The sequence below is a fragment of the Lissotriton helveticus genome, chromosome 10 (genome assembly GCF_964261635.1).
Source record: "Lissotriton helveticus chromosome 10, aLisHel1.1, whole genome shotgun sequence".
In the NCBI taxonomy this organism is placed as follows: domain Eukaryota; kingdom Metazoa; phylum Chordata; class Amphibia; order Caudata; family Salamandridae; genus Lissotriton; species Lissotriton helveticus.
Genome location: NC_136071.1, coordinates 154233886 through 154305974, shown reverse-complemented (window position 1 = coordinate 154305974; position 72089 = coordinate 154233886).

The following is a 72089-nucleotide window of genomic DNA, read 5'->3' as shown; positions in this document are numbered from 1 at the left end:
GGGAGGTGTTCTCATTATCTGGGGGATGCACTCCTTCTCCTGACCCCGAGGGGACTATTCTGCCTTTCTCAAGATCATCCTTCTCCAGGATGGCTATCAGGATAGGAATGGTAGGGGTGTGACCCCTTTTCAGCTTCCTTGCAGTGCACAAGGCACTCAAGTCTCTATGGCTGAATTTGTCATAGTCTGAGGTTGCCTGTGGAGGGTCAACCACCACAGGTAGAGAGCTTATAACTTCACCTGTGCCAGACATGACTGCTAGTGAGGTGTAAGTGATGCACTTACCTACACTAAGTGTTTTCCTACTGTACCTTGCTAGTGAGTTGTAGTCAGGGTGTGCTAAGCCCTTTTATCTACAACTACTAAGTTCAGTATAACTTAAATATGCTAAGCTTTGTTTATATGTACCTATGGTACTTAATGTGGTCTTTCGATTTGATAAAAGATTGCAAAGGTAAAACAACAGCAAGCTCAAATCCGTACCGCTGCTCACCAATGTGAGAAGTTGGCCTGATGTATGATGTCCACAGTTCTGTGGGCACCTTGTATCAGTCCAAACAATCCCTTATGGTGGTGGTTGTAAGTCAACCTTAAAGACAAGCTATCCTAGAGGTAGCATGGACTAAGCAGCCTAAAGGCTTAACTCAAGAGGACATGTGAAGCCAGCTGTTTTACCATATGCAATCCTGTAATATCAAATGAAAGGACACCACACAAGTTATATATTATAAAAATATATGTATTTATTCTCAGAATAATCCCCACTACTCTTTATGAGCAATGAAGCACAAGCGTTTAAACAAAAGCACAATATAACATATACAAGTTGCACGTTTATGGATGAGGCCGGTGGCCACTCAAACCATATATCAATAAAGTGGTATAACAATCACTAATCGATTGGGGGTAAGGCCTAGGGCCTTGGGAATCGCTGGGACTACACTGGACTAACAGCAGTTAGGACGGGAGTAGCCCGCGGGATTCGGGTGCAGTGCAGAAAGCACACGCATGCACCAATGCAAAGTCAATGGTGCGTAAAAGTTATCAAGTTACAGTTTAAGAGTCTTCCGACTGGACTAGAAGGACACAACTTTAGACTAAGACACAAGAGGTGTAAACCACTACAGGAGCACCGGTGTTCAAGAGTTACCTCTCCCACAGGAAGCGGGTGCACAGGTGCGAAGATGTGTCGGGTTTCGTCACAAAGATCTAGGGTGCCTGGAGATGAAGATGCTGCAGGCGTCCAGAAGAGAAATGTCCGGTGCGATCCAAGGGTGGATCGAAGATGATGGGTACCTGAAAGCAGAGGGGACAGAGTCTGGGTCACTAGCCAGTGACCAGGAAGGAACCAGGAAGGAACCAGGCAATGTCGGATGCAATCAGGTTGATGTTTTGAAGCTTGTCTCCGCTGCCACGTGAACTCTGGGGCACCGAGGATGTCTTGGAGTGGATCACGAGCTGTCCCACAAAGGCTCTCGCTGTCGGCGGTGGCGGCTTCCGGATCGGAGTCAACAAACCTTGGCAAAGGCAACCCAAGCAGGATTCAAAGATCGCTTAATACTCGGACCAGCAAGGTCAGAGCGGGTGCTCCTTTTCAGGGGAGCGAGGGCCAGTCTGGAGCAACCAGACCAGCTGTGTAAATTCTTAGGTTTAATGGTTCTGGGGCCACTAGCCAACGGGCAAGCGACCGGACCAACGTGCCAAGCAGGAAAATGCAAAAGGGCCCCAGGCAGCACTCGTCAAGTGTGGAGGGGTGAGCTTTGGTGCAAAAGCTGCTCGGGGCTAGAGCTTCTCAAACTCCAATGCACAGCTTCAAGGGAGCCTTGGATGCTGCACGGTCAGCGCTTCGTGGTTTTTCCAAGATGGCCGCTCCCATGCTTCAAGTCGCCTCCACGGGTCTCAGCTCTGCATAGACTGTGGATCGGGCTGTTAGAAGGCAGGCACGCTGGGTCTTGTTGATCTCTGTTGCTCGAGTTCTGACAGAAACTGCAACAAAGCAAATGTTGAGGTGCTGGATGGTGCCTCTTTGCACAGGGTGGTCACTCCTTGACCACAAGGGCGATTCTTCAGTCTTCTACGTCGAATAGGATGTCGAAGGGTCCAGAGTTTTGTTTCATAAGTTTCAGTCAGGATAATCTGATGTGCATTGGCACTGCTCCCACCTATATTCCAAATCTGGGGGCTGGATTACCTGCTAGGTCCCTCCTATGGGTGGGACCTGGGAAGGGGGTAGTTACACCCCTTTCCCTTTGTCCAGTTTGCCGCCAGGACTGGGGCAGGATGGCCCCGGAACCGGTTTGACTGAAATCTGCCCAGGGACACCTTGTGCGCCCCAGGCAGTGTCTAGTTTCTTTCAACCCTCCCTGCTACAATCCACTATCTCCTGTCTGGGGTGGTGTGACACCTCCCTGTGACAGGAGATCCTTTGATCAAGCGTCCTCTGCCGAGTTTCGGTCAGCAGCAGGAGGCCAGACTCAGTGTCTGTGGCAGCAGCATCCATTTTGTGATGCTGGGGCTCTGGTTAGGATTAACAGCGTTTTCAGTAAAGTAACATGTCTTCTCCCTCTAGAAGGGTGGAATGCTACCCCCGTTGCCAGAACTGGCGAGGGGGTAGTATTCCAAAGTGTATGACACCAAACAAGACATGTTTTGATAAAGCCAAACCAAAGTTAGCATTAACCGCGAGGATTGTAATGCACTTAAGAGTATATGGTATGGCAGTATCACTAGAACCGCTGCACGGAAATGGTTCCGACCTCTGCAGACAGGCTCAGCTCATGCTAGAGCACCATCTCACATAAAACCAAGCACTCTGCCTCCAGGATTGATAAGGCCTGCCATAGGAGTGACTTATAGGTATATATGTGTCCAGATATAGGTTTAGATATAGGTATACTATATCTAAGCAAGGGGTGAGTACACCACCTTGCCCCAGCTGTGTGAACACCCAGTTGTGTCGATGTAAGTACCAGCCAGGGGTGGCAAAAGATATGCTGCAGCCCCTGGTAGGCCTTGGATGCACCTATGCCCTGGGCACCTATAGTGCACTGTACAGGGGCTGATAAGGTGTCCAGTACCAAATTGGGGATGTACCTAGGGTACATGAAGTCCATTTTAAGAGAGAGCAGATAGCCTGGGGCCCTGATTAGCAGGATCCCAGGCCAACTAAGTCGAAAACCAGCTAAACACAAGTCAATAAATCTGGGGTAACCATAGTCAGGTATCCACCTTCCTACACACATTAATAAGTCAGAGCAGCTACAACAATCCTGAAAGGCTTATGGACGACTTCTGTTTGTTGTGACAAGACTTAGTAGAAGGGCATGCGCACTCCTTGAAGTAATGACCATGGGCGTCTGCAGGGAGGGGCAAGGAGGGGCACTTGCCCCCCCTGGAGCGCCCCTCCTTGCCCCCCCTCGTGTGTGACAGCCCGGGCTGGGACAGCTTCCCGGGCTGGCGACCGTCTTGTTTGCAGCCGCACCCGAGTACTTCACAGGTCTTTAAAAGACCATTTACGTGTTAACGAGGCTTTTTGTGAGGCTTTATTGTTTTTTTCACCCCTTCTTCTCCACTCTGCCTATTGCTGGAAGAATTAGCAACCCCACCCCCCGAAATTTGTAATAGCCCCCCCCCTTCGAAATTTGGGCTCTAGTTGCGTCTCTGGTCTGGGACTAAATATAATTTTACCACCCCTTCTGCTGTGCTCTGAATCCTCTCCGAAACTGAAGCTAATTCCGATGCTTCTACCAGGCCAGAGAGTGGCGTGCGTTGTACACCACGGATCACTGGAAATGTTATGTGAGGCTAACCGGCTATGAGTATGACTGTGATTACAAGTGTAAGTAACATTACTTGAGAGGCAGAGTGGATGTACTCAGACATTTCACGATAATCTGAGACTAACTAACTATATTGTGTACTGCTTACTATTGCCAATGATTTTGTACCAAAGCTATCTGATGGAGTGCATGTTCTCTTTTTGTTGAATCCACTGCTTTGAGTGCTGACATAAGGGCCCAAAAACTACAGCTGCTATCTGATTGTGAGGAAGGGGTGTCTACTTTCCAGATCATTGGGGGTACTTTTCTCAGTCCTTGCTCTGGATCTGGCTTAATTACTGTAGTGTACAATGTGCACAAACTACATAAAACCAGGAAGAATGTTTCTATTCAACCCTCCCATTCTTCATTTCTCTTTTGGTCTTCCTATAGCACTGTTTCCATTGCTATTTCCAGTACCTAATTTATAAAAAAATAAATAAATAGGTTTAGGGGCCCAATTTTTTTTCTTAGAAGCTGCCAGCAGCACTGCTGAACATCAGGGAGGCCAAATACCAAGGCTGCTTACTCTTGATTCCAGCTCACGCCTCTTCTGTTCACCACCGTACGCTTCTCTCTCTTTCTCCGAGTCTTGCCCATTCTTTTTCATCTCTGCTTCATGAACCCAGTACATAAGTGGAGCCTCTATTTGTGGTATCCAGGCCTTTTCTACTCCAGTCTGACACTGACTGAGTCTCCCAACATTTCTCCCCCTCCGTAGAACTCATAGAGGGATCTCCCCTCAACAGTATGTTTTGGGTTTTGTCTCTCCCTTGTCAGTTGAAAAATTAGATATGTTCACTGTTACTACAGATGATTCGAGTCCTACAGTTCTGGTAAGTTGACACTCACTTGGGCCATGTGCCACAAAGTTCACTGTAGAACTACAGGCTGTATGGCACTAGTCATGCTATTTGCAGAGGCAGCAGTAGGTGGGCTTGCTAAACAGATTTTTGTAGCATCAGCCAGTCAAAATCTATTTATAGATGTTACATCACACAAACAACCACTATATGGTGGGAGATACTGGAGGTGCCTGCATTCTCTTTCCTCAAGGGAATTTTATTAACTTACAAACAGGTGCTTCTGAGTCACCTCTGTCGCTCATGGTTCGGTGATGTTCTTTCCTGAGAATGTTTCTAAAAGGCAGAGCAACACCCTGATGATCAGACAAAAATGAACAATTACCTGAAAACAAGCTGAAAAAGATAGAGCGCCATGGGGTCTTACATACAGCATAATTGCGCTGTGCAAATGTTGATGACCAAGTGTCCTTGAGGCCCCAGTTGAGAGTCTTATCTCTGTGAGCCCTGGCGTTTTAGCCAACAGCAGTTTGGATTCTGCAAATCTGCTGTGATGCAGGCAATTTCAGTCTAAGGCAAAAACACATTTTATCTTTTGTCAAAGTATTTCCCATAATAACAAGGCAAATTTTGGCCATTTGTTGCAGTTTTTCACTTCCTCCTGTTCATTTGTAAGAGTACTGTCAAGTAATTGCCTGCAACAGCCTTAATCTATATCCGGCAGCCGCAGCCTGTGCAGGTAAGAGCGTGGGGGTGGTGGGGAATTCGATGAACAATGACGAGTGAGAATTAATTATTTATTTAATTTCCTCTCGTCATAGTCCATGGAAATAACCCGCCCCCCACCCACCCGACCGCACCGCTTTTACCTGCACGGACCCTGGCTACATCCAGCCCATTAAACCCTGATAATCCCAGCTTTAGTCCAGAAGGCCATTTTCATTGCTTGCACCAGGGCCCAAGGCATCTATACTTCTTTAGTGGGATAATACTAAATAAACATATATGGCAGTGGGACTTTCCATAGATTGAGTTGTATCTTCAGAGCAAAGACCTTGCCAAAAGACCTTGCCCAGAGAATGATGTTGTTGCCAAGTCTGCCAACATTCTGATTATTTGCTGGATGGGGCTGCACAGTACTAGATGGGGTCCTGAAAGTTGGGGTTGCATGCACTGACCTTGTGGCAGTTTTCACTCAAAAGAACGTTTCCAGTTAATGGTGTTGCATGAGTTCTGTGATTTCTGACCAGATTTTCAACTCACAAATCTTAAATTTCAAAACACTGATAATGTTGTTTCAAAATTGTGAAAATGAGTTGTGGGATAACACCTAAGGGTTAACATGGTTGCCAAAGATGCTAAATCCCAACTTCCAGAAATGTAAGTGATTGGGGGGCCTCCACTCCTAAAAAATATTGTCAGAGGGGCTAGGCCTAAAAAAGTTTGAAGACCTCTGATCTACACAGTGAGACCTTCGGGAGGGGCTGGATGCCAGGATGACAGTGCTGCTGATCAGTCCAACTCCACTGAATAGTATCAGAAGAGCAGGCAGCAGTTTTTAAGTAAGTTCCAGTAACTTTAATGCATTCTACAGCATCAGCATGACCTACTGGCTGCATATCTAGGTTACTCTAAGTGAACGGTGTTCTAGACTTACATGCATGTAAATGTCAAGGAGGACAGTCCCCTCCGAATATGCACATGTAGTGTAAGCTTGTTCAGCTTTTGGGGTGCCAGGGGGTAACTTTAGGGTTTAGGTTGGGTGTGGGTTTTCGGGTGCCAGAGAGTAATTTTAGGGTTCAGGGTGGGTTAGTGATTGGGGTGCCAGGGGGTAATTTTAGGGTTCTGGGTGAGTATGGGTTTTGGGGTACCAACTGCCAGGGGGTTATTTTAGGGTTCCAGGTGGGTATGGGTGTTGGTGTGCCAGGGGGTAATTTTAGGGTTCAGTGTGGGTATGGGTTTTGGGGTGCCAGGGGGATAATTTTAGGGTTCAGGGTGGGTATGGGTTTTGGGGAACCAGGGGGATAATAATATGGTTCAGGGCGGGTATGGGTTTTAAGGGGCCAGGGGGGTAATTTTAGGGTTCAGGGCGGGTATGAGTTTTGGGGGGGCAGGCGTAATTTTGGGGTTCAGGGTGGGTATGGGTTTTGGGGTGCCAGGGGGACAATTTTAGGGGTCAGGGCAGTATGGGTTATGGGTTTTGGGGTGCCAGAGGGCTAATTTTAGGAATCAGGGAATGTATGAGTTTTAAGGGGCCAGGGGGGTAATTTTAGGGTTCATGTGTGCTCTGGTTGTCTAGTTTCAAATGCAGAATTCACCACTTTTTTTTTCTCAGCTTGGCCTGAGCACTACCCGATCCTGAATGTCTGCCATTTTAGCCCGCCTCTATTGATTAACATTAGCCACGCCCCTTCATTTGCCAGGTTAGCCACCCCTGGAAAAATTTCTGCGGATGCCCATGGTAATGATTGTCTTGTTGTTCAGCAGTTGTATGGCCTCTGATAAACTTGCTTCACTGTTCTTAGCTGAATGCGCCCCTGCACACACACGAATCCAACAAGGAAAAGGAAGCACATACTACTAATCTACTACCTATTTACCTCTAACCTTGGGCTGCAGACTAGAATACCACACGCCGCAAAGCGCTTCTATGTCTTGTCACGCATAACAAGTGCTATAGAAAATAATTTACCATTACTTATAAATTTAATTTATGATATAGACTTGGTAAATAGGGGAGTGACTGGTATTTTTTAATCAGCGGTGGCCACCCTATTTACAGCAGTTTTGGTATGCGCAGACCTTTTCTTCAGACCCGTGCAGCAAGCCTCTCCCTACCCCCTTGAACACCTGAGAGACCCTTTTCGGTTGGAAAGGAGAAAAGTCTTCACGTTTGGTACTTTTCAAGGGACCACAAGCCAGGGTGTGAGCTGCTAAATGAACAGGCAGCTTTTTATTGAAAAAAGTGTGCATGCTCCCGTTTGTGTATTTATCTGTTTCAAAATAAAAAAAAAATAACTCATGTTTTTTGCAAGCGATATAATTTGTTGATATATTTGTTGGTATAAAGCTCTGATTTGTGAAGAAAAGAAATCAACGAACACGTTTTCTCCCTCAAAAAGTTTTTTTTTTCGGTTTTGGGTCACTGGGTAATTTATTCCAAACCAACGCCAGAATATATTTCACAGGCGGAAGCTGTCTGGCTTTTTATCTTTGGTCACCTCTGCCTCGGGTTGGTCCAGTAATCTTTGCTGTGCCTGAGAAGAGCTGATAATAAACCGCCAAGAAGACAGAGCATCGAACAGGCAACATTGATTTCTGAGAGGCTGGAGGGATGTCAGGCTATGAAACCTCTTCTGAGGCGCACAGGGAGAGAAAAAGGCCGAGGGGGTTACTGGAGGAGGAAAGTCAAGGAATGTAGGAATAAAAACTGCGCAACCCTGTGTGAAAGAGTCAAAAACTGAGCGACGGAAACAAGGGGCCGATTATATGTTGCTGGAAGAGAAAAAAACAGCAACCACTGACCCTCCGCGTAAAATGTCGCGAGAGGGTCTGCTGGTGCCATACCGCATGTGTGTGTGTGTGTGTATATATATATATATATATATATATATATATATCCATACTAATATTATAAAGAGAGAGCCCAAACCTTTGAGGCGGGTAATCTCAGTAACCACAGCATCAATCACAACACCCAATACAGCGTTGAAAAGGGCAGTTGCAGCAAAAGGACATAGGCTATGCAGACGGATAAAAAAATGTATAAAAACAATTGCAAAAAACTACATCATCCAGAAGGCCGAGGGCCAAAATAACATCAAACAGGAAATGATGTAATAATGTGACTCACTATATTGAGACTGAGAGCCTGGAGCCAAATTGATCGTGAACAAGGGATATGCTATCCCTAAACGCGTAGATTTGTGCCTGCCTGCTTGGGAAAGTCCATGCTGTGAGGATTAAATAAACAAGCATTTACAATGCAACGGTTTTGCCTTTGTAAAAGTTAGAGCTATTGGCATTGTAAATGACAATTTTTTTATTTATGTGTTCGTTATGAAAACAGATAAATAAATGGCATTGTCATTTACAATGGCAATAGCCTAATCTCTCGCAAATGCCACACACACACACCCACAGAGAGCCCCCCACACAGAGCCCCTCCACACAGAGCCTCCCCACACCCAGACACATAGGGGCCCCCCCACACACACCCACACAGAGCCCCCCACACACACCCACACAGAGCCCCCCCACACACTGCGAGCCCCCCCCACACACAGAGCACCCCCTCACACTGCGAGCCCCCCCCACACACTGCGAGCCCCCATCCACACACTGCGAGCCCCCATAGAGTAAAATACATAGGGCCTGTGCAATGAGTAAACAACACCAACTCCCCCCCCCCCTTCCAGAAAGATGCCACGGAGGTGTTATCTGTTAGCAAATACCCCGGATCGTGGCTCTAAAGGAAAACGCTTTCCTTGGCTGATTTCTGCGGCCATCAGAGAGCTCCCGCTGGTCTAATGCAGGCGCGACCTGGAGGAGAAACCACGTCCATTAGTAGGAGCGAGAGCTGCTCCCAGGAGAGGCTGCAATGTCTGTGGGAGGAGGCGGGGTCTGAACACTGGTGGTGGACGGGGAGAAAGGAGTGGATAGACAGTTTTTATATAGCGCATCGTCTGACATTTACACTGCCTCGTGGAGCTGTTCTTTCTTAGCCAGGCTGGGGACAGGTTGCCCCAGTTTAAGGTGCTGCTATGGGAAGGGGAGGGGGGTGGAGGTCTGCGTCCTCACTTTTTTACGTAAACTACTGAGTCCCAGCAGCAGAAACAACACGAACTTTCCTTTCAGACAAATCCCGCAGATTTAGCCCCAAGTCCTTTCCAAGGTTTCCAACAACTGAACCTCTCCTCATTTCTTCCGGTATTGAGTATTGTAACAAGCATTGGGGTGGGAACGGGCACAACAATGACGGGCACACACGGACAGCGAGAGGAGGGGCCGGCGGGAACGGGGGAGGGGGGCGGGTTAACGGAAACACTCACAAAGTCCCAAGACAGAAAAAAAGTTTTAAAAACAGTCTCAGAGAAGCAAGAACGCCCACACTTTGATTGCGTCCGCGAATGTTTTCTCCTTTTTTCTCCTCCTTTTTTCTCGTTGCCGCTTGGTGCTGAGTGGTGTTGTGGTGGTCCTGAGTTATAATGTGGTGGTCCTGAGTTATAATGTGGTGGTGCTGAGTGATGCAGGGGTTGCGCTGAGTGATGCAGGGGTTGCGCTGAGTGATGCAGGGGTTGCGCTGAGTGATGCAGGGGTTGCGCTGAGTGATGCAGGGGTTGCGCTGAGTGATGCAGGGGTTGGGCCGAGTGATGCAGGGGTTGGGCCGAGTGATGCAGGGGTTGGGCCGAGTGATGCAGGGGTTGCGCCGAGTGATGCAGGGGTTGCGCCGAGTGATGCAGGTGTTGCGCCGAGTGATGCAGGGGTTGGGCCGAGTGATGCAGGGGTTGGGCCGAGTGATGCAGGGGTTGGGCCGAGTGATGCAGGGGTTGGGCCGAGTGATGCAGGGGTTGGGCCGAGTGATGCAGGTGTTGGGCCGAGTGATGCTGGGGTTGCAAGGGAAAAACGAGTCTAACAGGGCAGTAGGGCACAAAAAACGAGTCTGACAGGGCAGTAGGGCACAAAAAACGAGTCTAATAGGGGCAGAAGGGCCAAAAAACGCTATGAATAAATGTAAGGTGCAAGCACATAAGGCAGGATGTGCAGGAAACGCAGAAATATACAGTAAAGTGAGGAAGAGGAGGACGGGGAGGGTCCCCAGAGAAGGACAGGGGAGAAGAGGCGCATGAAAGCGGACTCTGCTCGCCGAAGGGAAAGTAATTTGCATCTCTCTCAGATTACTGCTGCCGAGGCCGCCCGAGCCTCACTACGAGACCTAAACAGGCTGTAACTTTGGTGTTTACACATTCCAACAGGCAGACTCTGCCTTGTCCTCACAACAAGCCTCGAAGCACCTGACGTTTTGGTAACAGTGACCTGTGAACTCTTTCAGGGCAGGTTATCAAACAACCAGCGAAGGCAAGGTGTGCAAGTTACATTTCAGGTCCCACAGTAGCGGGTTTGGAAAACGCTTATGATCTGTGTGTATTTAGCGGCTAGAGGCCGCACACTGTGTGCTGCGTGCAGGCAGCAGCGGCGAATCTGCGCTGCATTATGTGGTGTTTGCCCTTCAATTAAGTCAAAAGCTTTCATTTCACAGCTCACTGTCACTCGGGCGGGCTTTTATCTGAGGTAATGAACAGGAATGCCCTCAGTTAGGAGTCACGTGGTGCGCTGCGTACATTAACTCTTTCCAAGCTGAACAAAAGTGTGTGATTGCTCGCCGTATTACCTAGCACTATTTTCTGAAAAAAAGAACTTGAGCTGCTTTCAAATAATGGATATTTTTCCAAAACGTGAAGCTATTTACAAGTTAGTACTCATTCGCAGGTTGCCTGGAATTGCCATAACCCCTATTTTATGGGCAGCAGTTGTAACGACAACTCTATCACTATTCGTAGGGCATCCCTACAAACCATGCAAGGACTTTGAGACATGGCAATATTCGAGCACAAATGAAAATAAAGTCCAGTATATGATAATACCAGAAACTTTATTAGACAGGAACGCATCCTCAATGTTTAAAATTTCTCAATATAAGCTAGGTAAATAATATTGACGTGTACAACTCTCCGAAATGTATTGTTCATGCTGTTATAAAGGAACTTGTGTTATTGCATGGCAGTAGGATGTAGCAATGTAATCAATTTGCATATGTTATTAGAAAAGCATATATCTCGTGAACAAAATTACATAATAAAAATAAAAGCAATATAAAGAGATCACTGTATAAAGTATAAACCGCATAATTAGAAACTCCTTAGTTCGCGATCGTTGTCGGCAGTACATAACTCCATCCCCCCCTCCTGTCTTCAACTCACTGATCACATGACCACAGATTTAAGCACTGTACAAACATTACTAATAATCTGTTTCTACCTCATTCACTTGTTACTGTTAGCACGTACATACTCTTACCCCCTCCATCTGTCTGGGATCGGATATGCCAGTGCATTAAATGAGCCGGTACTGTCCGGTACTAAGTACCGGCACTTTTTAAGAGGGGGAGAGTACCTTCACTTCTCAAGCGAGGCGTAATACCTTTAATTGGAGAGTACCAGCACTTCTCAGAAACAAGGAGGTACTCTGATACAGAGTACCCGCACTTCTACTTCCCATTTAAGCACTAGATAGATACCACATACTTCCACCTTTACAAAATGGTGAAACACGTCATCTGAATTCACGTATCTGCGTGTATAGAGCTGAGGAACATTCTTGAAGTGTTCGCAGAGAACAGCGCTTCGTTCAAGACCTCTTCAGTTCAAAGTTAGTTATGTGGCACCCGGGAACAGAGCACTACAGTTCTTCAAACTCCCAACGAAAAGCGCGCACAAGACACAAACTACTTCAAGATAAATACAATAATTGTGCGGGATTACCATAGCTCATATGCACAGAGACTGCAACTCCTAAACGCTGTGCTGAAAAGGCGTCACCTATTACACCAATTTAATAGAGCTCAACGAATGGCTTCGGGAGAATGAAGGGCTGTGTCGGCCCTGCAGGGACTCGACCTCACTTCACACGCCCAGTCATTCCGCCAATTAAACTCGATGACGACATTTCAGCTGTAACCAGACACACGTGAGGGGGTAAGGTTGCGAAACCGAACAGCAAAACACGAGCTTTAAAGTACCATGGAGGGGACGGCCCGTCACAAAATTCACAAGATCGCCAAAAACAAACCATATGCGCTGAAAACACTTATGGAATTAGGACAGTGACCACAAAGGAACATACCGCGGCAATTCTAGGCACATACATGAAAACACGGACACGTCAATACGTTCACAGCACTTCATCAGCAGACAGTTAATTGCAATGTGAGGAACGAGGCGCTTAAAAAAAGTATTAGTAAAGAATGTGTCCGTGAAACCAAGATAGTTTTGGGGAGGAACTAGAAGCGCGTGGTGACGTCGGAGGTTTCAGCTATAGGGCTTAGTGTATTGGGAAAGGCAGAGAGGGGTGAGAGGGGTGATGAAAACACTGGGTAAGAAGAGGGGTGACTAGGACGGCAGATGGGCACATAGTGGGAAACACGGGACAGGAAGGGGTGATAAAAACACAGGACAAGGAGAGGGGTGAGAACAGAGGGGTCCAGGGGTGCAGCAGTTAGTGGCAAATGAGCAAACAGTGGAAAACATGACAGTAAGGGGTTAAAATGCGAGTCACGGCCGGAAGCAGTGGGCGGGGAACCAGATCCCTTTGAAGCTCCGTTGAATTTAAAAGGGTGGAGGGAATGAAGACCAAAAAAAAGGGGGGGGGGCAGAAAGGACGGCGTGGGAGGTGGGAGGAGAAGTATGGAGAGTGGTGCAGGGGGGGGGGAGCGTGGAGCAAACCCTGAAGAGTGTTTGGCTGCCAGGGGGGCAGAGGGGGGGCGGAAAGGCACGGAGAGCGGGAGAGCGGGAGGGGGGCGATAAGCATTTACAATGCAACGGAGGGGGGGCGGAAAGGCACGGAGAGCGGGAGGGGGGCGGGAACGGCCACACACTGACAGGGGGGGGGGCGGGAAACGAACCAACAGCGGGAGGGGGGACAGGAAAGGGAAGACTCACCTGGACTTCCTCGGCCGGCGGTCGGCCGCAAAATGGCCTAAACAAACCTCGACGAGCCCGAAAAAAAGCCCCGCCCACCGCTGCATGACGTGGCCAAAAGAGAAAAATTCTCGGGAATGCCCCCGAATCTGGTCCGGCCTTTGACGGACAGATCCGGCTCCCAATGGCTAGCCTCCATTTATGGAGCTAGCCAATGGGAGGAGGGGGTGAGGAGGGGGCGGGATACCCAACCCAACAGAGAAACATAAGGATTTTGCTAGCGCATGCGTACTTCGTACGCATTGCCAGCAAAACCTAAAAAGCACATAAGTGAAGACAAACGCGAGTTCGTCCTGTTTTTCTCCCAGCTGGGGGAATTGGTTGTGGATTTAAAAGCGGCGTGGTTCTGCCGCGGGGATTTACGAACCGGCGAGAGAGCGCTGCAAATACTGGCGAAAAGGAACCGAGGGGTATCAATATATATCTATACTACTATTATAAAGAGAGAACACAAACCTTCGAGCCAGGTAAACTCGGGAACCACAGCGCCAATACACACACCCGATACATCGTTGAAATTGTCAGGGTGTGCAGATGGACATAGGCAATAAAAAATAAAAATTAAACATAAATTTAAAAATTAAACTTACAAAAAAAAAGTAGTCCCCTGAAAGTAGCACCGGGCGCGACGTAGCGCTGGCCGCGACGTGCGTGATGACGAGGAGGAGCGGCGGACATGGAGCGGCGGTGAAGTGAGGAGTGTGGGGAGGAGCGGCGGATCAGGTGAGGCAAAGAGAAACGGAAAATGTCGGGGCGGGAGGGGGTCGGGGCGGGAGGGGGCCGGAGGGGGGCGGGCGGTTGGCCCTGCTTACATCTGGTCCGTGTCCGTCCCTGAATACAAAAACAAAACAGCATTAGCGAAGCTAATAGTGCTGTGCAGCATGGGCAAACAGAAATGCTTTTTCCCGAAGCTGTGCAGCAGCAGAAAAAAAGCAATAAGAAACAACGCAAGGACGTAGATGCGCTTATGTGCGTACAGGTCCATCTGGTCCGTGTCCGTGCATGGGAATGCACGGACAATGTCGAGGCGGCCGGGGGCCGGGGTGGGCGGGGGCCAGGGCGGGCGGGGCCGGGGTGGGCGGTTGGCCCTGAAGCCCCATTGCCCCCGGACAACGTCGGGGCGGGCTGCTAGTATATATATATATACATATATATAACCATACTGATATAATAAAGAGAGAGCCCAAACCTTTGAGGTGAGTAATCTCAGTAACCACAGCACCAATCACAACACCCAATACAGCGTTGGAAAGGGCAGTTGCAGCAGAAGGACATAGGCTATGCAGACGGCCACCATATACATTTAAAAGGTAAAAGAACCGTGCCATCAAAGTAGTCCCTCGTGGGCGTGTCTGCGTTCCGCTGTGAGCGTGTGCTGGGGCAGTGACAAACGCTGGGGGCGTGTGGTACGTTCCGCCCTTCATGCCATGTGAGTCATAATTGCGCCGCATCAAGGGGCACGCTGGGGGCGTGACACGCTGGGGCCGTGACAAACGCTGTGGGCATGTGTCCGTGCTGTGGGTGTGTGTCCGCCCTTCATGCTATGTGAAGCGCCAATTACGCAATTGCGCCGCATCAAGGGGCACGCTGGGGGCGTGTGCTACGTTCCGCACTTCATGCCATCTGGGTCGTACATTAATCAGATTGTCTGCTGTGGCCGTGTGCTGGGGGCGTCACAAAGGCGTTCACCTAGAAGCGTGGTAAGTAACCATTCGCAAGACTCCCTTGGGGGACTGCCCGTTGTCTCACACATACTGGGGGTGCCGAATGCAGTGTGTGCCTTGGCCTGGGTGCGTCTGAAAGGGCCGAACGCAGTGTGTGACTTGGCCTGGGTGCGTCTAAAAAGCACTCGGGGTCGCAGAGCGTCGGTCTGGGTCATAAAAAAATAAGAACAGCGGGAAACAATCATTCAAGACTCACACAATTCTAATTGTTAGACGGTCGCCGCTGGCCCTCAAGCCGGGGCACACGCGACTGAGCGTGTCTGCGGGGACAATTACTGCAGGCTCTCATGCGCGCTGTTACTGAAATATCACATTAAACCAAATTACACGCGCCTGCTAACATCAGCCAGGGCTGTAGCCGGGCTCAGGCGGCGGATCACTACACTAATTACATACGCCTGCTAACATGAACAAGGGCTGCAGCTGGGCCTCAAGCGGGGGGACACGCGCCTGCTAACATCAACCAGGGCTGCAGCTGGGCCTCAAGCTGGGGAACACGCGAATGACCGTATCTGAATACACACATTACACATTCTATTGCATACCCGGACAACGTCGGGACGGGCTGCTAGTATATGTATATATATATATATATTTATTTATTTTGTGGGCTGAGCACTGGCTCCGGTGAACAGGGGGCAGATTTCCAAGCCCCTTGCAATCCTTTTACACCGCTGTTGCGTCACTTTTATGATGCAGCGGCGACGTAAACAGCGACGGCCCGCGTAGGGCGTTACACCGGGCGGTGACGTGGGGCAGGGGAGGGGCAGGGTGGGGGGGTGTAAAATATGGGAAACGGACGATTACAGGTAAGTAACGTAAAAAATAAATAAAACTAATTTTGTTTCGCACGGTGCATCGCATTTGGCATTGCAGCGCGTGCAAGGAAATTAGTTTATTTATTTTTTACGTTACTTACCTGTAATCGTCCGTTTCCCGTATTTTGCCCCCCCTTCCCCTCCCCCACCCCACATCACCGTCCGGTGTAACGCCCTACATGGGCCATCGCTGGACGTAAACAATGCACCACGTTGCAACACATTTACAACGTGACGCATCTATGGAGATGCGTCACATTGTAAAGCCATGCGTCACATTATACCTGCATCATGTATAATGTATGCATGGTGGGCGTTCCATCGCAAGAAAGCCTCGTAAAAGTGTCGCAGTGAAATCTACAATATTTCAATTAGTCACTTTTACAACGCCACTGCATCAAAACCTTACGCCTGCTTCAAGCAGGCGTAAGGAGTGACTCAGCATAATAGAAATAGGCAGTCCGAAGCATTGCTGTAGTTGCGTCGTACTTGCGACACGACTCCAGCAATGCTTTGCCTTTACGCCAATAGATGCGCCATGCATCTGTCAATCCTTGAGCCATTGTAAATGTGACGCATCCATCGTGGTGCAAGGGTTTTTTGCGTGACGTAAATTAACTGACGCATCTCTGTTAATATGCAGATATGCGTCAGCTCTTGTAAATTTTCCCCAGGATTTCAGGGACTATTGTTCAAAGCTGCTTACAAAGAGGCTTATTTACAAGCCCCTTGGGCCGCCGGTATGTCACTGTTTCCCATATTAAAATTGACACATCGACGGCCCAATCGGCTTGTAAATATGCCCCATATTTTTCATAATCAATATCAATAAGGGCGAGGAAAGCTCTCTACAGAAAATGTTTATTTTCTGTATTTTTATGGCATTTGCCTGCATGTTTCTTTGTGTATGCATGAATGTGTTTAACTTGGACCTTCAAGTAAGTCTATATATGCCAATGAATTGGTCTGAAACAATTTCCATGATACCTTGCAAAAAGCACAAAGATAATAATAAAGCCAATATTACATGTGTGAGGTCTGTTATTGTGCAAAATAATGTGAGTTTAATACCTATATCTCAAAGGGATGAAGTGATACCTGTGATTGATGTATTTCGAACATTGATGAGCCTAGCAAAATAATATTTATATTACATGTCATATAAACCTGTAATTTAAAAATATATTTCGAATGTCCCAGGAAATGGGCAGTATTTCCGCACTCCTTGACTTACCAAAACCAGAGTACCAGTAACTCCAGGGATAGGAAAAATCCAGGCTTTCACTAGCTGAACCCTGAGGAAATCCTTAATTACAGACATGATTCTCTCTGTAATTGCTCAGTTGCTCTGTTCCTGGGGCCTCATAATTTAAGTGCGGTCGGTATTTGTTGTTATTGGCTCATCAGAATTAAGAGGCCATGGGCATCAAGTGCCTCAGTGTGCAGATATCAACAATTCCTACTGTACCCCTGGTGCACATATTACGAGTTTCCACATTGCCCCAGTAGCAAGTATTTGCCTTTCACAAAAACGGGATTTCCAAATATTTGCCTATTGAGCATTGTAGAAAATGGTAAAATGTGCTCACAGCCAGGGTTTAATTAGTAAAAAAGAAAAAAAGTGCCAGGGCTCTTGTCAGGAAGCAAATTGCAGCTAGCACCACACAATGCCACTGCCATGCTGCCAATGATAGTAACAACACAACTACTACCCATCACACTCCTATAAGTGTGACAATTCGAACTATTCCAGCCCCCATAGCCGTAAGAATGGCTTGGGTGGAAGTTAATAGTCAGTTTTAATGTATATTGAATTAATAATTAACTGCTGTTGTGGTCTTCACTAAATTAGCCAGACAGCGCCACCCTGTGGCAGACTGTCACAAGCGCCAGTGTTGACAATTAAGTGCCCCTGCCGAGCACTGGAAACCACCGCTCAAATTAAGCACTGCTCACAGCAGGGTATTGGAGAAACAGCCAATATCTGCATACTAGTGGATTGAGTGCATTGGCAATATCACTTTCCTGGACATTGAGGAAACTGGTAGCATCTATATACGGAAACATCCTGGAAACTGTTTGTACCCTAATTACTGAAAATTAGGTTGCTGTCCCATCTTACAATGTTTAAAAAAGAGGAGGAAATAATGATCCATTTCAAAATATAATGTCAGTGGGAGATTTTATTTCTGTTAGTGTTAAAAGGATGGCCGTGAAAAGTCCACAAGTTTGTGAATTCATGTTTTTATGGGATTTGCTCAACTTCAAGTTTGCAAAGTCTCACAGAAAAGCATATTGATGATAAATTGCCCTCTTTAAAACTGTTGCAGGGTTTTTCAAAATGTATTTTGTTGGAACTTTGTGACAACTTCGGGAACGTCGTGAACATCACCAAGTTGCTTAAGGTTTGAAGAACACTTAAAGAAAATATACAGAGCTGGAAAGCCTTAGCCACTTCTCGTTATGTAAAATCCTTTTATTATTATTTAGCCATTTTCGTGGTTATCATTTAATATGAATCAATATTTCGAGATTAATGTTTTAAAACTAAATTTGAACACAAAAAATGCTTGGGGTTTATAATGCAGTTTGACCAGATGTTCGGTCTTACATTTAGGGCAGCTGAGCCTTTCTTCTGTATGGTTGCTTAGATGTAGTGGAACAGGTCTTCTCAAGATATTAGCAAGTGAGGATAACTTTTCTTTTTATAGATCACTACAAATATACCTATTGTAGCATTATCCTCCTATGCCCCTTGATTACAGTTGGAATTTCTGGTAGATGAGTTGTGTTTACAAGTGTTTGTTGTAAAACTGGTCTGGGTAAACGATATTTGTCAGCAGAGGAAATTGGTGATTGATTGGCAAAGATTTTGTCATCAACATTAATCATTGAAAGCAGCCAGTACAAATCACAGCGGTTAGCAGGCTTGTCGGGCTTTAGTATTACGGCGGCAGCGAGAAGAGGCGGGCCCAAGAGGACAACATATTTCTTGTAGAAGGAGGTAGTGAGTCCATCCAGTCCCAGGGCTTGTCGCTGGGAAGGCTCTGTATGACCTGGATCACCCCTCCAGCATAAAAGCGGCATCCAGGTACAGGCAATGAGCCTGGTCCAGCCTGAGTAACCGGAATGTGTCCCAATAGGCCGACATCTCCTCCGCATTTGTCACTATTGTGGCTCTGTAAAGCTGGGAGTAGAAGGATGACATGGTTTTTAGCAGACAGTTGGGGTTGTTTGCCTGCCTTCCTCTTCACGCTCCACGACAGGCAGAAGCTCATGGCTTCTGGAGCATATTAGCAAGTGTCTTTCCAGGGTGATCCCCCTTGGTGTACCAGCGAGCAATCACCTCCCAGTATAAATATAATGAGTTTCTCTCTTAGCCTCTTCGACGTACGCCAAGAGTTTCTCTTGAATGGGCACTAAGGTGTGTACTCTTTTCATGGTATAAAATTCCAATTCAAGGGAGCAGAGCTCCCGCTCAAGAACAGCCATCTGCGTGCTTATCGCTTTAAGCATGCCTGACTCTTTTGCAATGCAGAGTCTGCAGATAATGACTTTAAAGGCTTTCCATAATGTCATTGGTCATTTGACTGAACCTTCATTATGGCAACAGTAGTCAATGGTTGCATTTGTTTGGCTAAGGGCAGTGCTCCCAGGCTGCCGCTATACGGCACTAAGATGGTGTGAGGGTGTCTGCAATTAATTGGTGGCTCCTCCCAGGCCTGTCTCACCCCAACACCAGCAGAGTCACAATAGGGGGCCTTAGCAGGCCAAATACCACATGGAGAGGGGGGCTAGGGGTGGGCCCCATATGTCATATATGGGCCCCATATGTCCACCTAGGCCCAAGGGCAGAGGAGAGGTCCCATTGCCTCTCAGGCAACAATGAACAACCCCAGTTCAAAGGGTAGGCTCTGGTCACAGTTTGGGGCCACTGGCCTTGTGTGTCACTGGGGCCTCCACCCGCGCTCCCCCGATGATAGGCTCCCCAGTGGGCAGAATGTGCGCAGATTATGGGGACCCTCAGGGCAGGAATGAGAGAAGGCTCACTGGGGGCTGCAGGGCCTTCCTGCTGTATCCGCTCATGTGGGTCCTGCAGTGGCACATCATGCAGTTGCCCAGCTCTTCTCCTCAGCAGCACAGTGGGCACCAACACTGTTCCGGTCTCAGGAGGAGTACACCAGGCAAGTTCAGGGGCCCCGCAGTAGGCCCCCTCAGGCCAGGGGGATACTCCGCTCCCCATGCAACTCTGGCCTCCAAATGATATCAGGGTAGCGCCTACCACTGCAGCATGTCTCTCGGGCCCCAAAGCCCCACAACAGTGAGTTGCAGAGTGCTCTCTAGGGTGCCACCACTGCCTACTCGCAGTGCAGTCTCATAGGGTACTAAGGCCACGCTCTCCATAGCAGAGTCCGCTGCCTCAGTCCTCCATGCCTAGCTAGACTCCTAGCAGCTGGGAAAGGGGGAGTTGTGGACTCAAGGTCCCCTTCTTCAGTGTAACTGGAGCTCGGCAGTCAGACTGCCTCACTCGTGGTTGTACCCCCTGCAGCAGGGAAGCGGTCTGGGCCATGCTCTAGGCCTCAGTATGGCCAGCCACAATGTCACCACTCTGGGTGCAGTCGTGGCCAGATAGCGGCTTCTCCGGCATCACCTCAGCATCAGGCATGTTGGCAGGGCTGTATATGCATATATAACTCCCAAACACTGCAGATGAAACCTGGATAAAAATATGGCTGGTAAATCCTTGCTCTGCAGTGGCTGTCTTGCTGCCACACTCTTTAGCGCCCCACCCCAAAATCCAACTTTACTATCAAAGAGGGTTTTATCTTTAAACACCTTCTTTAGACACCAAACTAGACATTAATACTTGATCCCAATTGAAAGGTATCATATGTAATAAAGTAACACAATGTTGTACTAAGGGAGAGGCAGGCCTTGCAGAAGTGAAAACCAAATTGAAAGATTTTTCCTTGCCAGGACATGTAAAAGTTAAAAGTACGTGTCCAACATTTTAAATACACTACACCCTCCCACATAGGCTGTTTAGGGGGTGACCTAATATGAATTACATGTATTAAAATTGAAGGTTTATGCCTGGCAAAAGTTTTACTTTGCCAAGTAGAAATGGCAACAAGCTGCAATGGTATGCCAGAGACATGATTAAAAGGCTACTTAAGGCTACAATGAGTGCTGCTGACCCACTAGTACCATTTAACGTACAGGCCCAGGGTACATGAAGTACAACTTTATTAGGAATTTTAAAGTAAGTTAACTATGTCAATTAGGTGTAAGCCAATTACACCATGTTTAAGGGAAAGAGAGCAAAGACTTTACCACTAGTTAGCAGTGATAAAGTGTACACAGTCCTAAAAGTCAACAACAACGGATTAAAAAAACAGAAAGGTGAAGGCTAAAGGTTAGGGAGTGACTGCAGAAAGGCCAAGTCCAACATAGCACAAATTAAAAACTTAATATTCTGAAAGTATACTGTTTATAAAACCCAAATAAGCCCTGAGATACCTACAGGCATTTGTCTTATGCTGGTCAGGCATAACATATTATAACACAACATAGCATAACATAACGTAACTTATCGTAACTTGACAGAACATAACACAGTAATGTATTGTGTTCTTGGTTGTATGTATACAAAGGGGCATTGTGGCAACAAGTACATCTACATATTGATGAATTAATACGATCTGCTTTCTGGGACATTACAGAGACTGAAGTTTCTGCTTATAGAGGCACTGTTCAAGCTGGAAATATTGTGTCAGGACCTGCATAGTGAGGCCTTTACACAACTGGTAATAGATGCATAGAAGGCTACTGTAGAATCGGTCAGTTCCTATATACTTGGATACTCTAGCAATTGGCATTTAGGAACATTATGCATTCTTGCGGCATCTTTTTACTATGACATTGTAGAAATTGGCAATATCTAGTTGAGGCACGGGCTAATCTGAACTTTCGTGATTACTGTGAGTTAGGACTGCTTAGCTCTACATTTAACAGGATGCATTGGAACAGACTCAGACAAGCTTTCTAATCAATGCGAGACTCTGCCATTAGAAAGTTAACACAAGATCCTGCTTCTATTAGCTGATGGTGGGTTGTTGAAGCATGAGGTCTTCACTTGGGAGCTGTTTAACACTAAACCACAGGTCTTATAGCTGTAAGTCATACCCACCCTTCGACAGACATTGTGCTCTTCTCAACATTACAGACATACTAAACACTTGTCAAGGGCTACTAAGCTGTGGCTGTGCTTACATACACAAGATGATACTGCTTTGAACTGATTTTGCCAGGATGAAGGGGGAGGACAGGGTCACACTTGTTTGACAGTAATTGTTTGACCACCCCTTCCTTCTAAAGATTGACTATGCAAGTTGCCTTAAACTTTGTCCGAACTATTGCACTTGTAGTAGGTAGAATGCATGAGATGATTGAACAAATCTTAAAAAGTCATGATCTTTGGTTTAAAGATGGTGTGATGACATCACAAATTACATCAATAATGTCAAAAGGTAATGTCAAATATACGTACTCAGTTTTACCATCAATGCATTTTTAATGCCATTTTTAAGTGTGTGAACAGTGCCCGGGGTCACACAAAACCTTAATCTTAAGGCTAATTATCAATGTTTTGCATAACTTCTTTTCTTTTTCTTTTGTACCTGCTGTTCAGAGGATAATGTGTTGAAGATTGACTATACCTTCAGGGTGATGTTGGCTTTAATGAACTAATCATTACTTGGCCTGACTAGTGTCACCTAGGTGTAATGAAGTGACTCAACAGACCCAAAAAGGCACTGCAAGCTGACCCAAAGTTTGACTTACTGGGCCAGTCCATTAAATAGGGACCACTGACACAAATGGACATGGGCCATATGATCTCTGAGAAAACAAACCTGAAGAACACTAGGTCATGCTGTAGGTGCAACATGGAGACTGCTGCCTCACTCACAGGAGCATCGTGAACACCCTGCTTTAGCAGATATAGCGGGGGTGGGTTCTTTATGGGCCTCTTCTGTTTGGGGGGTTGTCCTTGTAGTCACACATTTGTCCAGGTGGCGGGTAAAAAACTGGATTCCAAGTCTGTTTACCAACTGCATGTAACCCTTGGCAAATGAATACCTACAGGGGCTTCCCATACCGCCCCAAGTAGCAATATAGGATTCTCTAATAGGGAGGCAAGTGCAAATACAGCAGCTAGTAAGAGTAAGATTTCAACTTGCATGCTTGATTGGTTTGCATGTGTTTGAATGCTCTGAAATAAGTTCAGGGGCAGTGTGTTTTGTCCTGATGAAATCCCTGTACCCTGTGGGACATCTGCTATAGGGCTGAAACATGTTGATCACAAATTAAGGTAGTAGTACTATTATATCCTAAACACTACTCGCCGCTTTCTTTCATTACAAAATTGTACCCTTACCCAAACCACTACAAATCACTGGATATCTTGGTGGGTTTGAGGTAATTTTATTATATCTTGTGGACAGTGGTTCACATTATCTAAAGTGCTCCCTGAAACACGGTCAAGCCCATCCTGGGTTTTAGGGCCCAGGATGAGACCTGATTATGAATCATGCCACTACTAGAGTAGGTGAGGGTCAAACGAAAAGAACAAACCTTTTTCTTTAGGCATGGTGACTACCAGAGTACAAAAACCTCTTTAAGAATCAGGAAGGGGATACCTTTGTGTGTTGTGCTCCATTTTGTACTACATTAATTGTGAATAATACAAATGGACAGAAAGCTATGATGGTAGAGCCCAGCCATCCATAACGACAGGCCACCCCTTTGTGCCTGTCACTGATTGTGCCTCCTCTTGGCACAAAAAATTAAGGTAGTAGTACTATTATATCCTAAACACTACCCGCCGCTTTCTTTCATTACAAAATTGTACCCTTACCCAAACCACTACTAATCACTGGATACCTTGGTGGGTTTGAGGTATCCCAAAGACAGTACCAGTGGTGACAAGGGGCAGGCCATGGGTCGCAGCTATGACCCCTAGTGACTCTATATATATATATATATATATATATATATATATATATATATATATATATTTTTTTTAATAATATATAATACAGTACAGAACATAAATACTTGACTCGCTGGTTGTACAGGGTGTGTTACTGATGTCCCTTTTAAATCATTCTCAAAAATAGATTTTCTCCAAAATGTTTTTCAGTGTTCTGATTCTCAAACCTCGTATTCTCAGCTTTCTACAGTTTCATAAACCTAACCAGCTTGTCTACAATCCTTCTTATGGGACATTTAACTATTATTTTTATTTTTCATATATTATTTCGTGTACTAATTCAATTCAAAGAGTCTTTATTCGATTTTGGAAAGCTCAGAAAAGCACAGACTCACAATTTTAATAATTGAGCAAACATGTTAAAAAAACATGGTCAAGAATAATGACACCATTGCATATAGGCTACACCTAAAAGATGCATTGATTTAGCAATGTGCTATCTCTGCTGCCATAACCCCTCCATTAAATAAAATGATTAAACAGCATTAAAAACGTCAGTACAGTCCATAAAAAAATAAAGAAAACATAATGGTGCAAAGTGAACTAATACCTAAAGTGCATTAAATGAGCAGTAAACTACCTCCAATACCATTATCCCTCCATCAATTTTCTAATGTGTCTAGACACCAAAACAGATGCCAGGTGGATGAAGTACAGCTGACTACAACTCAACACGGACAAAACTGAAGTACTCATCATGGGCCCACTCCCCGATGCCTGGAACGACACCTGGTGGCCACCTGCCCTCGTGAACCCTCCCACCCCCAAGAACCATGCACGCAACCTCAGAATTATCCTGGACTCAGAACTCAAAATGAACCGCCAGATTAACGCTCTCACCTCTTCCTGCTACCACACCCTCCGCCTACTCAGAAAGACCTTCAACTGGATCCTCCTCGAACACAGGAAAACCGTCACCCACGTCCTCATCACTAGCAGACTGGACTATGGCAACGCACTCTACACAGGGATCAACAAGAACCTCACCTGCAAACTCCAGAACGCAGCCGCCAGACTAGTCCTCAACCTACCTCACTACTGCCACATCAGCTAACACCTACAGACACTACACTGGCTCTCCGTCGAGAAGAGAATCACTTTCAAGCTTCTCACCCACGCCCACAAGGCCCTCCACAACACCCGACCCGCCCACATGAACCACCGCCTCTCGATCCATGCACCCCAAAGATCCCTTCACATAGCCCATCTCTCCCTTTCAACAGTACCACGCAGCAAGAAGACCAGAGCAGGAGAACATTCCTTCCTCCTCACGGCCAAGGCATGAGACTCCCTCCCTCTCCACCTCCGACAGACACAAACAATCTCCAACATCTTGAAGCACCTCAAGACCTGACTCTTCGACAAAACACTGTGAACATCCAAGAGCTGCACGCCTTCCTCCCCCACCCTCAGCGCCTTCATATAATTTTGAGTCGCACAATATACTGAATGAAATGTGTATTCCTCCTATGCATCAAGAGTGATGAATAGTTGTTTAAAATGAAGTTGAATCAATACAAATATGAAAGTAAAGTACAATGATTTGTTGCGTTGTATTTCGAATCTGCAGTAATAATTAGCAGTACTGAAATTGGTGGCCAGGTAACTTTTTTTGAAAAAATGTATTAGACGTCCTGCCAAGCTCCTAGAACGGACAAAACCCCTTTGGTTTAAACTTGCCATTATGACAGCAACATCAGCATATAATAATGCTGAAATACATTTATTGCCAATTCTCGGTGTATCTCTAGTAGACAGGGACAGATGGGAGCTTAATTCATTCATATAAATAATATAAAGCAGGGGTGCAAAAATGCACCCCTGATGTACCCCACTCGCTAGAGGAGAAGCATCTAATAATATTACAGCACAGCTGTTTCACACCTTGGCTCCTAGGTTTTCATGTAGGGAATACAAGAAAGGTACAGGGAAGCTTCTACCCCAGCTTTATACAAATCATCCACAGCTTGTCCCTGTTCCCGCAATTGAACACAGATAATAAATCCATGAAGGTCAGGTAAATTGGGCAGCGCCTGGCGATGGTAAATTTGCTCATAATCAATTGCAAGTTTAGGCACTGCTCCAATGTCCCTAGCCCTGGACAAAAAACAAACTGACAGTGGAAAAGAATGTTATTGTCACTAACCTAAGACTGCACATGATTGAAGATAACCCTTCTGAGGATATTCACTGAACTATCAATCAGGGAGATAGACCTGTAACAATCTGGCAAACCCTCTATCTCCTTTTTATTCCAAATATTTATATATATCATTATTAATATTTTATAAGTAACATAATATGCTTCATCATAGGGCCATTCTCCTCATTTGACCGGTGTTGCAATGCCCAACAGGTTCTCTTTGGGGCTGTTTTCTGGAGATCTTTTTTATCACCAATCAGGTTGCAAATGTGCAACTCGAAGGACACTAAAGACGATCTATGAAGATCAGTGAGGCGGCATTAAAATTTACTAGGAACCTCTGCTGCTCTCTTTTATTCTTTTGTGGAGTCTATGTTGAGGTTAAAAACAAATCAGAGAAAGTGTAGGAAACTAATGTTCTATATATTCTCCATATGTGATTATTAATTGTTAATTGGTCTATAGATTCGAAGTCAATGAATTGGTTGCCATGTTTCATGCCTATTATGTCCCAGAGGATCTACGGCAATTCATCAGGACCTTACATCAGCTACCTAATCTTATCTTATGGAAGAGTACCTATACTGATCAAAAGACAAGTGAACCCCCACCTGAGTGAAAAAAAAAAAAGTTGTTGACCCAAAGACTTACATTCTCTACATTAGGACTGTAGTCGAATTAACAATGCTAAGGGCTCTAATGTCCTAAACAAACGGTCCTGTAGAGTGTGTAGACGTGAAAGACAGGTTGACACTCCCCTGGGGAAATGACCTAGGAGCAATCCGATTACCAGGCACTCCACGCTTGCAACCTGGCTGGTGATAAAAAGCTCTCTGGCAAAGAGCCCCCTAGAGGTACTCACTGGGCATTGCAGCACTGGCCCAACAAGCACCAAGGCTGAATGATAAAGCATGCCACCCTAGGGTGAGTGAGGGCTTGTGCGCCACTTAGCTAACACTTCCATTGGCCTAGTGCTATCTGGATGCGTAATATACTATTAAGGTCCCTTACTAGAACAATGTTCCTATTTTATTGTCACTTTTTAATTACCAGCTGCAAGTTAGTCATGTTAGTATATTATCATAGAAAATGTAAAACCATGTTGAAGATTCCAGTCCTCATTCCTGTCAGGTTCTAGTCACATTTTGTTGTCCCTGGCCATCATCTGCCCTCAATTGTCATTAACAAATAACCCCATTTTGTATGGGCCCCTTTTGTATAGATCAGTTTTGTAGTTTCAAATTAATATTTGTGGTAATAGAGGCTTGAAATAAACCAAAGACATTGACAAATGAAAAGCTGATGGCTCTCTGCCTCCTAAGTCAATGAACAAGAAACACTCTCTAATAACAAACTACTAAGCAGCCGCCAGAAACAAAGACCAAGATAGAGCCCCCGTGGAGTTCATTTTAAGTATGATGGATGCCAAGCCCTCCGCCATCCTAACCAGGCTACACACTTTTTTTATTTTGACATTTCTGTTGGCCCTGTGGATAAATCTGTGCCTTCAGAAGAGCTTCGGCCATTGCAAAAGATGGAGCTTATTTTTAAATTAAAAAAATTAAATGACTCTGGGAAAACCCCAGGATGTGGTCATTTTTCATTTTTTTCAGTACCTTGCCTCTTTTTGACAACAGTACATAAATGTATCTTAATAAGTAGCATGTCAGGCATATGGATAATATCCCGAGATATCAATATAAAAATGTTGGTCTACTCATAAAAGTTTGAGAATTAATAATTTGTGAAAAAGTAAAAATAATTGCAGGACAAATATAAAATGTGTTACTGTCTGGACATTATCTCAGGAGCAAAGCAGTGGGATTTCAGAAAAAAACATCCTAGAGTATCAGAGTGAAGCAGAGTGTCGTGGAGTGGCATAGAGTGTCGGGTAGTGGTGCAGAGCAGAGAGGAGTGGCAGGCAAAGGGTGTGTTGTGTAGTGTGGAGTAGAGTGTTGCAGAGTAGAGTGGTGTAAAGCAGAGCAAATTGTCATAGAGTAGAGTGACATAGAATGGAATAATGTAGGCGAGTGGCATGGCTTAGAGTGGAGTAGAGTGTTGTCGAGTGGAGGGGCCACTGCTAAAACAATTGTACTATTCATCAGTTCTTAAAAGCAAACATTGTTACATCAAAATAGTGCTTGCAGCAAGAGAGAAGTTTTGTAAACATGTTTTTTGAAAAATGCGCCTTAAAATACCTATGGTATACCATTATTCTGTACATCTTATATTAGCAACAACGGCCACACAACAAAGTAAGCAACACGTGCGTTGTTTTGTTCTTTATATACCAGTTATCGAAGGTTATAAAGGTGCTCACAGTTTCTAAAGTGCTTGTTAATGTAAAAAGTTCAGTTTAACAAAGATATGTGCAAAGCATAAGCATTTTAAAAGTACATGTAACCTGTTTTCAGACGTTTGAAAGAGACAATCTGTTATTTCAGCGCCTAAAGCACTATCTCACAAGTAATCACAAGTTGTAGGCTTAATAGAATTAAAAAATATATGTCATTCTGCTCCTTAAGTTCACCTATTCAGCCTTGTTATTTACAAAGGTATTCAAGTGCCTTACACCTGCTTTAAAGTGTCCCAAAATTGTGTGCCACTAGGCTGTTCGCCGATGGTGAGGGCTACGTTGTTGTCAATTTTGGATTCTGCTAAGACCATGAACTTCAGAAATTTTCCACTGAGCACTAGGGGCCATATGTATCAAGCCCAAATGCGTTCACAAGCGCCGAAATTTGCAGAATTTCGGCGTTGCGAACGCATTTTTGGTAAATGGTATGTATCACACAAATCTGCATGCAAAATAAGGAATCGCAAAATTTGCGATTCCTTATTTTGCATTTGCATTTAAGGAATCGCAAATATTGCAATTCCTTAAAAGCAATGTATGAAGCCCAAAAAAATAGCAAAATGCCCTTAAGGAACCGCAAATTACCACAAACTTCTAGTTGGTGGTAAGTTGCGATTTCTTTGAAAAATGCACATTTCAGCATTTTTCAAAGTGCCATGTGACTCACATACATGCCCTTAGGGCATGTATGTGCGCCACATGTGCACCCATGCATATTTCAGGGGTGCAACAGGGTGTCCTTTGGACACCCCTGCACCCTTGAAATTATTCTCAGTTTGCGATTTTCAAATTGCAAATCGCAAAATTGAGAATACCTTCCGATTCATTCCTATGGGCCTCCTGGCCCAAAGAAATGAATGGGAAAGTATTCCTTAATTGCGATTCGCAATTTGCAAATCGCAATTAAGGAATACTAAGAATTCGCTAAAAAAAGCGAATTTGTACATACATACCAATTTGCGATTCTGAAATCGCTATTTCAGAATCGCAATTCGGTACTTTCATACATATGGCCCTAGGTCCTTAACTTGGAAGGAGGCTATAACTCCCAGAGGAGAAATTCAGTCATGACCATCACAAACAACATTTTTACTAGTTATTACCCAAATTAACAACACTGGTTCTAAATAAGGCAAAATGGCCGCCATTAGTTACCCGGCCAATCTCTATGATCAGAGCTTAAATCAGAAAGCATTGGCCCCCAAAAAAATATTTTAATTGTTTATCAAAGGGATTTGATTTCGATTTTCTTCTGGATATTAGATGTGCCCATTCTGTGCCCTCTGTGATTCCCTCTGCCGCCGCTGAGTCCAGAATAATCTCCAACAGCGATAACCTACATCCTAAGCGGCTTACGTCAGCAAAGCAAAAAAAGTGCTCGAGATTCGACTGGCCTCAAATCTGATTAACATTTACACTGGTCAGATGAAAAGTAGAGTGGCAAATTACCTGGGCTTTTGGCATTTCATGGAAATGTTAAGAGATGCTGGGGGAAAACATGCTGCAGCAAAGGACGTTTGACGTACAGATGTAATATATTAGAAAACATCCCATTCTGCCTGCTGATGCATCATGCTCTGTGCACAAAAAGGTATGGACTCAGTTGGCAAAATTAAAAAATAAGAATTTAACTCTGCAGTGTACTATCACTTACATATACCGCTCTGTCTTCAGGAATGTATTAGAAATGAGAACGTGTGACAAAGAGTAACTAAAGGCATCTGTATGATCCCTAAACTTAGTGCAAGAGGTATGTCCAAGAGAATCTCTGAAAAAGTCTCAAACCTCTCCTGGTTTCTTCATTGAATTGAATACATAGGGCATGATTCACAAGAGTAATTTACACTGTTGGGTAAGTTTACGCTTTTGAGTAAGTTTACTACTTTTCGGTATGCACAAACTGCACTTTTGTAGTAAGGTACACTTGTAAGTCCAGAACTACACATGGGCAACCACTGCTACTGCAACATCTAGCCGGTGAACAGCCTTTACAACGAAACTTTTACAACGCAAACTATTACAACGCATTGCTCTGGGGGGCACTCTAGGATAGGGAATAGGTTAATTTACTATCCAATAACCTTCCCTAGTGTCCACGGGGACTCCAGCGCCCAAAAGCACTATGCGTTGTAATGGACTGCGTTGTAATACTTACGTTGTAAAGGCATGCGATGTAAATGCATGCGTTGTAACATCATACATCCCATCTAGCCATTGAAAATGATGGAAGCGGGGGGCGTGGCCAGGCACCAACGAAGATGGCCGCCTAGTACCCGAGCTCCGCCGGGACGACTGTTGTCCCCACGAAATCCGCCCGTGGATCCTGGTCGGAGCGCCCTGAAACGAGCGCACCGGCTCCCTTAAGAGAAGCGCTGCTGATCCGCGCTTGGAGCGGAGATCGAGCTACTTCCAGGGCCGACACGCCGTCACGCTGCCTGTAGCGGCTAGCCCCGCGCGTCAGACCCAGAGCCCGAGAGCCAGCACTGCGAGGAATTGAGGCCCCGGCTCGCGGCCTACGCCTCGGCGATTGAGGAGGGCGAAATATCCGGAGCCTCGGCCGGAGACGGCTTTGCCCAGGCCGCTTGAGGCGAACTCTGGATCCCCGCACCCGCTGGCGAGAGGGACGGAGGAGCTGACCGGGGCTGTGGGAGCCCTGACCCGTGGCGCCGCCGGCCATCTTGGGCGCCGGCTGACAAGTGCGAGCCCTACACCACCACGGGACTCCCGCGCTTGCACCCGGACCAGGGCGGTGAACCTGCGGAGTGAACCTGAGAGCGGCGATTGAGTGAGGTGAGGACTGGACGGCTGGAGGGGCGGGCCGTGGCCCCTGGGTGTCGTGCGGGAGGCCCGCCTGAGATCCCCGCGGCCGGGCCAGGGACTTGGCCGAGGTGTCCCGCTGGGAAGGGCCAGACAAAGTGAGAGGTCCAATAGCCTGCTGCGGTGCGGGGCCGCCCCGGGGGCCGACTAAGCGAGGGATAGCCGGTTGGTGGTCTGACTGCCGGCCTTGGGCCCCCCCCCCTGCGACCTTCACGGCCACACACGAGGCACCGGTCACTGCCTACTCTGCGGCCTACCTGACCAGCCCGAGCCAACCCGTCACGCAGGAACGACCAAAGCCGCTTCCGGCCGCTGGCCTATGTCACGGGGACTGCGGGAGCTAGTGCCAAAATCCACGATGAGGCCTAAGCAGGGAGTCACGACCCAGACAAACAAACTTGATAAATACGCGGTGGTGACTGGCCCCTCGCAGTCTGGAGCGAGGGGAGGGAGCACCACGGACGCAGCGGAGCCCTCCTTGACCTCTATAATGGCCGCAATACAAACGCTTGGTACCACTCTCGATTTCAAAATGGACAAGATAACGATCGAAGTGAACCTGCTACGCACTGACCTTGGCAAGACCACCAAAAGGTCTAAGATCAACGAGACAGACATTGGGGCGCTTCAGGCTACCTCGAAACGGCTGGAAGGGCGAGTAAACGAACTAGTCCACCAACACCGCCTAATGGCCCAAAGGCTCGAGGACCAGGAAGGCAGGGCCAGACGGAGTAACATACGTGTCGTGGGTGTGCCGGAGGATTCAGAGTGGCATAGCACAGAGCTGTTTCTGGAGGACTTAATCCTACACCACCTTCGGCCCAAGAGACTCTCTAAGTTTTTCACCATCGAACGGGCCCATCGGCCCTGGTTCCTAAGCCTAAACCAGGTGCCCCGCCGCGAACGATCATTGCAAAGATTCTGAACTACCGCGATCGGGATGCCATCCTTCAGGCGGCTAGGCAACTGGGTGACCTGCAGTACGAGGGGACTACCATCCGCTTCTTTCCGGACTTCACGTTGCAGGTCCAGCAGGAAGGCCGTTCGTTCATGGGAGTGAAGGCGGCACTCAGAGAGCGAGGCATCAAATATATGATGTTCTTCCCTGCGAAACTCAAGATTATATCGGGGGGGGAAATCCCGATTCTTCAACTCGCCGGAGGCGGTCCAGGAGTGGCTCGATGGGCAGGCACCGGAGGCCCCGGCAACGCAGAACCGCGACAACTGGAGGGAAACCGGAGCCCCATCCCCAGGATCGGCGGCGGAGTAATCAGCCGGAGACGATCAGAGCCAGAGGTCGTGGTGTTCCAGATCTAACAGTCCTCGCTGGGACCCTCTTCAGGACAACACAGCACGGTGAGATGTTGGACGGCTGAACCACGCCACGCCGAACAGAGCTCCACAGGCGTCCACAGTGGTAAGACTCCGGGTCACTAACGGGGGAAGCGGACGCACTCGTCCATGACTGATATACTTTTGAACTGACTCCCGTAATGCCATAGACTTAAGGGACCTATAGTTATGGGGACACGGGCATGGCGGCTGGAGTCGGGACTGGCACACGTGCCCACGAACAGTGTTTCCTCGGGGGGGAAGTGGTTTACTCTCTCCGGGGTGGGGTTGGGCGACAGGCGCTCTGCTAATTGGGGTGGTGGGTAGTTTGGAGCCTACAGAGCAGGGAGCAGGGTGGGGGGGTTGTTCAAAGAGGTGGGAGGGTACATGGGGGGGACCGGAATCAGGGGCTACAGATCCACTGAAGGTGACAAAGTTTGCACCGGACATGCTTGTTGGGGGGACCATGGGGGAGGGAGGGGAGTTGGGGGTTTTTTACGGTCAGGTGTAGTTTGCTATGTCAGTCTCGACCCGTGCACCAGAAAGCGGGTTCAAGCTCTCACACACAGTAACGGTTATGGCTAGGAGGTGGGGAAAAAGTCTCAAAGTCCTGAGCTGGAACGTCAACGGGCTAGGAGACAGGCTCAAACGCACCATAATCCTGCAGTTTATTAAAAGGCATCAGCCGGACGCAGTACTGCTACAAGAGACGCACCTCATGGGGAACACATGTCAGGCCCTTAACAGGTGGGGGTACACCCTTGCAGCTCACTCGGGCTTCACCTCAGGCTCCAGGGGGGTGGGGATCTTGCTGCGTCGATCACTGCCTATCCACGTAGACCACACTGAGTCAAACCCGCAGGGCCTCTTTGCAGTGGTGTCCGGCAGATGGGAAGGACGTCGCCTTAACCTACTCTCAGTATACATCCCACCGGGCCTTCAAACCCAAGCATACACAGACCTGGGCACAATGCTGCTCTCCCTTCCGGGCGATCACTTGGTGATGGGAGGTGACTACAATGCTGTAGTGTCGGGCACCCTGGACAGACATCCCCCCAGAGACATACCACAAGGGCAGCGGTGGCTGACACACTTCCTTGAAGCCTTCGGGCTCACTGACGTCTGGCGGCTGCTGCACCCGGCAGAGGCCCAATACACCTTCTTCTCCGGTCCACACCACACATTCTCGCGTCTTGACTATATCCTTACTCTACTACAACATGACATGACGATACATGTAGCAACACACCTAACACGCGGCATATCTGACCATTCGCCAGTTTTCACGCACTTAACGTTTGGGATTCGACGAGAGGGCTGTGTGGCACCACTCAGTGCTTGGCACCTGAAGAACGAGGAGACTAGGAAAGCACTTACAAAATCAATCACTCATTACTTTGAAAGCAACGTAGGGTCGGTGGACTCCCCTGTCACCATATGGGAGGCCTTCAAAACCGTGCTCAGGGGGGAAGCGCTGTCGACCATTGCAGGTAGGCGGAAAGATAGGGAAAGACAGGTTGCCACAGTAGAAGCAGGCCTGGCAGAGCTGGAGAAGGAGGCGACTGGAGATAGGGCAAATGACGCGCAGCATAGGTTGAGGCTCAAGACCACTGAATACAGGGAGCTAGTCACGCAGGAAACTCAAACGGTAGCCAGACACAAAATGGGGAGGATTTATGACCAGGGTGACAAGGCTGGGAAACTAATAGCCTGGCTCGACAAGCAGCAACAGGCCAGTAGAGTAGTTCCGGAACTTTTAACAACCTCGGGGACCGTAATAACTGAACCCCGGGAGATAGCGGCGGAATTTGCACGGCACTACAAGCAGGTATACAGCCGGGAATCTGACCGTCCAGAGGAGGACTCGGTAGCCCTCCTTGCGGACATCCGAATGCCATGCCTGTCGGAAGATGACCGAGAAGCCCTTGAGAGCCCGCTCGAAATTTCCGAGGTCCAACGCGCAATTGTCGACCTCCGCCCGGGCAAGGCCCTAGGACCTAATGGGCTCCCAATAGAACTCTACAAATTACAGCCGGACGCCCTTAGCAAACACCTAAAGCCCATGTTTGATGAAAGTAGGGAGGTGGGAATCTTGCCACGAGATCAGCGCCTGGCAACGATAGTGGCGCTACCTAAAGAGGGAAAGCCCAGAGAGTTATGTGCCTCATACAGGCCGATATCGCTGCTAAATGCGGAGCCGAAAATTCTGGCCAAAACACTCGCAAATAGACTCCAACCGGTCCTGTCCACCCTGGTCCATCCGGACCAATCAGGGTTTATGCCCCGCCGCAACACCGCGCTCAACATTCGCCGCCTAAATGGGGTACTCGGGCAGCGGCACAGGCTGCAAGAGGACGCCGTGGTGGTTTCCCTAGATGCCACCATGGCATTTGACACCCTAGAGTGGCCTTACATGATCGCGGTATTGCGAAAATTGGGCTTTGGACCGAATTTCATATCATGGGTGCGCCTCCTTTATACCGAACCATTGGCCCAGGTGGTGGTAAATGGAAAGGCTTCCGAAGTCTTCGCCCTCGAGAGAGGAACTAGACAGGGCTGCCCTCTCTCTCCCCTCCTATTCGCGCTCTCCCTCGAGCCGCTCGCGGCCTGGATAAGACAGGATGTCTACCTTAAAGGTATAGCCTGGACGGACGGATGGGAGGACAAGATCTCCCTCTACGCCGATGATATCCTTTTGTATCTGACCAGACCGCGTAGATCTATCATGGCAGCGCTAGACATCCTTGCGAGCTTCGGTCGGAATTCGGGGTTCCGGGTAAATTGGAACAAATCCAACCTTTATGTGCTGCACGGAGACCCCCCGAGACTCCCAACCACCTGCCCCTTGACGGTGGCAGCGGACGGCTTCCAATATCTGGGAGTCTTCATCTCCACAGACAAGACTATGCTTTATGAACGCAATCTGCTCCCGCCCCTCAGGCGGCTCCAACGAGAAGCTAAGTCATGGCAGAAACTTCCACTGTCATTGTTAGGCCGAGCGGCCCTCTTCAAAATGGTGGCGCTGCCGAGGTTTCTCTACGCGCTGCAGAATTACCCTGACTTATTACCCAACTCGTACTTTGCAGCAGTGGAAGCGGCGCAGCGGAGCCTTCTATGGGCCGGTACACCTAGAATTACCTTACACAAACTCGCGCTGGGGTGGTACGACGGCGGGATTGCTCTTCCCGATATCCGCAAATACTATTGGGCGGCTCACCTATCGGCTATAAACCAAGGGACTTACAGTGCCGGGGATGACCCCGGGTACAGCATGGATAGATGGCTACTCCCTGGGGGGAACTACGAGATTGCGCTCTACTCCAAGTCGGGAAGACACCACCTCACCGGACCGACCCAACACTCGGTACGCATATGGCACATCGGCCAGAAAAAGCTAGGGTGGTCTGATGTCCTCACTATGTCCACACCTCTATGGGCCTCTGAAAAACTTGGCACCCTAGGGCGCACCAAGGGTTTCCGCAACTGGGACCTGATAGGAATCTCACAAATCAGGGACCGACGGGAATCCACACGTTCGCACACCTGCAAGAAACATACGACCTGGCACACACCGAACACTTCCGATACCTACAGGTGCGACACTCCCTACTGGCAAACATTCCATCAGACACTGTCCTTCCTCAGGCCTCTCCACTGGAGGACAGATTGCTAGACGGGCACATCCCAGAACACGCCATCTCCCTCACTTACAAAAAGTTGATCAACAATCCCCCAGACACTCTCCTTCCCTTGAAAGAAAAATGGGTCGCAGACGGGCTAGAGATAGACGAGGAAGAATGGTCGCATGCTCTCGCCTCACCAAGGGAGGTAGCGATCTCGGCCCGATTAAGGTTAATCCAGCTGAAAATCCTCCACAGGGTCTACATCTCATGTACCAGGCTGGCAGCGATGGGGAGGGGTGGGGAAGGGCTTTGTAGACGGGGGTGTGGAGGGAAAGGCACCTTCTTCCACATACTCTGGGAATGCTCAAAAGTGCAAGGATACTGGAGACGGGTGGTGCACTGTATGCAGGAGGTTTGGGAAGTTGAAATCCGTCTTGAGGCTAAGAGATGTCTCCTGAACATCTGGGAACCCACAGACCTGTCGTCCAGGGGGAGAACTTGGGTGACTCTTGGGCAAATGGTGGCAAAGAGGAATATTGCGAGACTATGGGGTGCCACCAATCCACCAAAACTGAGGGACTGGCAAAGCGACATGGATTGGTGCATGCTGCAAGAAAAGACGGTATACACGGCAAGAGGATGCCCCCGTAAATGGGGAGAAATCTGGTCAACCTGGAACGAATTTAGGGGTCACATTTGCGAGCCTCCCCATGTCCCACCGGTTGGCTCCGAAGACTTAGATTAATCTGTGTTTTTCCTTTCCCTGTAAGCGCTACCCGCATGCAATGTACATTACAGAAGCATTACTGGTGCTGAAACAGACTCGAGTCTGATGCAACTCACTGACCACTTTATTTCTTATACCTGACAGGGGGGGGTTTGTTGGATGTTGGGAGTTGCTAAAACCAAAAACTCTGTTCTACTGCACTGTATCCTGCCATATATGTCCTGTTTCACCACGCGAGCTGACAGGCGCTTCTTTAACATCATTGTTTGACGCCACCGGGCCCCCGGGCCCCCGGGATGTCGGTTCCAAGGCTGTGTACACCCGAAGTTCGCTTCCTAATGATTGCACATGCCGCTGCCGGCCTCCGGGTTGTAGGCGTGATAAGCAGTGTATTGAATATGCGATGCAATAAAGCAGTTTGAACACCGAAAAAAAAAAAAATGATGGAAGCAGGGACTTACAACAAAAATGTAAGCTGTTCAAAAGTACAAGTTACTACAAAAGTGCAGTATGTGAATAGCAATTTGTAGTAAGTTTTGTAGTTCAATGGTAGTACTACAAAACATACTACAACTTGCAGTTTGGGAAGCAGGCCTAGTGAGAAAGTGCACTGGGACAAGCCTACAACTTCATACCTGCTCACACTAAAACAGAATTGTGCAAGGTAAACTCTGCTGCGGATGCTGATATCTACCACCTAGTACACTTTGAATGACTGCAAATCTGGAGGCGTTTTCTCCATTTATTCAGGCTAGTTAATAATGAAAATACTATACCAGGTACTTGGATGGACGAAAATCAAATCCTCTCCGGCATGCAGTTTGGATTCTGTAAGGGCCTTGTACGATGAGCAGTGTCTTTTTCTCCATCTAATGATTAGTAAACAGACTGTCGCCAAGCTAGGCTCCATCTACCTGGCCTTCATGGACCTCTCATGTGCCTTTGATAATGTTGTGAGATCCAATCTCCGGGAAATCCTGGAGGGCATGGGTGTAGATCAGAGCATCGTCGCTTTTTTACGTACCCTTCTCTGTGATCTGAAAGCCTTTGTAAGATATGGCATTTATGGCAAATGTACAGACCCCATCAGCATATTTTAGGGCATGAGACAAGGATGTGTGCTCGCAACTTACATTTTCTATTGCATGTGAATGGCTTAGAAGCCACCCAGATTTAGCAAGACAGTGATATGCCAAGGGTTAGGGGGTTCCTGTCTTACTGTATGCTGATGATGCCATTATGCTGGCAAGAAACTCAATGAGGTTAAAATCCTTTTGGACAAGTTTGCTGCCTTTATGTCCAATTTAAATCTCAAAACTAACCTAAACAAGACTTTTGTTGTGGCTCCAAGAACCTCAAATGCTGCAGTTCAGTCCTACATGGAAAGCCTATCGCTAGAACACATGAATTCCCTTACTTAGGGTCACTTTTGATTCAAAAGGTAGCTGGAGTTCGTGCCTATCAAAATGCACACTGAGGTTCTCTAATGCTGTGGGGGTTTTTATTTAACTTTGCTTCCTTCATCAGTAGAAAACCGATAGGTCCCCTGCTGGAAATCTATAATAGAAGATGTCTACCTGTCGTAACATATATGCCTCTGGGATGTATGAGCTCTGGGTATAAGTATTTTAGAGCCCTGTAATCAGAGGAAAATATGGCCTTTTGTGCCTACCCGGCAGCTGACCATTTTTACTCTTCATGAGAAGTTGGGGCTTGCGTATGTGAAGGACTCAGTCAACCTTGCCCCATTATTATTATGGTGTTCGATCCGGTGCAATCCGCTGGCGACTTTTAATAGGGATATCGAGGACTGCCTGTCTTGTGATTTAGGGTTATGAATCCCATGTTTTTTACATATTTAACTAGTCCCTATAAACTGTGCAGGCCCTAAATTTTTTTCTAATTCCCTAAATTAAACCTACAAAGGCAAAGGCTGGTTAAAAGTGAGTTTTTGAGCCTTTAGGAGGAAAGCCATTGAACTAGCTAAGGGATCAAATCGTGAGCCCTTATGATCTGCCCGGCGATGGGAGCAGAGCCATACTTGGACATGGTCATGAATCCTTAAAACTGGATCCTCTTTACTAAATTCATATTCAGCATTATTCTATGTTATTTATGTTTTTTCCTGGGGCAGTTGGATCAGCCATCGATAATGCTTTGCCTATGCGATGAGTCCTCATGCGTAACTCAATTGCATTTTACTTTATTTTGTCAATTCTATGCTGTGTACACCATATTATTTTCAATCCCTCTTTTGAGAAGTTTTTGATTTGCTACCTGCAGGCCAGCTCTGCTATCACCCACAACTCATTAGCTTGCCGTCATAAGCTCCAGTGTTTGCTCTTTTCTAAAATCTACCCATTGTTACAGGAAAAGAATGTAGTTTTAATAATCTTTTTCGTTCTATTGCCCTTTTTTGTAAGTATTTTCTACTGATTCATGATTTGTATATCAAATGTGTGTATTATCTACTGATTCGCATCATTTTATAGTTAGTGCCTGTATGCTTTTTCTGCTTTTATGATTGTTTTTAAATTATTGAATAAAGCTATGAATAAATGATTGTCCCAGGTACACAAAAAATGCCCTTTACCTGTGTGTCTTAGTCACAAGAATATAACAAATCACTCAGAAGATATCATTCAGCATTCTTAGGGGCCTTCAAGTTTCAGCACTAGTCTATGTTTAGGTGACTTCTTCAGGACCAAAGTCTAGGTTATTACCTGACCAAAGGGCTACCTCAATTGGTGTCTACAAAATGAATGAAATAAATGTATCCACAAACTCATCCAAAGTACCCATATTTACTTTTGTGCAATGAAATACATAAAGAGGGAGTTGGGGCATGATGGAGTATGAGGACTGAGAGACCAGGATAGGATTATTCCAGTAACAGATATGTAAAGTTACATTTATTGAGTTTGTGGGGGCATATATTTCTGTTTTGGAGTGAAGGCACACTAAAGCGGTATCAGCAGTTTGACACTTATGAGACAGTCCAACAACCCTTAAGTTTGCTCCCAACTCTGACACCTTACGTATAGTCCAGCAAAGCATTTTCTCTAGCTCCAATGCTCTTGGTGGCAACTCCTAGCCCTGATATTGTAGAATGGTTTAAGGCCTACTTTTGCATGCATGTTATGTTAGCAGGGCTTATTAGAAGTTTAAACGCCATTTTACCTTTTGCTGCTTTTGCACAGAACACTGCATAGCTGTTTTTGTACGTTAGCCTTCATGAAGGTCTACACATGAGAAAACGTTTGTTTTTCGACATCTCTGGACTTACATCGTTCCCCTAGTCTGAACAGTGAGTGTTGAGCCGTCAAGGTTATCAAAACATGTTAGCTGTTTTTAGACATGTCCGTGTAATCCATTCTAGACACAACATTTTGGCAGCTGTGAGCCAAGTAAGATTCTGGCGCCTTTATCATTGCACATATGCCATGATTTCAGACACTTGGAAGATTTCCGTTTCGAAGGATGCAGAGAGTCTAAGCTGATCCTGATGTAATTTACTCTTACTGAGCGGAAAGGTAATGGGGTCCCCCAAACCAAGCCTAAGAGACCTTCTTTAGTTTATTATACATAGTTCCTATATAGGGAGGGTGTTAAAACTAGGCGCTATAGGACCTATATTCACCATCATTGTAATATGATTTTTCCTTTTGTATTTTATGGAATTGTAACCATGCTAACCATATTATTTTTAATCATATGTTGGCTTATGTTGGCTAAGATACTGCACATGAGATCACATTGTTCAAATAAACATTTTAACCTTACTGTGTCTCTTATTTACTCCTGTTGTGGACTGGTGTGAGAGTATAACAAAAGAGTGTTCTCACTTTCCACCTTTCCTGAGATGGTCCTAAGTCGCATGTTCTAGGTTGTCTAATCATTGGTTTCTTTGCTCTAGGACGAAGGGCTAAAGTGACACTGATGCTAGCTGGTTGGGGTTTTTCTAGGTACTGAGGTGAGCTTCTGGTACACCACAATTCACTGATGTCCTAGGTCTCTGTGCACAGTTCTGTGTATGAGCAGGATCCTTGGAACATGGCGCTGCCAACGAGTGTGGTCTTATTTTGAGACACTTGAGTAGTGCTTATATCAGTCTACGACCCCCTCACTATTGTTTCCAGTTGAGAGTAGTGACGGATAAAACCTACCTATAGTTACATAGGTCTTTTCAAGCTTGATATTTTGAAACGGTTTTCTATTGAATTACTACCCAGTTGTGCCTTTTTCTATTGCATTGTACTTATCTATCACTGTATTGATATGGCTGTTGATATCCCAGCACACAGTTGCTTGGCTGTGCGGAATCACTTGCAGGTTTACCTCATTTCATTGGAGGGAAAGACAGTAGTTTTTGTTGTATCAGCTGACGCAGTGTACCTGTTTGAGTTGTTCTACTCATGGGTTACATTTCCTGCGGTGGATGCTGTATCTGGTGTATTTCACACTTACACCCCTACTGATGTTCCTGCAGCGTTCGCTCCATATAGGACAGTGCAAGTTTTAATTTCTGCTTGGTAGCATTCTGTTTGGTTTAATGGTGCCCACCCACACGTTATACCAGCGGTCAGACAAGGGCCGTTGTCAATCCCAAGCGCTACTTGGCCTGTTTTAGCTGCTTACACCCTGCATCCTCAGGCGGGGCAGTTAACAGCTCCCTAATTAAGACCCTTTCATGCCTCTGCAGTGTCGGTTATTAGGGGTCTGGTTCATTACATTACCCGTAGTCTCCCGGGTGGGGCCCCGGGTGGTGCAGCGCATCCAGTTGGAGACGGCCGGCTGAAGCTTAGTCCCGTCGTGGTTAATGCGTTCATGGGCAAGCGTCCCCAGGATAAGGATGAGATGCCTTTTAGGCTTGCCGAGATATTCGACCAACTGGAAGCAGTATTACCGAATCATTACAATTAGTTTGGAGAAAGACCTAGTGCCAGACGTAAATGACTGTACAACTTGGGGTGTGATTTTTGCTGCAGTCTATACTAGGTGCTTCAGCACCCCGTCAATGGCTGTCCTGCCCTCCGTCATTAAGCGTGTTCAGGATGAACACGGGCCGGAGTTGGGAATGCGACTCGTGGCAGCGTTTGACATGGTACGTGATCTCGTCCTTGCAAATGTCAAGGAGGATGGGGTAAGTTTCCAAGTGTCTAATGTTTTGCGCGATGTCCCCGACGCCGACAAACCCCGTCAGTTACTGGGAATTATTACGGAGGCTTATAAGACTGTTGGCCATAATAGTTTGGGTGTTAGGCCTTTTGCTAAAAAGCAGCAAACTCAACAAACGTCATCTGATAAAGATGACCGCCCAAAAGTTCAGAAACAAAATTGGAGTAAGAACAAAAAGCAGGGGAAACAGCAACAGAAACAGGGGTCTCGTCCTGCTTCACCTACACCTGCCTCTACTGAGCGTACATATGAGTTGCGCGACCGCAGTACTATTAAGTCACCTGATTGATTTCAGGTTCCTGAACAACGTTATCCTCGCTCTTTGCAGGAAACATCGGTAGCAACCACCAGTGGAGGAGGCGGTGGCAGAGGACAAGGTGCCCAACAGAGCCAAGAGCAGCCACGCAAGGCTGACAGAAAAGGCAAACAGGACGAGTCACCGCGTCAATGGCCCCAGTTTGAGAAGAAGAAAGTTGCTGCAGTAATAGCGAGATATGCCACAGATAGTGAGAGCGCAGCTTCGGAATCAGACATGGGCGCTGACGCTGCTGGACAGTGCGGCGGAGATTACCATAATTTGAGAGGTGTTATGTCTACTACTGAAGGTGACAGCGACTGACACCTTCGTTGTAGTTGAGACAGCTGACTCTAGAGTGGCTCCCCCTGAAAGATTTTATGAAATTGTCCTCATAATTGAAGGTGACCTAGCACGTACCATAAAGGGGGTATTTTGGGAAAATCTGACTACTACCTATGATATTTTGTTGGCAGAGGTCGACTGGCCCCCACCCTTTGTCTTAGCTGCTCCACAAGGGGAGGAGGTGATCCTCCCTGCTTTCGCGCACACAGTGCCGAAGGAGCAGGCTCTGCAGTTTGCAGAAGATTGGGCTAGGGCGCTTGCGCCGGCGTTGTACTGTACTCACTGTGGATGGAACAAACTTTCCCCTCGACATGAGATTTCTTTGCGGTCGATGCCATAGCCTCGACCCCAGTACCCCATGCAGCGAGAAGTGAAAGCGTCCGTTCCGGAAATCCTTTAACAATTGGAATATCAAGGTGTAATTGAAACGTCTGTGTCTCCGATGAATAACCCACTTTTTACTGTGACCAAGCCAGATGGTTTGTACCATTTGGTGTTGGATTACCGCCACTTAAACTCACTTTGTTGTACGTGTGCGGTGCAGAATACTCACAGTTCTACTCTTGTGGGTAGTTTCGTGCATAAAAGGTTCAAAACCACACTTGACATATCCAATGTTTTTTTTGCCCACAATCTGTCCCCTCCTAGTAGTCAATGGACCATTTTTACCAGTGGTGGCAAACAACGCCAATTCCTCTGTTTGGCTATGGGCTACAAGAATAGTCCAGGCGTTTTTACCGCCCGCATTGTCTCTCTTCTGGAGAGACTCGACGCAGATGCATGTTTGTATGTGAATTGCCATTTATCTCACAGACAGCGAATTATGGCCGCATCTGTGCTGCGTAGACCGCATTATTGGCATTTTACGGATATAGGCTATAAATTTAACTTTACTAATCACACATTGCAGGGAACACAGTTTTGTTCCTGGGCTACAAGCTCAACAATGAAGGTCGAGGTTTAGCTCCTCACTTCCTGGAGAAATGCGCACTTCTGCGAGCTCCCACAACACTGAAGAAACTACAATCCTTACTGGGCTTTTTGAATTTTGGACTTACCTACATTCCAGAATATGCCCTGCGTATCAAGCCGCTTTACGCGTTGATACAACCTTCTTTTTCCAAATCGTGCTGGCTGCCAGAACATTCAGCCATCTTGCAATGTTTGCAGGCTGATCTTCTAGAATCTAAATTCTTGTCAACTCGTGATAACCACACCAACCTGGTGATAAGAATCGTGCCAGGGGCAGTGGGTTTCACATACCTCACTTTTAATGAGGGTGACACAGTCCCTATTGCTTACAAGTCACACTTGTGTACTTCGGCTGAGTTGCGGTTTTCCACTGTGGAAAATGTTTTGACAGCAGTGCAAAAGGCGATTCTAAAGGAACGTGCACTGTCGCAGGGAAAACGCATTTTGGTTGTTACTCCGTATCCTGGCTTGGAGGCAGTGAAGAAAGCCAGTGTACCGAATTACAAAGCTTTGCACCCTCGGTGGATACAATGGGCCACATCCTTGACATCCTCAGATGTCACGTTCATTTTTTATTCCTCTTTGCAGACTCAGGAGTTCTTGCAGTATGAATTTGTTCATCCTGCTCCTCTGACTATGCGCCCACTTGAGGATTTCCGTTGTATCATTTACACTGACGGAAGCCCGCAAGCGGCTACGGGTGCAAAGCACGCATATTCTTCGGCCTGCGCAATTGTGGTTGGTACCATGGTGGATGGTGAATTCAAGTCCAATGTCGTGCACACACAGACATTAGGGGACTGTACCACCCAATTGGCGGAGCTTCCTGCTCTGATGCTTGCATTAGAGTACACGGACCCCAGTGTGACTACTCCTATTGTAAGTGACTCTTACTACTGTGTTCAATCATACAATGACAATCAACCCTTTTGGACTCAAAATGATTATCGTGACTCCAAGGGGCGCACAATAAAACATAAAATGATCTGGGTTTGAGTGGCTGAGCTTAAAGAACGGCTACCACTTGAGTTTGTAATTCATTCTCTGGGTCACCAGCGTGTCAGAGTTTACGCTGTTGGCAACTGTCTCGCGGACGAGGCTGCGAAGACAGCAGTTGCTACATATGCAGTAGCAGCGGTTACACATTCCAAAAGTAAGATTGATGATGCCATCTTGGCAGCTATTGCCGCTACAGAGAAGGGAGGTAATTACCATAGGGGTTTCCCTTCTAAGTACTCTTATCATTTAAGATCTGATTAAGTTCCTTATGTGAGAATTAACGATGTTGGTTACAGGTTGATTCCCAACACGGACCGCAGGCAGACTTTGATTACAGCAGCCCATGCCGGGATGGCTTCAGCGCATGCCAGCGTGTCAGCTACTATATCTCTTCTCCAGCAATGATATTGGTGGCGAGGTTTGTACAAACAAACACATGAGTATGTCCTTCAATGTGGCATTTGTCAGCAAATTAAACCTTCGTCTGCTGCATGCCCGCCCCAAACTCAGTTGTACATATCTTATAAACCACTTGATTGTGTTTATTAGATCACTGCGGTCCTTTCTCATCTGATACTGCGTATAAGTACATCTTAGAAGCAGTTGACTCCTGCACGCACTTTGTGTGGGTGTGGCTTCAAAGGAGTGCTGGTTCCAGAACTGTCGTAAGGGATGTGCGTGTCTTTGTGGGAATTTTTGTCTGTGGTACCTTCCATTTGGACCAGGGTCCAGGGTTTGCCTCTAAGACATACAAGGATGCCATGGCTTCATTGGGGGCCCAGGTCAAATTTTCCTCTCCATACTGGCCGGAGGGTAATAGTGTTGTGGAGCGGATGAACTGTGACTTAAAGCAATCCTTGACAGCGAAGGAATTAGGTGCTGGGAGAGACTGGCTAAACCACCTCAATAGCGTTTAACGTGCACTAAATATTCTCCCTGGAAGGTCTCTGGGTGGGCGGACCCCATATGAAATGCTTTTTGGCATCAAGATGTTTGTACCGGCGCTTGATGGTCTAGACATGGCGGCGGCCACCGCATCCTTTGACGTAGATGAACATTCTAATGTTTTGCAGAACCTACAAAAGACCAGAGACAGTCTTGCAAAGGAACACTTACCCTCCACATCTGATGCTGCGTTGCAGATTCCGGTAGTCGGCTGGCTACCCCAAGTTGGAGAATTCGGTCCTTCCTATCGAGCTCCAGTTGCCGTGCTTGGCGTGCAAGGGACAAGAAAAGGTATTTTACCTCCTCTTCCTGGGCGAAAGGAGAACAGGTACATCTCCATTGACAATGTCAAACCACACAGGGTGGCCGATTCTTTAGAGTATCGCGCCTGCGGTTTTGTGTCCGGCAATAGTGCGACACTCTGTTTTTGCCCCAGATCCTGCCATCAGGCCTGATGTTGTCATTGAAATGAATCCACTTACAAATCCTTTATTGTATCTACCTGCTGGTGATCCTCCTAATGACACTGAATATACTTAACCCGCTGACTTGTCTATGCCTGATTTGGAGACCCGTGTGGCTAATCAGTCCCGTTTTTCATTTGACACTGGCTCGTCCACATCTAAGTCACCTCCAAAAGTTTCGATTTTCGCTACCTGGTTTGAAAAACATTTTTTTAATCCCCCTGGGACTTACATTTGGCTGGTACTATTTTTGTATTCATGTCCATTGGATTTGTGGTGTATTTTTTTCATTTTAAAAATGGACACTACGTTCAAGAAAGAACTTCCATTAGACTGATTGATGGAACTTTGGCTCCCCACTCCTCTTTGCACACCATGAAGAGGGACCAGACATTTGTGAATATAACTGCTTGGCCCGTTTTAAATGGGATTGTATGGGATTCTGTAAAGTTCCAGATTCATGGGCCCACAGAGGTTATTAATGTTCCCAATGTACTCCGTGTTTCTATGGGGGGTGTGGTTAAACAAAATATTCACTCTGATGATTAGGACGTCCAGGCCGCTGTGGCTTTATTTTCTGTTTTGAAATATTATGTTGCCTTCGATGCTGAAGATTTATATTTAGAATCTGCAAACTATGGTGATTTGTACTGTTACCAGCATTTTGGCAATCACTTTCTGCACAAGACGAATTCATTTAGAAATGTGGTTGACTACACACAGTGGGAACACTGTCCCGCACCTGTGGAAGGCAGCTCAGAAGCGCTTTTGAAAAAGTTTTCTTATTTGACTGATTTTGATTAATCACACCCTAATGCATTTTTATATTAAGATGACTGAGAAGTCCTCTTCCAAGGTTAGACACACCCACACAAAATTACAGTATTCGAAGTCCTTTATTGACCAGTTGGCTGTTAGGGGCTATGAATTGTGGAAGGATACCATTGATCTTAAATCTGTTTGGGGTTCTAAAAGTTGGCAGGTGCAAGGCACTGAGGCTCTGCATCGTGCATGGTTCATCCCAAACCATATGTTGTATCTGAATGCCACTATTTCACAATCCACCGCTTTGGATTGGCTACTTCTAAAAAATTAAATGCTCCTTCATTTCCTGATTTGGGTGAATTTCCACATTGGAATAATTACACCAGTACTTCCCTAAGTGGCTTACAAGCCATGTTGAGAAATTCCTCTTTTAATGTTTCCAGCATTAATCCCGAAGGCTGGTTGCTATGGCAAAAAAGTGCATATTCCTGCCAGCACCGTTCTCTGGGTCTGACCCCTGGCTATACAGAGGTTAGAGTAAATCCCCGTTTTCAGACTCAGTATTCAGTCACCACCTATTCTGTAACCAAATTGTGCCAGAGTTGGCTCAGACATTCATCCTTGGCGTCTGTTAAGCTGCATTTATCCAAACTCACTGACACTGTTGACTTAAATGATTTTGTTAAAGGTCCTGCAGCAGGCAGATCGAAAAGATGGATATATGCTGCTTACAACGAGGTTTGGAAACTGTCCCAATTTGAAGCTGCTTCTAGGCTCAGAGCTATAGATCAGGCCAATTTAGAAAAAGTGCTTGCCATTGTAGATAATAGCATTAACACCCTTTCTTCCCGTATTGACACATTAGATAATATTGTATCATCTGTGGTTGATATTGTGCAAGAAGATGTTGCCATACTGTATCATGGCCAGAATCAATTGCGTTCTGTTATGCAGTTTGCGTGGATTCTTCAAACGTTGAAAAATGGCAAGGTGCCATGGGATTACAGGAACACAAGTTTGTTATTTTTTCCTTTTAATTTGACTGTTAAACAACAATTTATGTTCATGAAGGATGCCACATTTTCTCTGTTGCATATTGAAAAACTGGAACCATTACCATTTTCAGTGGCCAAATCGAATTATGCTGTTTGGCTCATCCATGGGTTAATAACTCTACCTTTTCCGCTGTTTAAATTTGAGTCCTGCATGAAACACTATGCAATAGGTAGATTTGAACCTTTAGGTAGTGCTTATCTTTAACCCTGGGCGAAGCACTACGCTACGCTCGCGGAGTTTGCAAAGCTTTCGCAACTTCGCACTACGCGAGCTGCACGTAGCACAGTGCGAACATGCGTAGTGCAGCGTAGCGTAGTGCAGCGGTCATTTTTTGCTTGTTCGCGGTCCTGAACGTCATGTTCGCGACCGCGAGCAAGCAAAATGACATCCCGGCGAGATTCTCAACGCGAGGAGGTCAGGTTTCTCATTGTGAGTGGTTGCGCATGCTCGCGACCGCTCTCAATGAGAAACTACCTGTTCGCGTTGAGAAAGTTGCCGCTCAAATAATAATCTACTCGAGCAGCAGAAAACTACAGCTCGCACTGTGCAAGATGCCGTTTTCAATGCTTGCACAGTGCTGGATGCTTGTCCGCACTGTGCAATCATTGAAAACGCATCTTGCACAGTGCGAACATGCTACTACGCAGCTCGCGTAGTGCTACGTGAAGTTCGCGTAGTGCGAAGTGCACTTCGCGTAGCTTCGCGTAGCGCTACTTCGCGAACTACGCCCACCCTTACTTATCTTCATGAAGTTTGGAATCTCCCGTTCACATATAGGTGCTTGAGGGAGGGAAAAGAAGTTTATTTGAAAGGTGAAGATTGCAGAACCACACCAGATCACTCTTTAGTCTGTAGAAATCTGCAATTGCACGGTTCTCGTAATGTACTTGCACCAAACCTTGCCTGTGTTTTGGAAGGCACTCCAGCCCCGGCTATTACAGCAACTTTCACATTGCTTGCAAATGGTAGTTTTTGTTATTAAATAATGAAGATTGCTGTGGTATGCTTGCTGGTATTCCTTATATCGTTACGTAGTTTGCTGTAAGAATGTCTTATTTCCTCCTCCACATGGGAGGCTCGATGTTTCCATCTGGCCTTCTATCCCGACCTTGAAAGCAGAGTTCAACAAGATGAGTTGAATAAGAGCTCTTTTGTCCCAGAAGGAAGTCCCCCTTACATCTGCGCATGAGACATTCGCCCTTCACGTTGCAAATACTCGTACTGAGGTAAATGCCTTGTTAAACACAGACCTGCTGCTGCATTTCGGTGCTTTGATTCACACAATCTTTAATGCTTCATCGACCTCGGGCCTGGCACACTTTTTTAAAGTAATAAGTTCTGGCCTTGTGTCCTCATTCCAAACTTAGGGGCCGATTATGATGGCGGACGGACCTGAGGCCGTCCGCCACCATAGCGTAGGAGGGAACCTCCGCATTGCCTGCGGAGTTCCCTCCTGTGCAATTAGGATGTGACCGCCACCCTGGCGGTCACATCCTCAATCTTTAACATTGCGGCAGGTGCAGATTCAAGCTGCACCCGCCGCAATGTTAAAAGTGCATGCACGGCATTTGCATGCACAAAGCAGCAGGCACCGCGTGGTGCCTGCCGCTTTGTCCACGCAAATGCAGGGGGGTACCATAGGTACCCCCCATGTGCACCCCCCACCCCCCCTTCACCCAGGGGGCCCGCAACAGGCCCCCGAAATGAAGCTCCGTATGCTTTTCCACGGCGGAAAAGCCGCCGCGGAAAAGCATACTTTGTACTCCATCATAATATGGATGGCGGTGTCTGATAGACACCGCTAGCCATGTTAATGCTTTTCCGCTGCGGGGGGAATCCGCCCGCGGTGGAAAAGCGGAGGACAGATTGTAAGACCCACCAGCCATCCTAATATGGCGGTGGGTCTTTCAAGGCTCCGCTGCGGATTTCCCGCATCCTCCGGGCCGGCGGTGGCTTCCGCCGGCCCGGTGGATGCGGGAAATCCGCCATCGTAATAGGCCCCTATATTTGGTGTGATCCCTGCATTTTTTCATTCAATTTTTCCAAGTGTCTTCGGCAGTTTCCCGTTACTTCTTGCTTTAGGAGCGGGCATACTGCTGTTAATTTGTTTACTTCAAAATGGATGCACAGTCTGTGCCTCACCACGATCTGCCCCAGCTGCTCCAGCTTTGTAATCGGATGCTAGAATACTATGGGTCGCTGCCTCTGGCGACTCTGAGTGTGGCGTATGGTTTATCTTTCCGGTTCTCATTCTTCACTTGCATGCAGCCTGTATTCCATTGTCTGGATTGTGGATTTGAATGGGCACTGGATTTGTATCTCTGCAACACGGTGTCTCCAGACCTGGATTTTAACCTACTAATGAGTCCCTCAGTTGCTCATGAAATAGATTGTTCTAGTTTTGTGATTATGGCCTGCGCAGCGGCTCATGGGGTTCAAGGCAATTGGAACATTTGGACTGCAGCCAATGACTTTCTGGCGCGCAGTTATCTTGAAGTAAGCCCAAGTTATCCTCTGATGGTGCTAGAGGCTCCTGCAATTGAACAACATGTATGTTCATTCCCATTACTTAATTGGGTGGTTGAAATGTTCATGGATGATGATAACAACTTCCTATTGGAGGCAGTTGCAACGTATGGTGCTTATACTGTGATGTATTCCTATAGGTTCTGAATCGATCCCCCTATTCCTGACCCTATTCTGGTTAGCAAACTAACAAGTTAACTAGCAGTCAGCCCATGAGGCAGCAAACCCCCATGATGCAGATACCGTTATCTGACGAAGCCACACTACGGCACAGGAACGTGTTATCTGATTAGGTCATAACGCTTGCGATCTAATTAGACAAGCGATATTCCTCCAGCCCCTGATAAGGCATACGGAGTTCTCATAACAAATCAAACCTATGACAACCTGGGAAAAACCCTGCGGCCATTGTTTTGATTTCACCGAGAACTTCAGCAAAAGAATGTGCTAACGACCTGGTCATATGACATCTTTATTGACGTATCTATGTCCATCCTTACGTCAATCTCGGCACCTTAAAGGTATAAATATTACCGATATTGCCCTATGCAAACACACGCGGTGGTGACGAGACGGAGCAGCCATACTTGCCGAAGCCCAGAGCAGACCCCGCTGGCGCAGCCCCGCCTTCCTGACGCGCTGAGAACGAGACGCGCTGCTTTCTCCAGCCGAGAAATCCAGCACCAGCGTTTCCGGGTAGCCCTCGCAGGCAGCCTGGAATATCGAGAGCAGAGAAGAGAGATACCATCCCTCATTCATCCTAACTTCCAGGTACAGAACTGAATAACCCCTCACAGAGAATTCTTTAGTCAGTCACTTGGCAAGAACAAACTTAACTTAAACTGTAACTTTCTATTCCCGCCCACGTATTAGGCTTAGGTCAGGTACACGGGGTAGGCGTATCTAGAAACACCAGTTGAGTACGTTTAGTCAAATGTATATGTGTATGTAATATATTTTATTCATTTTAAACCTTCATATGGCTTAGAAACCATATCAATGTTTTTACAGTATTATTTTATACTTCTGCTTTTAATGTATGCACTTTACTTAGCTATAAGTATTGCAATAATATCGATCCATTTCTCTTGTACGAGAAAAGAGACTGATCAATAAACAACATCTTTTTATTGAACACGCCCGTCTCTTCCTTTTCTCTACAATCTGATGAGACTAAGAATGCACGTACTGACTGAGTAAAATAAATTGCCTTTTGTTCACACGACTCTCGAGATACACTCTTGATTAGGGGAGAGCAAAGTTGTCATGTTCTATGGTTGTCAGAAACTAAATCCCTTCTTGTCTAATCAGGGAAGTTAATTCCTTCCTGAACATTCGAGAAAGTTTCTAGTGAACTCTGAGCTAGCTGGCAAACCCAAAACTTTAAGTCTAATATCGACAGTAGTAGACCTAGTTAACGTCTGTCTAGGCCTATACTATTGAAGGTATTATTCCAATGCGCAGAGCCTATTGGGATAATAGGAACTACACTACATGGCGCCCAACGCGTTTGGAAAGGGCGATAAAACTAACGTAAGACATTTAGAGTAACTCAGTCGTGCTTTCTCACTCAGACCCCTTTCTCCCATAATACTCCAAACACGTTTGGAGTGGGTAAAAGGTAATATCCGCCAAACCTCGCAGGAGGAAACTCCTATGAATGGTACTTGGTTTAGTCAACGTTGAAGGATAAACCGTTCCAAAATATTGTGCATCTAATCTTTTGTTTCCATAAGTAACCTGATCTGCAAACAAAAGAAATAACCATCCTGTCAGTAAAATGGTAGACAGTGATGAAGAAAGAGAGGCAGTTAGATTAGCAGCTGACATAGCAGAAGCTGATACTGCACTACAAAATGCAGACCCGGAGATAATACTCATCCCGGTCATCAAAAGGAAATCTATAACCTTAAAACTTATAGAAAATGGACTGACACCTAGAGGTGGTACAGTCATATTCGTAATTGAGGCACACGAATATTGGCAGACAGAGGTATACTATTCATGGATACATTTTCCAGCAGCAAATGCTGTAACAAAGTACTTCCACTATTACAAAATAGAGGAACCTCCTGAAACGTACACTCCTTTCGAGGAGGTGGAAGTACCACTCAAATTTCAAGAGCACCTGCTCTTATTTGATGGCGCCCTAAAACATAATAATCACATCACCAGGCTCGGTCCTTTAGGTAGACCAGGAGCAACGTGGCCGGTCCTAGCCGGATACACACCACATCCAGACATCACACAGCTAAAACAACTAATAAAAATACACAGACAATTAGTCCAGTATGTGATGCGGACTTCAACAATTCAGCCAGCGATTAAAATTCCACAGCTGACCCCTCACCAGGGGAACACAAATAAAATTACACCACAGAACATACAATCCTGCCTAGGTAAAGTACCGGCTAAACGGGAACAAATACCATTCTGGTTGGCACAGAAAATCACCCAAATAGAGGCGGTGTTTCCTGACACCACCCCATTAGAAAAACACAGGATTTTGACTATCTGTCTTCCAATGGGAATCGCACCACACATTGAGGACTGTGACACTTGGGGTACAGTCTTCGCTTCCATCTACACAAAAACGCACGGTGTTCCATCCATTTCGGTAATACCAGATGTGCTAAAACAAATTCAAGACGAATACGGTCCAGAACCCGCTTTAACTCTTGGTATGAAATTACTAAAAGACTTCAAGCAGGTCTCGGCTATATTATTAGCCAACATAAAAGGTGAAGCAGCAAACGTGGCGATCCGCCAGAGGTTAAAGGAGACAGATATAGCAGACCAACCAGCTGAAATTGCCAGAATCATAGAAAAATCCTATGAGGAACTAGGCAGAGATAGTTTAGGTGGAATACCAGTAAAACCACAACTGATTGAAAGTCCAGAAAAAATATTTTTTAATAATAATTCAACATCACAGAAAAAGAGCTGGGATGGAAACAAACAATCCAATCCTAAAGAAAAGAAATTCCAGTCCAGAGGAAGGTCTCCTAGGCGAAGAGAAAAATCTCCGAACCAAAGACACAGGTCACCCCAGAGTGACCCCTCTGGGAAAAGATATCACCTTAGAAATAGGGATAATATAAAAAAACCTGATAGATATCAAGATATTGATACAGGTCCCTCTCAATCTTTTCAGACTTCCTCGCAGAAATCGGAAAGAAGAGGACGATCAGAACAAAGAGAAGAGCACGCCAAGTCCAAAGACAAGGAACCTGCTCAGCTAAAAAAGAAATTACAATTTCCAAAAAAGAAGGTAGCCAGTATCAAGGTAGTTAACAATGCCGGGAATACTGAGGACACAACTGAAAAACGGAGAATGGGCTCAGACAATGCTGGACAGCGCAGTAGAAGTGAGCATAGCTCGCAAAGTCCTTATGAATCATCTGGAGACAGTGGACATGAATGAATATCTTCAAGTGGAAACTGCAGACACCAGAGTTAGCAAACCTCACAAAATATACGAAATAACATTACGTATAGAGGGGGATAAGACTAGAAAAATAAGGGGACTATTTTGGGATAATCTCTCCAAGGGCTATGACATCCTTCTAGCTGAAAAAGACTGGCCACCAGAGTTTGTCAGGGAGTGCCCTCATGGCGAAGAAATAATTATGCCTGCCTTCTCAAATCACATCCCAATTCATAAAAAATACACACTTGCTAGAAAGTGGGCAGTAGCTCTAGCTCCTGCTTTATATAAAAATCACGTAGGATGGGATGAGGACTCTCCTCCTCACAAAATCCACTTAAAATCACAACCTACTGCACAAAGGCAGTACCCAATTAAGCAAGAAGCTAAAAAACAGGTAAATGAAATCCTAGATCAGCTAGAATACCAGGGGGTGATTGAAACTTGCACCTCACAAATGAACAACCCTTTGTTTCCGGTCTCCAAACCAGACAATTCATATCGTCTAGTTTTGGATTACCGACACCTTAACTCATGTTGCAAAACTTTTGCAGTGCAAAACTCGCATAGTGCTGCACTAATGAATAACATAGTGCGCAAAAAATACAAAACAACCTTAGACATCTCTAATGGATTCTTTTGTCAAAACATAGCACCAGAGAGCAGATATTTGTCTGCATTCTCAATAAATGGCACTCAAAAGCAATTCTGTCGGTTAGCCCAGGGGTACAAGAACAGCCCGGGAGTATTCTCAGCGAGAGTAACAGAATTACTACAAATATATGACGACGAAGCATTATCGTATGTCGACGACATATACTTAACAGATGATGACTTGGAGACTCACTTGAAGAGAGTGAACACCATAATACTTGGGTTCGCAGCAGAAGGTTACAAATTCAACTTTAAAAAGTCCAGAATTGCCCATCTGACAGTCCTGTTCTTAGGATATGAATTATCAAGTGAAGGCAAAAGCCTGGCTGACAATTTTCTAGAAAAGTGTGCCGTCCTCCAAGCACCAAGAACACTAAAAAACCTACAGTCAATTCTAGGCTTCCTAAATTTCGGAAGAACATACATTGCAAATTACGCAGAAAGGGTCAAACCCCTTTATGATCTAATAAAACCTGATTTTAAAAGAACTAATTGGACTCAAATACACACAGAAATTTTGAGATCCTTACAAACAGACATGCTAATTAAAACAAAATTAGAAACACGTGACAACACACGCAATCTTGTGATTCGAGTCATCCCAGGGAGATGCGGATTCACATACCTGACCTCTAATGAGGGAGAAAAGGTACCAATTGCATTTAAATCACACTTGTACACAGAAGCTGAACAGAAATTCAGCATTGAAGAAAAAATTGTTCATGCAGTTCAAACCGCAATAGCTAGAGAAAAAGATCAAGCTGACGGTAGACATATCACAGTCAGAACAGCTGAATCAGCCTTTGAGGCACTAACAACACCGTGTAATTTACCAACAACAACATTGAATCCGGAATGGATACAATGGGTGAATTCAATAACAACGGACAAAGTATACTATTACTTTGATCCAGAACTAGAAGAAATGGAAAATTTAGAATATGAAAGAACATTCCCTCTGCCAATCGACATTCTGCCTTTACGACATTACGCCTGTGTAATTTATACAGACGGACATGCTCAACCCCCCGTTTGGGGAGAACAGGCATACAACAAAAGAAGTGTGGCGCGGAGGTAAACTAAGACCTCTATTAACAAAAACACACTCAGTAGAAACTAATTCAGAACAACAAACTGAAATATTAGCATTGAAAATGGCGCTAGATAATGCGGATCGCGAATTCCCGACACTTATAGTGTCAGATTCATATTACTGCGTCAAATCATATAACAAAGATTTGCAGACATGGATTCAAAACGGTTACAAAGATGACACAGATGCACCAATAAAGCAGAATCTACTCTGGGAACAAATAGCTCTTTTACAAAAAGAACTACCAAAGACTCACGTGACACACTCACTGAGTCATCAACGTGATGGCGTTCACGTTACAGGGAATTCATTGGCTGAAACAGCCACAGCGGCAGCCACTAAATCGGCTCCCGTAGTTCGAAAAAAGCGTACATTAAAATACATTGACGGTGAAACAGTGCTGGCGGTGAAAACGTCATTAAAAGGCGACTGCTCAGCGCTACCGATCAACTATCCACTCAATTATACATACATAATCGATGCAAACTCCGTCCCTTTTGCTCGAATCCCTGGAGTGGGGGATAGAGTGATTCCAAACATGGACAGGAGAAACTTGTTAATCGCAGACGCACATATGGGCGAGGGTCTCAGACACCTCAAACTAAAAGATTCTCTGGAAGAATTACAATCAAGGTACTGGTGGCCAGGCATGAGCCTGCATCACACCATGTTTGTAAAAAACTGCCCAAGCTGCAACAGAGATCGCAGTGGGGAGAGAAACAGTTTAATACCTCGTCGTTTTACTCCAGAAAAAATCAAGAGCAAAAAGCAAGGCTTGCGATTAACATATACAGGCTAGTTTCCACTTATAATGTAGATCACCAGCACTCGGCTGACGTCTGGACTGTTATACAAAGATTTGCGAGTCTAAATGGCATATACGCTAAGAGCATGCTACGTTTGATCATGGTTTTCACTCTAGCCTTCCAGCCTGATGGGAAACATGACCAAATGAGCATAGCACAGCGGGAATCTTCTCACTTCCTTCCTGAGGGATACGGGATGGTGTAAAGAAAAAACCAAGGCATAAAGCAATCTATAGCGGAAAGGATATTAGGTTCGGGAGCTGGGTGGGTCAAACATCTAATAAGTGTCCAACGTAGTCTAAATAACTTGCCAAGAAATTCTTTGAGGGGATTCAGTCCGTATGAATTATTATTTGGAACTAGGATGTTGATCTCTGACCTTGATAGTCAGACTTCAGTGGTGAAAGAAAAAAGCTTTGATATCAAAGACCGTTTGGCTATTTTGCAGGACTTAAACAAAACAAGAAAAGACCTGAGCAACATAAAGTTGAAACAACAGCCAACAACCACTGAAGAACCACCACCTGTCCCAGCAAGACCTGTCTGGATTCCAAAAGTCGGGGATCTAGTCAGAGAAAAGATCGCGGTAAAGAAGGAATTTGGGCCTTCTTACAGAAAAGCAGTTCCTGTCTTGTCTGTCAACGGGACAAGATCAGTTGTACTACCGCCGCTTGCTGGAAAAAAGGAGAACCGAGTTGTATCCATCGACCTGGTAAAACCACAATCATGTGGCCGATAACAAATAGTAGGCCAAGTGGACTCCCAATAAGTAGCAGAACACCAAGGTTTGCTACCAGTACAGAGGTCCTAACTAAGAGGCTCATCACATTCGAAACGCCTACAGAAGAACAACAAGGACTATGCAACAATGCAATGGAACTTAGACCTCTGAAAACCCAAATAAAAACATTTAGCAGAGACACACCAATCTATAATGAAGTACCAAGTGCAAATGCAAGAAACAGTAATCCTGAACCAATTGGAACAATTGACAGAACTGCATCCGGCTACTTCATAAACTTCGATGATTCCTCTGAAGGCTTCAGTGAATCAAAGACACAGCCATCATCAAAAACCTTTAAAGATAAAGCTAAAGAACTTTTGAAACAACTGAAAGAAACATATCTGATTTCTCCATGGCTTGAATTTTGGGTGGGTTTTGGTGCATTTATCCTCATACTTTAGCTCATCATGATACTAACATTGGGACGCTTCATTGAGGGAAAATATGCTAAAATGGACACAGCAAGTCAGAAAATCAACTTGATCCTCAAACCACACACATCTTCACACGTCGAGAAAAGAGAACTTTCTTCAGTCAACTTCACAGCCAATCCTATACCGGGTGGGGTAGCATGGGACAACACTGACTATGAAATTTATGGTCCGGTCGAAATCCTGAAATATCCACACCAAATTAAGATCTCATTGAGTGACTTTGTGAAACCAAGCTCATTTGCTGATGATTGGGACTTCGAAAGCATTAATAATATGATGTCTGACTTAGTAATGTCTGCTAAATTTACCAAACATGATTATTTGCAAGGTTCTACAAATTATGATAGTATGTACTGTTATAACCACTATGGTAACCATGTTCTACATAGATCTGCACAACCTAGAAATGTTTTAAATTATCATCAATGGGAACATTGTGCAACACCTCCAAAAGGGAGCTCAAGAACCGTTTACGACAAATATTCATACTTTTCAGGTTTTAACATAAGTAATGCTGAAACATTTTATTTCAAATTGTCAAATAAGACAGGGATGAAGACCATGATAACAAACACTAAATTGATATATTCGGACTCATTTTTTGAACAAATGAATACTTTTGGTTTTGATTATTGGGACAAAAATGTTGAATTGAAAAAAGTGTTTGGGGTACAAAAGAATGGCAAGTACAGGGTATAGAATCTTTGTTTAGAGCCTGCATGATCCCAGAACAAATTATATTTTTAAATGACACTGTTCAACAAACCACCTGTCTTGGCCTAGCCAAAATCAATGACTTAAATAAACCGTCTATTCCAAAACCAACAATGTACAGCAATAGTTCTACAGATGAAGAGATAGACGTAAATTATGTATTAAACCAAAACAGAACACATCCAGATTGGAAACAGTGGTTGATCTGGCCCACAGATACTAATAACTGTCAAGACAGATTCCTGAACAAAACACAGGGGTTCAAAATGACCAGGCCAGACCCAAGATATCCTCAAAGACATCACCCAGGGATAATAACCACCTACAGTGTGGGCAAATTATGCCTTCAATGGCTACAAACTTCCACACTGACAGAAATTAAGCAACACCTATCTTTACTTACTGATGGTGCTGACTTGCGTGATTTCACTATGGGACCACGCAAACAGCGTCAAAAGCGTTTCATAGCAGCCTCTGTATATGCAGCATACAATGAGGCCTGGAAGGTTACTCAAATTGAAACAGCAGAGAGAATACGGGAAATTGACCGTATTAATTTGGAAAAATCACTTTCTGTAGTGGACAATGGGTTAATGACTCTGTTCTCCAGAATTTTTTCTTTGGACAGCATTGTGTCTTCAGCAATCGACATATTATCGCAAGACTTACAGATATTACAACACGGTCAGTCCCAATTGCGTTCTATTGTACAGCTTGGCTGGACGTTACGAAATCTGCGTTCTGGCTATGTGCCTTGGCGTTTAATCAACACAACGTCACTATTCTATATCTTTAACCTTACTGATAGACAAATCAGTATGGCCCAAAAGGGAGCTGATTATACAATCCTGAGCATTGAGAAACTTGAGAGATTACCAGTGACAATGTCAGAACGACCTGTCAGTGAATGGATAATACATGGAATAATAAATATTCCAATATCAACCTTCAGGTTTCAATACTGCCAAAAATATATACAGGCTGGCATGTACGAGAAATTGGGAAAAGGGTACATAAAAACAACATGGAACCTGCCCTATTCACATGCATGTGTCAGTAATAAAGGACAGAAAGTGTTTCTTAGTGGCAATAATTGTGCAATGTCACTAAGCGGGTCACTTCTTTGTAACGGAATTAGTTTGAACGGAGCCTGTGAAGGGAACTCAAATAACCTTTCATGTCACCAGCAAGGCGCACCTGCAACAGAGATAGAACCATTCTTTCAAAGACTCTATAATGGGAGTTACATTCTAATTGTAGACCGCAGATGCTGTAGTCTTATGCCCGGGACTCCTTATCTCGTAACTACGACTGCGAAGGTCAAGTGCTGTGGACACTCATTGTTCCTCAGCTCCTTTCCAGACAGGGAGGCAAGGGCATGGCCCAACTTGAAAATTACTTCTATTCGAATAGATACTTTAAGCAGAATGAAAACAGTGCTTCTTCAGACGCCTACACGGCTCACGTCATCAAAAGAAACGTATGATCTATAAGTCGCAAGGACGACTGCAGAGATACATTCATTGTTATCAACTAATTCCCCCATACATTTCGCAGAAATCCTGAATGAAATCTTAAATATTTCAGATACCAGCGGTGTCTCAAAAGTATTTAAGACAGTATTTTCGATGGCATTAACACCATTCAAAGCCATACTGGGTATTTTTCCAGATTTCGTCCATTCGATTTTTGGCGGACTTCCCCTCATTTTAGGACTGATTGCAGGAATCCTATTCCTAGTCCTTATTTTTCGTTATGGCAAACCATGTCACAGACAAAACACCTGCGACAAGGGAAGAAACAATCCTAGCCATTGGATACCGGGACCGGATATCAAGAATCCTGGGACTATCCCGGCTTAGAGACCTGAACATGACTTGGTTTCTATCATTTCGACCTATGTGGCAACGATGTGTTTTACCTGTATTAAGGTGCCTGCTATGCGGAGAAGAATGCGTGTTAGACACCTGTCTGACGCTACAATCGGATGCGCCAATGGATGCAGAAACATTGTTGAGCCCAATCAAGGTTCATGCTTTGTGCTGCCCTCAAAGGCTACCAATCCTGATGACGGCATTCGTGGAAGCTTCACCACTACGATTAAGGGGTAGTGAAGTACAAGATGAAAGCAGCATCGATCAGGTACGACCTTCTGTCAGCAATCCAAATCAGAATGTCAATGGAGACAATCATGCGCATGAATGCATGGTTACACCTATTTCCGAGTTAGTGGAACTCTCCCAGGAAGCTGTTGACAACTTTTTCGAAAGCCTAAATGATATGATGTTCTCACCAGAACAGAAATAGAGACTTTTGAACAAACTCGTACACGGCGTTCCCTGAATTTGGCCTTCAACTTTAATAATAAAGTCACATGAACAATTTTCCCTCCAGTTCACGGACAGCAATTTTTTCAGCAGCCCCAAAATATTTTTGCATATATTTCGGGACACTATCTTCTGCTTAAAGTAAGACCTATTCTTGGAGAACTAAGATTTCTAAACTTAGATAGCTTATAGACTTATAGCTTATAGACTTTAGCTGCCCGCTGGCATGTTCATGAATATTTTATTCTGTGATGAAATGGTCTCGAACTTTTTTTCTGTATTAAGAGCCATTTCACGTGTAAATTCTCATATACCGAATAGCAATAATGTATACAAATGCGTGATTACTTTAGCATTATTCTACAGCTTGAGTGCATACAATATATATGACTGCAATTTTTCCGTATATTTGTAAATTTCAAAATGCATTTATGTATTTTGGGGTGGTAAGGTATACACACTACTCTATAGTATGTTGTACTATGTTTTACTATGCATAGATTAGTAAATATGACCATAGTTAGCGTGGAGTGGGTGTGATGTATTCCTATAGGTTCTGAATCGATCCCCCTATTCCTGACCCTATTCTGGTTAGCAAACTAACAAGTTAACTAGCAGTCAGCCCATGAGGCAGCAAACCCCCATGATGCAGATACCGTTATCTGACGAAGCCACACTACGGCACAGGAACGTGTTATCTGATTAGGTCATAACGCTTGCAATCTAATTAGACAAGCGATATTCCTCCAGCCCCTGATAAGGCATACGGAGTTCTCATAACAAATCAAACCTATGACAACCTGGGAAAAACCCTGCGCCCATTGTTTTGATTTCACCGAGAACTTCAGCAAAAGAATGTGCTAACGACCTGGTCGTATGACATCCTTATTGACGTATCTATGTCCATCCTTACGTCAATCTCGGCACCTTAAAGGTATAAATATTACCGATATTGCCCTATGCAAACACACGCGGTGGTGACGAGACGGAGCAGCCATACTTGCCGAAGCCCAGAGCAGAGCAGACCCCGCTGGCGCAGCCCCGCCTTCCTGACGCGCTGAGAACGAGACGCGCTGCTTTCTCCTGCCGAGAAATCCAGCACCGGCGTTTCCGGGTAGCCCTCGCAGGAAGCCTGGAATATCGAGAGCAGAGAAGAGAGATACCATCCCTCATTCATCCTAACTTCCAGGTACAGAACTGAATAACCCCTCACAGAGAATTCTTTAGTCAGTCACTTGGCAAGAACAAACTTAACTTAAACTGTAACTTTCTATTCCCGCCCACGTATTAGGCTTAGGTCAGGTACACGGGGTAGGCGTATCTAGAAACACCAGTTGAGTACGTTTAGTCAAATGTATATGTGTATGTAATATATTTTATTCATTTTAAACCTTCATATGGCTTAGAAACCATATCAATGTTTTTACAGTATTATTTTATACTTCTGTTTTTAATGTATGCACTTTACTTAGCTATAAGTATTGCAATAATATCGATCCATTTCTCTTGTACGAGAAAAGAGACTGATCAATAAACAACATCTTTTTATTGAACACGCCCGTCTCTTCCTTTTCTCTACAATCTGATGAGACTAAGAATGCACGTACTGACTGAGTAAAATAAATTGCCTTTTGTTCACACGACTCTCGAGATACACTCTTGATTAGGGGAGAGCAAAGTTGTCATGTTCTATGGTTGTCAGAAACTAAATCCCTTCTTGTCTAATCAGGGAAGTTAATTCCTTCCTGAACATTCGAGAAAGTTTCTAGTGAACTCTGAGCTAGCTGGCAAACCCAAAACTTTAAGTCTAATATCGACAGTAGTAGACCTAGTTAACGTCTGTCTAGGCCTATACTATTGAAGGTATTATTCCAATGCGCAGAGCCTATTGGGATAATAGGAACTATACTACAATACACTGTTGGATTAAAGTGTGAATTTTTTTTTTCTGTTTCATAAACAGGTACTGAATGAATATTTTTTTCTCTAATGCCTTAATGTTTTTCTTAATTTTGTAGGCCTTTTTGAGACTATGGCCACCCGGGATTGTTTTCACTGACTTGGTTACTTTTTAATTCGGATTTTTACTCCCAATTCTTAAGTTTGGCAAAATTCCAGAACTTGCTTCTGTCTCATTCGAACTTGAACTCTGCATTCTATGAAGCTTGCCCCTTTATTGTGCGTTCCCCGAACAAGGGAGGGTGTAGTATAGTTTAAAGCCTACTTTTGCGTGCATGTTATGTTGGCGTGGCTTATTAGAAGTTTAAACGCCATTTACCTTTTGCTGCTTTTGCACACAATACTGCATAGCTGTTTTTGTACGTTAGTCTTCACGAAGGTCTACACATGAGAAAAGGTTTGTTATTCGACATCTCTAGACTTACAACGTGCCCCTAGTCTGAACGGTATACAGCATGAATATCGACGTGGAAATATCGACAAGCAGAAGTATCGAGGTAAGAATATCGACTTTGTTAAATATCGACAAATTTAATATCGATGTTGTAAATATCGTTTGTTTAGAATAGCAGAAATATCGACATTTTTAAATATCGTTGTAGTTATTATACATATCGATGTAAATAATGTCGATATTATGTTTTTAGCGGTATATTTAGGATATTTTTTAATAGTTCTATAAATTATATTTTGATTTTTAATGTTTTTATGTGAGTGATAAATTAAACAATATAAAAAATTGTTATATTTTTTAGTAAATATTTTAGGAGCGGGTTCTTGGTTTTATAGGGGATACGGGTGGGTAGTAATTTAAAATTTGTGTGTTAAACTTTTTTATTAAATTTATAAATTTAATGAAAATAAATTTGAAATTGAAATTTGAAAATCGAAAATATTTAATATATTTATAATTATTTTTTTCATAAAATGTGTGAATGTTTTAATAGCGGGTTGTTGGTTATATAGGGGATAAGGGTGGGTAGTAATTTAAAATATTTTTATTAATTTACAAATTTTATGATAGTAAATTTTAATTTAGAAAATTGAAAATCGAAATTCAAAATTAATTAATATATTTATATATTTTATAATAAATAAAATGTGTGAATGTTTTAGTAGCGGGTTGTTGGTTATATAGGGGATAAGGGTGGGTAGTATTTTAAAAATTGTGTGTTAAAATATATTTGTAAATTTTAATTTTTTATGAAAAAATATTTTAAATTCGAAATTTGAAATTTGAAAATCAAAATTAATTAATATATTTATAATTTTTATAATACATAAAAAGTGTGGATGTTTTAGTAGTGGGTTTTTGGTTATATAGGGGATATGGGTGGGTAGTAATTTAAAAATTTTGTTAACAAAATGTATTAGAAAATTTACAATTTAAATTAAAACATTTTTAAAAATTGAAATTTGAAATTTGAAAAATAAAAATTAATATTATATTTAAATTTTTTAAATTAAATACTAAGGGGTCCATTATGATAACGGGCGGACTTAGTCCGTCTGCCATCACATCGGGACCGCCCGCCATAAGGGCGGGGGTCCTGATCAGGGCATTAGGATGCGCCCGCCACACAGGCGGGCGCATCCTGTATGGGTGCAATTGCGGCGGGCGGAGCAGAAATCTCCCCCGCTGCCATGTGAAAAGTGCACGTTTTGCTTTTCAAAGTGCAACATGACAGGCACCGCGCGGTGCCTGCCATGTTGCACTTTGAAATGCGGGGGGTACCATAGGTACCCCCCATGTGCTACCCCCCAAGCCACGGACTCCCAGGGGGCCCGCAACTGGCCCCCGCAGGGAGTCTCCGCATGCCTTTCCGTGGCCGCATTGCTGCCACGGAAATGCATAGTGAAAAGCACATTGTAATATGGCGGGCGGTGTCTACAAGACACCGCCACCATGTTACAGGTTTTCCGCCCTGGCCACTAGGCGACCGGGGCGGAAAACAGGCAGGCGGTGTTTCGCACCGCCACGGTCCCCTCCGCCATCCTAATATGGCGGAGGGGAATTGTGCTGATGATGTCGGGCGGATTTCCTCCACCAGGCTGGCGGTAGCCACCGCCAGCCTAGCGGTGGAAATCCGCCCGACATCATAATGGACCCCTATGTGTCAATATTTTATGAGTGGGTAGTTTGTTATATAAGGGAGAAGGATGGTTAGTTAATAAGAAATATATTTCTTTAAAATTTGTAAACATTTTAACAATAATTTAAATTTGTTTAAAGTTTTTAAAATTTACAATTGAAAGTAGTAATGGTTTACTGTTCAGCACTTTCCCTGAGTTAATTTGGATTTGGAGTTAGAATGGTAAATTGTTATGGTTTAATGTCCAGCACTTTCCCTAAATTATGTTAGATTTGGATTTGGAATAGTAATTTATTATGGTTTACTGTCCAGCACTTTCTCTGCATTATGTTGGATTTGGAGTTAGAATAGTAAATTAATATGGTTTACTGTCCGGCACTTTCCCAGCGTTATGTTGGGTTTGGAGTTAGAATAGTAAATTATTATGGTTTACTGTCCTGCACTTTCCCTGAGTTATTTCGGATTTGGAGTTAGAATAGTAAATTATTATGGTTTACTGTCCAGCACTTTCTCTGAGTTATGTTAGATTTGGAGTTAGAATAGTAAATTATTATGGTTTACTGTCCAGCACTTTCTATGAGTTATGTTGGATTTGGAGTTAGAATAGTACATTATTATGGTTTACTGTCCAGCCTTTTCTCTGAATTATGTTGGATTTGGAGTTAGAATACTAAATTATTATGGTTTACTGTCCAGCACTTTCCCGAGTTATGTTAGGTATGGAGTTAGAATAGTAAATTATTATGGTTTACTGTCCAGCATTTTCTCTGAGTTATGTTATATTTGGAGTTAGAATAGTAAATAATTATGGTTTACTGTCCAGCACTTTCCCTGAGTTATGTTATATTTGAAGTTAGAATAGTAAATTATTATGGTTTACTGTCCAGCACTTTCCCTGCGTTATGTTATATTTGGAGTTAGAATAGTAAATGATTATGGTTTACTGTCCAGCACTTTCCCTGAGTTATGTTGGATTTGGAGTTAGAATAGTAAATTATTATGGTGTACTGCCCAGCACTTTCTCTGAGTTATGTTGGATTTGGAGTTAGAATAGTAAATTATTATGGTTTACTGTCCAGCACTTTCCCTGAGTTATGTTAGATTTGGAGTTAGAAAAGTAAATTATTATGGTTTACTGACCAACACTTTCCCTGAGTTATGTTATGTTTGGAGTTAGAATAGTAAAATGTTTACTGTCCAGCACTTTCCCTGAGTTATGTTATATTTGGAGTTAGAATAGTAAATTATTAAGGTTTAATGTCCAGCACTTTCCCTGAGTTATGTTATATTTGGAGTTAGAATAGTAAATTATTATGGTTTACTGTCCAGCACTTTCTCTGAGTTATGTTGGATTTGGAGTTAGAATAGTAAATTATTATGGTTTACTGTCCAGCACTTTCCCTGAGTTATGTTATGTTTGGAGTTAGAATAGTAAATTATTATGGTTTACTGTCCAGCACTTTCGCTGAGTTATGTTGGATTTGGAGTTAGAATAGTAAATTATTATGGTTTACTGTCCAGCACTTTCCCTGAGTTATGTTAGATTTGGAGTTAGAATAGTAAATTATTATGGTTTACTGTCCAGCACTTTCCCTGAGTTAAGTTAGATTTGGAGTTAGAATAGTAAATTATTATGGTTTACTGTCCAGCACTTTCCCTGAGTTATGTTAGATTTGGAGTTAGAATAGTAAATTATTATGGTTTACTGTCCAGCACTTTCCATGAGTTATGTTATATTTGGAGTTAGAATTGTAAATTATTGTGGTTTACTGTCCAGCACTTTCCCTGAGTTATGTTGGATTTGGAGTTAGAATAGTAAATTTTTATGGTTTACTGTCCAGCCCTTACCCTGAGTTATGTTAGATTTGGAGTTAGTAATATTAAAAATACATATCATTTTTTTTTGTTATTTATATATTTAAAATATTTTGTAATGTATTTTGAAGTATTTAACATTATATTTAATAACATATGTATACAAATGATAAACACATTTTTTAAACATTTTTTTATTTATATCAATTGATTTTAAAATTATAAAGTACCATAGTAATAATTTATTGTACAATAAACAGTCTTTAATGTGTTAGTTCTGTTTGTAGATGGAAAAATGTATACATTTAAAAAACATTTGTATTTAGTGATGTATAACATTGCAGAAAATCTTATCTATACATTATACATTTTTACTTTTTTTATTAATTAGCATATTAAATGTTATTTTATTTTAATACAATTTAATATGTTAAATAATTTACAAATATTTAGCATTTACAAAAGTATATACATTAAATTGTTAACATTTGTCTATTATAAGAAAATGAAGAGTAAATGTTATAAACATATTTTTAATATACATTATTATTTTTGTTATATATATTTTAACATAAAATAAGTAATGTATATTTTACAATATTCATATGTTTATTTAAAACACTTAAAAAACATAACAATTTTTATTCAAAAACTGTGAATATATATATTGTTTTTAAATCAATTTGATGGGGATTAAGTCCTATTTTTGTTTTAATTATGCTGCCATTTTGTTTTGTATGGTTCGCTTTTTTGACTATCTACATCGTTGTTTGGGTCATTTGTGAAGACGGAACCTCGCGGTTGGGAGCTGCTTCGTGTTTGTCATTGTAAGTTTATTTTTCATTACTTTTACCTTACTTTTAATGAATTATTTAGTTAGTAGTAGTGTATATGTGTAACTGTGTGTATTATTTACCTGTTTATGTAAAATGTACGTGTTATTTAAGCACGTTAGTGATAGCGTACTTTGTTTACTATGTAATATGAATGTAATGTTAATGTTATTCATTTAAGTATTACTGTATGTATTTTAATACCTTTTATATGTTGTTTATTCGCTTTGTGGGGTTATTATTTGTTGTGGGTGGGTTCTGTATGTTCTTTATCTACAGGTGCCGGTTTTGATGAACGGATGGAATTGCTCTGGTTTTTTTTTTTTTTTTAAATAAAGGAAAATGTTGTTACTAGTGTCTTTTACTAGTTTATATGCATTTCCTTTTTTTTCGGGATTTTGGTGCGTTTTTTATCGTGATTATTTTTCGGGTTTTTATGGTTCCGTTCTCGAGAGGATTGCTACCTTGGAATATTTTTATACAGTTGGATTTTTTCATTTTTTGGGGTTAGTTTTCACTATGTGGATTGTTTTTTGCTTGGATTGGTTTTTAAAGCATCTATTTCGGACATATTCTACAGCTACAGAACCGTAAGTAATTATTCAATAATTTTTTGGGGTGGGTTATGTTTATTGGTGAGTTTGTGTTTAATTTAGTTATATTATGTCTTGTGATATTAATTTCAAATTTATATTACATGACATAATTTAACTAATATTAATAAAAAAAAGGTCTGTGTTATATATCTTTTTATGCTTAGCAATTTTTTTTTTTTAAAGGATAGATTTTGCTATTAGATCTATGTATTCTAGACCTTGGATACTTGGGTACATTCTTGTTTTTTGTTGGAGGTATTCGTACATATTTATTGATTGTTTGCTTAGTTTTGGTCCTATTTTTGTTAGAGATTGTTCTATTCTTAGTTTTTGGTAGCTTTCTTCTTTTTTGATGCATTGGATAAGTTTGTGAAGTGTTGGTTGTGCTCTTCCTATTGTGGCTTGGAAGGCATTATGCCATCCTTCTACCGCGTTGTTGGTTTTGGCTTTTTGTGCTATAGTGCTAGCGTAGATATTCCACCAGGGAATTTGGAATTTAGGTTGTCTGCGGTGACCTGAACGATGTAATCTTCCTACCCAGGTGTCTTCGAAATAGTCTAAGAAGGGTGTTAATTTTTGTTCATTAGTGCGGTAGAAAGGACTGTCAATTAATAAATTGTAGTAATTTGCGACTTCTGTTGTAGGGACGTATGCTAGTGCTATTAATTTTTTGATATGGTAAGAAAAGTTGCTGTTTGTAGAGTATTCTATACTTAAGGTAGATTTCTGTAGGTGTCTCCATATACTTTGATTGGAGTGATAATAACACCCTTGTATTGCAGTGTGTGGGTATATTTGTATTATAGCTTGTATCATAGCTATTTCAAAGTCTACTATGATTCTTTGTAGATAGTAATTTTCTGTTAAATCTTTGATTGTAGTTAAGATTTCTATGTAGGTTGCATTTGTTTTATTTGGCAGCAATGTATAAATTAAGGGGATATTAGTTTCCTGGTATTCACCCTGGATGGTATAAAGTTGATAAAAAGGTTTTGGACACACTTTTAAAGTTCCGTCCATCATCCATGTTTCACAATTTTTTAGTTTTTGCAAGTTGTTATTTGTTGCAAAAAGTAGAATTCTTTTATCATGGCTTTGGTTATCATACATCAAGAATGTGTCTTCTTTATGGGTAACAGTATATTCAGGATATATTTTTATTTCTTGAAAAGTTTGAGGTGGAGGTGGAGTTGGATCAGATGCTCTTTTAGTTTTAGCTATTAATCTTTTCAAGTTGGGGATTGAGGGTAACTGTCCTGTTACGTGTTCTGGGACTGTGGTCAATACATTTTTCAAAATTGTAGTGCTTGTTTGTTGGGAGCCTGTACTTGCTTCTCTAAGTGTTTCTAATGCTTCCCTTACTTCTACTTCGGTCACATTGGGTGGGTGGTTATGCTCTCTTACATTTATAACATTGTTATCTACAGTTGTAGCTCTACCATAGCATGCAGTGGAATAGTATTTGCTACATTTCCAATGTGTTTTGTTTTCTTTGACTTTCTCTTGGGTGTAGGTATAACCCATGTAGCTGAGCATTATTTTTCCTTTTTGAGATGTTATAAAAGTAGCTCCCTCTGCCATTTCTAGGGTAGATCTGTGAAAACATATATATATCTTTTTAGTTATGTTATATGTTATGTTATAAAGGAATTTATACTTCGCGCACTGCTACTCAAGAGTGTCATGGCGCGTGGGAGAAAAGTAAACATGGGAGACCGGAGGGACTAAATGGACTGTTTAAACAGATACGTTTTTAGCCTCTTTTTGAATGAGGACAGTTCCTCAATATGCCGGAGATCCTCAGGGAGCGCATTCCAGAGCGTAGAGGCCTTAACTGAAAAGGACATCCCCCCCAGACGCGCTCTCCGAAATCTAGGGATCACCAGCCATCTTTGCATAGCAGACCGCAAAGGACGATTGGGAGTGTAGAGGGACAGCCTGGCACCAATATAGGCAGGTCCCTGACCATGAAGTGCCTTATGGGTCATAGTCAGTGCTTTGTAATGCACTCGCTGGGCAACAGGTAGCCAGTGCAGATTACTCAGCTGCTTGCGCACGCTTAGGCATCTAGGGATATTGAATACAAGCCTAACAGCCGCATTCTGGATAACCTGCAATTTTCCCAGACAATATCCTGGGATGCCAAGGTAGAGGGCGTTGGCACAATCCAGGCGTGCCAGTATCGGGGCCCTGACCACCGTCTCCCTAGCAGCACGGGGAAGCAAGGGAAAGAATCTTCTCAGGGCTTTTAGTGTGCCAAAGCACACCCCAGACAGCCGCGTTATTTGTTCGTGAAAGCCTAAGTCACCCCCAAACCAAATTCCCAGATTTTTTGCAACACCGCAGTCTCCTGAGGGGCAAGGAAATCCGGGAGGCCAGAGAGACTCTCTAAAGGCAGGTGGAAAATGACCATAGAGAAGCACCTCGGACTTCTCTTCGTTACATTTCAGGCTAGCCTGGGCCATCCATGAAAAAACTGCTGATAAGCAGCGATGGGCTACCTCTGTTTGCAAATCATCCCCCTTCCAGGTAAAGAGAAGCTGGGTGTTGTCGGCATAGGCCATAATTTTGGCACCCAACCTTTCCGCAAGACCGATCAGGGGGGTGAGGTAAATATTGAACAAGGGGGGGCTCAAGGTAGACCCTTGAGGAACCCCTGTTGCTACCATGGAAACCGATGAAGAGAAAGGGGGCATCCACACCTGTTGGGAGCGATTATCCAAAAAGGATCTAATCCATTCCCAAGCTGTACCATTAATCCCGATATCAGACAGGCGGGAGAGGAGCTGGAGATGGGGTACCGTATCGAAGGCGGCAGAGAGGTCGAGTAAAATCAGAGCCGCCCTGCCGCCTGCATCCAGAGACTCCCTAATAGCCTCCGAAATTTCCACAAGGGCCGTTTCACTGCTAAATGCAGTTCTGAATCCGGATTGAGCTGGATGTAAAGCTCCTGTAGCCTCCACAAATCTCTCCAGTTGTTTGAAAGCCACCTTCTCACACACCTTAGCCCGGGCTGGTAGGAGGGAAATGGGGCGATAGTTGTAGAGAAGTGAGGGGTCAGCAGAAGGTTTCTTGAGAAGGGGGAGGAGTTTTGCATGTTTCCATTGCACAGGCACCCTGCCTGATTGGAGTGAGTCATTCACCAGCTTCACTACCTCTGGCACTACTGTCTCAGCCACCCCACTCAGGACCCTAGCATGGCAGGGGTCTGCTGGTGAGCCAGATTTTAGTGATTTAAGCATGGCTAAGACATCTTTTTCCTCGGCAGCGGAAAAATGTGAAAAAAAGTGGCTGGGACCAGTGGGACATAGGGCAGGCTGATCAGATAGAGGGGACTGTCCTAACGGGATAGTCCATAGGCTATCTTGAATCTTTTGTATCTTGGCAGTGAAAAAGTTAGATAGATCCTCACACCATTGGAATGAGTTCGGAGAGGGGGGAAGTTCCGCATTAGGGGCTAGAAAACTGCGTACGATAGCAAAAATCTCCTTGCTATTGTTGTTAGCTTTAGAAATTCTGTCAGCAAAAAAGTTGCCTTTAGCTTCTTTAATAGCAGCATAGTACTCCCTCTGAGCGGCCCGCAGTGCCGCCTTCACACGAGGACAATACTCGCGGCGCCAGCCCCGCTCCAATTTTTTACATGTTATTTTCAAAGCTTTGAGGGAGTTGTTAAACCAAGGTTGGGAGGAAGAGCCTCGGGGGGAGCCCTTCCTCACGGACTGGGAAAGTGAATTAGTAGCCTGGCGGATCCAGTTGGAAAACCTTTCCACTGCCTCATCCAAGTCGGCGGTTTTGACCGGAGATGTAAGGGCCAAAGCTCTAGCTAGAGCTGGGATGTTAGTCTTTTGTGTATACTGCCTGACAGCCATACCGGGTGACAAAGTAGAGCGGCCTATGTTCCAATTGAAGCAGATCAAAAAATGATCAGACCAGGTGACAGGCCTAGGGGCTAGTACCCTGAGCTCGAAGTTCGAACATATTGGATCTAATACATGCCCACCAATATGGGTGGCCGCCGGAACCTGCTGGGTCATATGGG